This window comes from Aulostomus chinensis, chromosome 7 (genome assembly GCF_037954235.1).
Source record: "Aulostomus chinensis isolate RoL2024-O1b breed Wild chromosome 7, RoL_Achi_v1.0, whole genome shotgun sequence".
In the NCBI taxonomy this organism is placed as follows: Eukaryota; Metazoa; Chordata; class Actinopteri; order Syngnathiformes; family Aulostomidae; genus Aulostomus; species Aulostomus chinensis.
The window spans coordinates 9,260,719-9,332,807 of NC_141326.1; the positions used below are offsets into that span (position 1 = coordinate 9,260,719).

A 72,089-nucleotide genomic window follows, 5' to 3' on the forward strand; every position below is an offset into this window, starting at 1 on the left:
AGGGTTACCACATGGCATTGCCACCCTCCACTCACATCAAGAAGGATAAGGAAAGAAACTTCTACAACTACGACAGAGGAACTTATGAAGTAAATTGTACAGAATTTTATATCACATAGTACAACAGGTAAATACATGAATTCATGTTGGTATTTAATTTAATGTGGAAGGCCGGCATAGCTCAGAGGTAGAGTGGCTGTCCAGCAACCGAAAGGTGTGATACCAGAACTTGAAACCTCCAATGCACAAACACTGAGAAAAAACTTTTCGGTGAAGGAGAGATTCGCTGTCCAAGACTTAGGCTTTTAAGATGGACAAACTTTGTATTTCATCAATCCAATCATCCATCCATTTTCTACTGCTTATCCTGTTAAGGGTTGCAGGGGGGCTGGAGCCTATTCCAGGTGCCTCTCTCTCACAGCCACAGCTACGGTCAATTTAGAGTATCTGATTAATCTTGTCCCCTAGTCTTGCATGTTTTTGTTCTGTTAGAGGAAGCCGGAGTACCCAGAGGAACCCACGCATGCACAGGGAGAACATGCAAATTCCAGACAGAAAAGCCCCGGCTTGAGCACAGGGTCATTCTGTGTGGAGTGGTTAGCACTGTCGTGTCATAGCAAAAAGGTTCATCAGGCCATGCACTTCAGCTCTCACTGGACCGGTTCGCAGCTCAGTGTGAAGCAGATGGAATGAGAGTCAGCACCTCCAAGTCCAGGTCCATGGTTCATGAATACATGGTAGTCAATTAAAATAAAGTGAAATAGATTGACACGACAAACTTACTGCAGTGGTGTGACAGTATGGGTGTGCTCTGTTTGAATATAGCTACAAGTCAGGCACCATACAGCAGCACTACCACGCCAACCACACCACCCACCTCTGCAAGTCAGCATGAAGCAGGTGAGTTCTGTAATTAAATGTTTATTTATGTTTATTACTGAACACCACAACTGTTATTCCTAATTTATGCTTCAGATGTATTTATTGCCTGATGTCTTGTAATTTGTAAATCATTGTGTGACTTCACTAATACTGAAGGGACAAGCGCAACATGCACTGTTCCACAGCCTGAGGACATCCCAGGCCCATCAACACATCCTGAAGTCCATGAAAATCTCACAAGGCAACACCATAAGACCATGCTGACTGGCCTTCCCTGTCTGATAAGGTGAGGCTGGAGTTAGTCCACAGAGGGCCATATCAGCTAAAATCTGACTTCACATTCCCAAAAAGAGAAGATGGGAGAAGTTGCCATCATCACTACTTCCATAGACAGTTGATCAATGGAGAAAAGATCAAGAGAAGTTGGATGACATATTCCATAAAAAACAATAGTTTGTACTGCTTCTGTTGCAAGCTCTTCTCACAGAAAACATAAACTAATCAGTGATGGACTAAATGACTAGAAAAATTGCAGCGATATACTAAAAAGTCATGAGAACAGTCCAAAACATTGGAAGCACATGACCTCATGGAAGGAGCTTGAAACTCGTCTCGACAAAGACCAAACAAAAGACTGAGTTGAGTTGGCACTCATAGAAGCTGAAAGGAGGCGGTGGGGTGAAATACTGACCAGGTGGTGGCCATCATACAGTCACTGGCAGAATGAAATATTGCTCTCAGGGGAACCACAGAAAGACTTTATGAACCAGATAATGGAAACTTCCTGAAAGAAATGGAGCTCATGGCCAAGTTTGACACAGTACTGAAGCAGCATGTTGCTAACGTGGCAACACGAGTTAGCCATACATCCTACTTAGGAAAGAATGTTCAAAATGAGCTCATCAGTTGCATTGGTGGAAAGATTGAGGCAATGGTCAAAGAAATTCCATCCATCCATTGTCTTCCGCTTATTCCTGTTAAGGGTCATGGGGGAGCTGGAGCCTATCCCAGCGGCTGCGGGTGAGAGGCAGGGTACACCCTGGACACGTTGCCAGTCCATCACAGGGCCAACATATATAGACAGACAACCATTCACACTCACAGTCACACCTACAGTCAATTTAGAGTATCAATCAGCCTCGTCCCCAATTGCATGTCTTTGGACGGTGGGAAGAAGCCGGAGTACCCGGAGAGAATCCATGCAGGCACAGGGAGAACATGCAAACTCCACACTGAAAGATCCCATGCCCGAGCAAGGACTCGAACATGGAACCTTCTTGGTGTGAGGCGACAGTGCTCATCACTGCACCTCCGTGCCGCCATGTCAAAGAAATTCAACAGAACAAATCCTTTTCAATAATTTTGGATGACACCCCTGATTTAAGCCATAAAGAGCAACTATCTGTCATCATTTGTCATGTTGCAGTTGAGGACACCCCACACGTAAAAGAGCATTTTATGGAGTTCCTTCAGGCAGAGGAGTCCACAGGAGAAAGCGTTTCAACCCTCATTCTCAAGAGACTGGAGGATCTCAGCATCCCATGTGAAGACTTTAGAGGGCAGTCTTATGATAATGGAGCAAATATGAAAGGGAAGAAGAAAGGAGTCCAGGCCAGGCTTCTTGAAAAAAACCCAAGGGCTCTCTTTGTGCCATGTGGAGCACACACAGTGAATCTAGTGGTGGCTGATGCAGCAAAAAGCTCTGCAGATGCCACTTGCTACTTTGGATACCTGCTGAAGCTGCTCACACTTTTTTCTGCCTCCACTCAGCGATGGTCCATTTTAAAAAAACATGTGACCACAACCCTGAAATCCTGGTCAGATGCCAGATGGGAGAGTCGAATAAACAGTGTAGAGGCTGTGAGATACCAGGCTGCAGAAGTCAGAGATGCACACATAGAGGTGAAGGACAACGCCACAGGCCCAACTATAAAAATTGAGGCACAATCTCTAACTGAAGAGGTTGGATCTTACAGCTTCTCAATCTGTATGGTGGTCTGGCATGAAATCCTGAAAAACATTCAACATGTCAGCAAATTATTGCAGTGAGAAACAATGCAAATAGATGTTGCAGTTGATCTTCTAAAGAAAACTGAAGCTTCCCTTGTGGGCTACAGATACAGAGGATTTGCTTCAGCTCAAGTGTGTGCCAAGGAGATGTGTGACAAGATGAATGTAGAGGCTGTCTTTTAGCAGAAGAGAATACAAAAAACTAAGACAGTTCTCTTACGAGGTTCCTGACCAGGAAGTGACAGATGCACTAAAGAAAATGGATGTTTCCTTTTTCAATGTGGTGGTGGATGTCGCCATTGCCTCACTGCAGGAACGATTTCAGGCATTGGGTGAAGTTGAGAAGACATTTGGTGTTCTAGTCAACTTCCCTGACCTGCCCAATGAGGAATTCATGAATCGTGTAGTTGCTTATTACTCATTCACACTGTGAAAATGAGATTCTGGCGTGCAATGACGGCTGCCTGGCTGAGATCGGCGTCCATCCCTCCAGCCTCTGTGCATTGATGATCTGCACATTAATGGAGTGGAAACCCTTACGATGAATGTAAGCGTGTTCCTCATGGGACGGCGCTTTTATGTCAACATGAGTGCAGTCATAGAGAATTAGACATTCAAGAATCTGGCTATTGCTGCAAATTAATATTGGCCTGTTCAATGATCAGGTCCACCACCCAGGGCATAGCCCGGCTGAGGGTCGACTGAGTCACCCCGGAACAGTCCGCCATCTCCCGCTGGAAGGCTTTTTGGGCCCGATGTGTGTGCGGTTATCAAATAATGTCAGTTACCAAACTTCGCCACAGGGCGTCGGCAACAAACCAAAGTGCAGTTAACGCAAGAATTGGCTTTCCACCAACTTCTACGGCAACTCCAGAGTTGGCATGAAACAACACAAGAATCAACGAAATTTGCGTTGATATATCTGAACGTGAGCGTCAATCCTTGCGTACGCAAGTTTTTCTTGTGTAAACCTCGTTGATACATGAGGCCCCTGGACTGGAAGGAACAGGCACAGGAGTTGCAGAGTTTCCCAGACATGGAAAAAGGAAAAATGACAACATTTGAACTTCCCAGCTTCCTACAGGAGAAGAAACTGAAGGAAGTTTACCCCAACATGAGGGTGCCCCTGAGGATTGTTGTCACCATTCCTGTGACAGCGGCTGCTGCATAGAGGAGCTTCTCCAAATTGAAGTTAATAAAAACCTACCTGAGATCCACCATGTCTCAAGAGCGGTTAAATGGACTTCCACTCATGAGCATCAACGGTGAAGTGTCTAGGCAGGTGTCATTTCATGATACCATAGATGTTTTTGCTGCAAGGAAGTCCTGACGTGTACAATTTTAGTTGTAATGAAAGACAAGCTGGAAAGAGTTACCTGAAAGTTGTGATTGTTGTGACTGTGGTGATTGTTCTTTTGGCCGCTCTCATTACTTACTTGAACGTTTGCTGTTAAAATTAAACTGTATGTGATTGTTCATTTGGCTGGTGTGTTGTGGTGGTGGGGCGCCGGAGAGTAATCTCACTTAGGGCACTAACTTAGGTACAGCCAGCCCTGTGTGGCTGGATGGTGTCAAGGAGAGGCAAAATGATCAGAACTGAAGGGTTTTACCTACCAGAAGGAAATGTATGTGACATCCAGAGCAGCTACAAGTACCTTGGGGTCCCGCAGACTAATGGAAACCATGAGGAGGCAGCAAGGAAGTCAACCACTACCAAATACCTTCAGAGAATACGACAAGTACAAAGAAGTCTGTAAGACCTGCCTTCACCAGGCTACCAGAATCAGCACAAGAGGAGACAAAGTGTCCACACAAGGAGCTCAAGGTTTAACAAACAAGGTTTATTAGTGTACAGTGGTCGTGGTTTCTCTGAGACACAACAAACAAGTGGAACGCTAATAAACCGCACGGGGCGCAAAAACTAAAATTTGGAAAAACACTAATTCTAAACACGGGCAGCACTATAAGCTGAAGGAACGATAACAAAAGGCGACCACCAGGCTAACTCTGGGGTGAAATAAGAATTTGGGGGAAAAATAAATTAAGGCTGAGGAATCAGCGAGCCAAACAGAATGGGAACAGAAATCTAAGGAAATCAAAAGGGTCAGCACTCAGCTGCTTTTATCCGGCAAATGACTTTAACAAAAATACCACAGAAATACTGGGTCTTCTGGCACACCTTAGTGGCTCAGGAAAAAGTGGAGCGAAATCACACTTAGAAAAAGTAACAATCAAAGAGGAGTGCTCTCTACTCGGACTAGAAAGGTAACAATGAGAAAAAAACTAGAAGACAGCGACGAGACAGCAAACTTGGAAAAAACTTACAAAAATGCACAGAAGGTGAGCAGGTCAAGACGACAGATGCTATTCAATATTCTGGCACATGGAAACAACCAGCTCAGACTTATATACCTAGGGGGGGTAATCAGGGAATGGATTCAGCTGGTGTTTCCTGTGTGCCGCAGAGTGACTGACAAAGGGAGCAGCCAATCACCAACCAACAGGGGCGGAGCTCGGAACTGGGTAGAGAGAGGGAATTAGCACAGGAATGCTGGATCATAACAAAGTCAGCTGAACGATAAGAACAAGGTCCAAGCCGTCAACATGTACGCACTGCCGGTCATCAGATACCCTGCTGGGATCATAAGCTGGCCAAAGGAGGAGATAGAAGCAACAGACACCAAGACCAGGGAGCTTCTTACCATGCATGGAGGGTTTCACCTTAAGTCCAGCATACACAAAGCGGAAAGGACAAGGACTAGTGAGCGTCAGAGTCACTGTCCAGGGAAACATTGAAAATCCAAGAGTATGTCAAGAAGATGGCCCCTCAGGATGAGCTGCTCAGTGAATGCCTCAGACAGCTGAAACCTGATGTGAGTGAGGAGGGAGAGGGGCAGAGGGAGAGAGGCAGACGTGGACAGACCAGCACCTACATGGCATGTACAACCACCAGATTGAGGAAGTGGCTGATATCAAGACCTTCCAATGACTGAAACATGCTAGACTGAAAGAAGATAGCACAGAGGCACTCACCATGGCAGCACAAAAGCAGGCGCTAAGCACAAGAGCTTCAGAGGCCGAGGTCTACCACACCAGGTCAGACCCAAGGTGCAGGCTGTATAAAGATTCCCTTGAGAAAATCCAACACATATTAGTGAGGTAAAAGATGTGTAGTGCCCCATGTAGAATTTTACTCTAAAGAACATGGCCATGCGCACACCACATGTTTTTGCAAATTCTGAAGTCATCGAACATCCCACCATCATGGCGCTTAAATTGTCAGATTCCAGGGAAACTCCCCCAACTCAATATGCAAAGATATGTGTGCTGGAAACTTTCTATGATGAGAAACATGTAGAAAAAAATTGTTAAACAAAAAAAGTATTACTTTTTTAAAATAAAGTATGTGGAAGTAGTTCCAAGTGAACTGATGGCATAGCTGGATAGCAAAGACTTTCCTGGGGAAAAAAAAAACAACAAAAAAAACCCAAGAAGTTATAGCATGTAGAGATTGACTTCATAATGACCAAGATAACAGCTCAGAAGCAGCAAAAAAGAAGCAAATAACAGCTCAGAAGCAAAATTTGTAAAATTACCCCAAAATCAGCTTGGGTCCCAAAGTGTGAATTCACTAAGTCCTATAAAAAAAAAATAGTCCTATAACAGACTATAATTGTGATAGCACACCTCATTCGCTATTACTTAAGCAGAGGTGAGAATGCTGACTCTGCTGAATAGCATAACAGCATAATGCTCTTGAGAGTTGACTTCCTTTCAATAGATAGATAGACAGATAGACAGACAGATGCTCCCCAATGGGAAATTTCAAGGTCCCAGTACCTCAAAACATCACACCTATCCTGCACATACAACCCAAACAATAGAAGTGTACATGAATGAATAATATGTATAATGAAAAAGAACTAAATAAATGTCCACATGAATGATCAAAGGTCATCATGATGATGAAATGATCATCAGCATCACCTTGTAGTGACAGGGCAGGGACAGACCCTCTACACTGTGTGTTGAGGGTCTCGTGCTGTAGTCTCGTGCTGACCACAGAGTTTCACACCACCATAGTGTAGGCACTGCCAGTCCCAAGTAGGCTGGATAATTTGGTAGGGGTAACATCCATGCCACATGAACAGTTTTGTGATCATGTGATACATGCTGTTGACAGATACACGAGGGATGAGAGACAAATACATGAACAGGACAAAAACATGCAGAGGAAGATTGCACTACTGCAGCTACTACTACTGCAGGGGAAAAACAAGGCAAAAAACGTCTGGCAATGTCTACCAACAACTACCAGACATGCAGCATCCTGGTAATCATTATCAGGAGTCATACAGACCTCAGGGGATGTACAGAAGAGATGGACGTGGTGGTGGTCACCCAAGGGTATTTTGGAATTGTGGTGATCCCAGACATTTTGCTGATCAGTGCCAACACCCTCAGACTGGTGGGGATTTTCAGAATGGCCATGGCCATTCAGGTTGGAGATAGAGGCCCAGTAAACCCATGGGCGAGGCCAATTTATGGTTACTAGGGCTGCCCAGGGAATCCTAACGGGGAGTGTCAGTTCCCAACTGTCATCATAGAGGCTGATGGAGAAACAATGTTGCAGGTTCAAATAGAAGGCAAGCAGAAGCCTATGTTGGTAGATACTGGAGCAACTTACACCTGTGTAAGTCCAAAGTATGCCACTCACCTCCCCACGTCCGAAAAAAAAAAATGTTGAGACAGTCGGATTCTCGGGAATAAAGCAGATGATCCTAATGACTGCTCCACTGAAAATTACCACTAATGAGGCTGAAACCGAAAGTCCATTATCACCGTTGATCCAAACTCCAATCAATCTCTTCAACTTCCAGAAGGCTAGACTACTGCAATAGTCTTTTCTCGGGCCTCCCCAAAAAAAGCTATTCAACAACAGCTCATTCAGAATGCGGCTGCTAGAGTTTTAACAAGAACCAAGAAAGCTGAACACATTACACCAGTTCTCAAATCTCTGCATTGGCTACCTGTGTGTCTTAGAATAGACTTTAAAATACTGCTAAAATTTTATAAATCTTTAAACGGATCAGGCCCAAAATACATTCTGAACTGCTTCCACACTATGAACCCTCTAGACCTCTTTGGTCATCAGGGACTGGTCTGCTAACGGTTCCCAGGATCAAAACAAATTGTGGTGAAGTCACTTTCTGCTGCTGTGCCACACATAGCACACATAAGACCTTAAATCTGCCCCGACTCTGGTCATTTTTAAAACTAAGCTAAAGACCTTTAGGTTTTTTTATTGCCTTTAACTGCTGATAAAGTACTGCACTTTTATTGATTGTTAGCCTTATTTTTCATTTTTTTCCCCTATTTTATTTAACTTTACAGGTAAAAATGTTGTAACTCAAGAAGCCCATTGGAATGTTAGGTTCTGATATGATGTTTTCCTGGTATTTCACCTGTGCTATGCATTTGCTTTTGCTGTTTGTCTTAAACAAGACCTTTGTAAAGTACTTTGAATTGCCTTCATGTATGGAATGTTCTATATAAATAAAAATGATTTGACTTGACTTGAATCTATTAGGAGCAGATGCCTTGTATAAATCAAAGTTAAAAATTTGGGTCTCTCCCTGAGTGTAAAAGTAAGGTAAAAGGGAGTATGTGGATAAAAAAGGCCTGGATTATCAGATGTTGATGAGAAAACAAGCTAAAAAGGCTAATGTTTATTGACTGGGGGAAATTTCTAGGTGTTTGAGAAATGGAGAAAAAATATTCAGGCCAAAATCCCAAAAGCCTCTAAATCATCATTTGACTCCCATTGTACAGTGTTCTATGATAAAACAAAAACTGAAAATTTGAGGAAGAGTGGGACAAATTGACAAACGGTATCAAGGTTGAACTAACCTAATACAATTTAATTTGATGAGAACGAGCGCCATTACAGGTAGAGTGTCTTTAAAATTTTCATTGATGAATAGGGTGATGTGCGTGACTGATTCTGGCACATTGTACCATTTTTTTTGAGGAACGGGTTACAAAGACTTGGGACCAATGATGAAAACTGCCTCTGCTATCGTAAGTGGTATGAAACTGACAGCCCATTCATTTTTCAGTCCCCAGAAGCAAACATGATAAAAATTTGTGTGGCACATCAATACTGGCAAAACCCCAGGAGGTGATACTTATGCCAACTCAAGCTGTTTGAAGAACCCGTGAAACAGAACAGGTACGTGCAGAGTTGATGGAGGACATGTTAGGACAGGTTTCTGATGCGTTGTGGCGAAGACATGACACGGATGTTGGGCCTGTGAAAGCTGCCAACCCTGTTCAGGTAGAGTTAATGTCAGGGATGTGACTACCTCGCTGTGCTCAATATCCATTGAAACCAGAAGCAGAACAAGGGGTAGGTAAAACAATTTAGGGGTCAATTGAAGCAGGAATATGATTGAAATATGCAGCATATGCATCGCCCTTATTTTTCCAGTGTTGAAGGCAGACAAAATGAGATACAGGTTTGTTCATGATTTAAGAATGGTGAATGACATACTAAAGGATCTACCAGTGAAAGTGCTGAACTCTCATACACTGCTCACAAATGTGCTGCCAGAAGTGGAATTTTTCACAGTAATTGATCTGTGTTTTTCTGCATATCACTGTCAGAAGATTCCTGCTATCTGTTTGCATTTACATATAAAAGTTTGCAATATACTTACACTCAACTCCCACAAGGTTTTGCGTGGTTACTTAACTTAAGGTTAAAAAATGACCTTGAGGGGTTGGGGCTAAAGAGCACACTGTTACAATATGTTGATGATCTGTTGATCTGTTCAGCCACCTTGAAAGAATGCCATAGCAACTCAGTGAAGATACTCCAGAGGTTGACTGAAGGAGGACACAAGGTGTCCAAATCAAAACTCCAGTATTGCCAAACACAGGTGGACTACCTGGGAAAAATTTTCTCTTACGGCACAGTTGCCATCTCCCCGTCCCATTTAGAAGGTGTAAGCAAAGCTCCCCGCCCCCAGACTGTTGGACGAATGATGATATTTCTGGGGATGACAGGATATAACTCCTAGTGGATAGAAGATTATGCATAATAAGTGTCTCCTCTCAGACATTTGATCAGACAATCTGATAACGCCACAATGGAGAAAATGGAAACTGAAATGGATGTTTGATGCTAGGATAGCATTTGAAACACTAAAACAGAACATGCAATCCGCTCCGCCTCTAGTAACACTAGATTACAGCAAACCTTTCTATCTCTACAAGCTATCTGATAAATTTGTGTCTGCAGTGCTGATGCAAGAAACATGTAAGGGTCAGAAAAACAACCTTTGGACTATTATAGCACAAAATGCGACAATGTAGCTCAAGGATGGCCTCCATGCTATCAGGGCCTGGGGCCATCCATTATACATATGAGAAAGCATCAGTTATAATGATGGGGCATCAAATCATCATAATGACACTGCAAAAAATGCTGAGTTGATCAATCAAAGATGATTTGTGGTAACGCAAGCACGTTATTTGCAGTATGCACCACTCTTCACATATCCAGATGTGACCATCAAACGTTGTTCAGCTTTAAACAAAGCAATGACCATTCCATTTGAGTTGTAAGGTGGGCCCTATGAGTGTGTGGCAGAAACAATGAGATAAACTACACTTTTCCTGATCTAGAGTCATTCCCCATGGGGAACGCAGATGTCATCTATTTTGTAGAGTGTTCATGCAATCATGATTATGTGGGAAATCATGCAGGCTATGCAGTTGTCAAGCAAGAAAGGTATGGTTGGGTGACTGAAAAAGCGGAAAAATGTGAGCAGCAATGTTTGGCTCAGCAAGCAGATCTTAAAGCGGTGACTGAGGCATGCAAGTTAGCAAAAGGTAAGGCAGGGAATATCTACACGGACTCTGCCTATGCTCATGGTAACTGCTTTTTGTTTGGAGCACTCTGGAAGGAAAGAGGCTTCAAGAGAGCTGATGAGAGCACGGTGCAACATGGTGACCAGCTTAAACAACATGCTTTCAGCTATGACTAGCAATTATAAAATGCCAAGCTCACAGGAAAGGCAACAGGAATGTCAAAGAGGAAACAATGCTGCAGATGAGGCAGCCAAACTGGCATCCAGGTGTCAGGCAGCAGTCTTGGCACTATTGGTGTCACTAGAACCAATGACTACACCAGATGACATTATTTTGATGCAAAAAGAAGCAGAACAAAGTGAGTGGGATCTCTGGAGACAGAGAGGTGCTACGGTGAGTGGGACAGGGCTGAGGAGGTCGCATGGCAGCCTCCTGGTGGCACCTGTGACTCGATTAACCATTTTGATCACAGAAGTGCACGCTGTAGATCACTGTGCCAAGGCGGAGTTGTTAAGGAAAATAAAACAAGGATAGTGGTCACCATACATGCAAGCCATGGTAGACAAAGTGTTGAATAAGTGTGAAGTGTGTGCTCAAAATAATGTGAGAAAGACAGTAAAAACACCTGTTGGACACCTTCCAGTTCCAAAAGGTCCATTCAAGATAGATAAAAAGGGCAGTATAAAACTGATAAAGAACAATGAGGAAAATGACTGTGTGATGAAAATTCATGACAAGCACTCTCTTGATGATGTCACTAGGTGATCTGGGACAGATGAAGTCAGTGCCAGCCAGCCCGTGGCAGGCCCAAGAAGATCCAAGTGACCGCAGGGCGCTGGAATAACAGCAGCAGGTCGTGAACAGAGCCACTGTCAAAGATTCAAAGGAACAGTGCCTGCAAGTGCAATGGACAGACAAACAGACCAAGGTAATGGGCCTGCAGGCAGCTTGGATGGTAAATGTACTGGCAAATGGACAAATGACTCACATGTGTCCTATTTTCAAAGGACTAATGGGGAATGCAGACTTTTTTCCTGATACCTGGAAAGGTGCCCGACAGGGGGGACTTGGAATTGGTATCTGTTACACTCCAGTATGACAGGTAGAGACATAGTGTCAGACTTTCAAGCCATGGCTCCACAATGGGAGTCCACTGCATAAACACAGTGATTGGGGTCAGCAGGCTATAAAATGTTCCAATTCTGGGCCTGCTGAGGTCACTGTAATTTTCAGTAGCAGAGGCTGGATAGGACTGGTTAGCTGGCTGGGCCTTGGCAGTCTGAGAGTTTATGTCTGTTTAAAATCATACCTAATGACTACAACATTAAGCAGTTAAAAGACATATGTAAACACACATTAAAAAATTCAGAAGTGGAAAATCAAATAGGTCTTTTAACTAAATAAAAGTCTGTTTAACAGAGAATTCAGGTGACAGCCAAAGGATACAGATGCTAATGAATATGCGGAGTAATGCTAGCAGTGGAGATGGCCGAGCTCATTCTGGAATCGCCAAGCTCATAGCGGAAGAAATAGATCTTGAGCCAAATAATCAAGTTCTATTGTGATGCTAACTTTTTCTTGGGTACATATACACCAAAAACTAATAATTCTACATGTATGAGTACAACTGAGCTCAGCGTATCCATCAGTCATCAATGCCTGAACAGTAGTTCTACACCCCCTCAAACCCAATTCTGCCTACCTTGTTTGGCCTTTGCCAGTCAAAGCTTCACCCCTGGCTGAGATTAAGGGTTCTCTGGACCAGCCTTCCTTCACATGTAAAGTAAGATCAGCCAAGACTGACTTGAGTATTTTGAGCTGGTTGACCCAGAAATGGACAAGGAAGTATGGTCACAGCTGACGAGCTAACATTGCGGTTCAAATTGGAGGCTTGGCCACCAGTCGCTTCAACCAGTTATTCTGGAAGAAGTCACTGGTCAGAGCAGTATTCCTCTTGATCCACATACACTGCACTTGCCGGATAACCAACCTGTTTATTTGTTGCAGAGGTTGGCATTAGAGTGGCAACATCCATACTCCAGATGTGCTGAGTCAGTTAAGACAGGTCATCTTCAAGTCAGCTCAGGTAGACTCATTATGAGGTGAAATGTCTACACTCATCAATTGGACTACAGTTGTAAAAATCCCCTCTCAAGCTCAGCTCCATCCTGGAGGACAATGCTGACAAAAACTGAGCTAGACTCAAGAATGCACCGCTGAACAAAGCCTAGAGGAATATAATTTTACCAAGGTGTTATCCCATCTTCACAGTGTCGTCACTTAACGGAGGGGATCCATCCTGAATGCCTTTGTCACTTTTTGTAAACTGTGTGGCAAAATGGAAGAGGAAATGATGGGTTGAGGTTGTGAGAACGGCAGACTTACCTCCTGGGTGCTTATGCATGGATCAGCCCTTCTCACATTTGGACTTAGATTTGTTTGGCTCATGGACAGTCACTTTCAGATGTCTGAGAGGAGGTCAAGCATTATGATCATTGATCAACAAATACTAAAATAAATGTTACTACAAATTTTTCATTTCACAATTCATTTTACCCATTTTAGATCATTCCAACAAAAATGTAGACACATCCATATACAAGTCTGTATCTCATTTCTGCAGGCATTGCCTCAGGTTGTGTCCACTTACACAGTCTTGCATCCAAGATATCTGGAAATCCACTGTTAGCTCAACAGATCATGACAGATAGATTCATAGTAAAAGGTCTTTTGGAGATCTGGGCATGTCCTGCGGCAAAAACTGACATAATTGTTTCTCTCTGAGTTAAGATATCCTATTTCTGTCAAACTAGTGTACAGGAGTCAAACACTGGGAGTGTTTCTTGAAAGGAAAACATCAAAAGAGAGGTCTCACAAATATTGCAAATTCCTTAATTAAAACATACGGTCAATGAGAAGGAATAACTGAAATAAATACAATATTTACACAAAACACAATATAGGCAGCAAAAGCAAGACAACATGCCTGGGATTTAACAGTAAAATGTGCCTCCCAAAGTCATTTTTAATTGCTTTTTAATCAGTTACAAAGTGTCATCTGAGATGGTGACACTGCTAAAGCCTAATCATTAGCCAAGCAATGTAAATGTGGGCCAGAGGATGAGGAAAGTCAAGGCGGACAGAGGAAGGCATATGCAGCCATCTGTGTCTGTACATCAATCTTGGGGAATGACATACAGGATGTCTGCGAAGGAGACATTTAATGCCTTGTGAAAACATTACCCCTGTGACTGTTCTTCCTAACTTTGACAGACTACCTTGTCAAGGCATGGAGGGTTTTATATCTCCCATCTGCCTTGTCCTGCTGACAGTTGGCTGAGTCAGACGGTCTTTCCTGAGAATGAATTCATGTATATCAACATGCACACACACACACACACACACACACACACACACACACACACACACGCACACACATTTGTGCAGCTAACCTATAAGGACAATCTATTTGTTTCCATTCATGTGGACTTTTCTATTGTCATTCACTGATGCACACTTTTTGAGTGTTTCGATTTGTTATATCTCAAAGCAAGACAATATATATTTAAACATAACTTATTAATATAGAGCCATTTCTCAGTTTTAATCACTTCTAAGGTTTCAAAGGCACAATAGTTCAGCACAAGTTAAAATATAAAAGGGATTCTGAGTCATCTTTTCTATCATTGGCTAACTGTCAGAACCCAAAAGATGACTTTTTTTGTTCTTACCTCTGTGTATCCTCCTTTTTCCATCTCATTTAAAAAACAGACCTAATAGTAATCAAATTTAAAACAAGGGGTGATTCCCTCTGGTGTTTTTCCTCATAGGACTGATTACACAGTCAAGACTTATTCAGTGGAGGCAGGTTAGGCTTTGGCTGGTCCAAGTTTTTCCTGGATGTCTACATCCAGTTATGGTTTCAGCTTTCCCTTTCTCTCCATGTCCAGCTGTTCTCTCTCTTGGCTGAGCCATTCATCCATAGTTTTTTTTTTCTTTTCTGGAGGAGTAGCGCAAACATGATACAAAAATAGAATACAGCATAAAATGGTTAGAGGAGTACACCAGCCCATCAGAAGCAATGGGTGCTGCAGGCCCACCCACCAAGTTGAAGAATCATTGAGGTGATTGCCAGTAGTAGAAACAGAGAGGCATGGATATATTTGTTTTTGTGCTCAAACCTTCAAAAAACAAAACTATGTCTTGTTCCTACCTGTGTCTGTTGTCAAACAAACCTTCAAAGAATTATTATTCTGAATACAGCATTCCACATGAAACAGCAGATGTCTCCAAATATACCAGTAACAACTGAAAAGTAGAAATGGTGGGGAATACTTCCGATAGACAATGAATTTTGATGAGTGAATGCAAATAATCCTTCGAATTTGAGAAATTAAAGAATTTAGAGCTAACGTCTTCCTCTGTCCACTAGGTATAAAGTTTATCCACTTGTGACAAGAAGATGACACATTTTACTTCTAACAGATTTTCAATACTCTCAGAAAAATAATATGTGATGCTTGGTAGTGAAACCAGACTGAGGTGTCATATTTCTAAAAAAAAGAGGAGGACAAAAAAACAAATAGGTTTGAATACATTTTCGTTAGAAATGTGGCATAGTGGTGTAGTGGTTAGTGCTGTCGCCTCACAGCAAGAAGGTTCTGGGTTCAAGTTCCAGCTCGGGTTCGGGATCTTTCTGTCTTTCAATGTGGAGTTTGCATGTTGTCTGTGTGGGTTCACTCTGGGTACTCTCGCTCTCTTCCACAGTCCAAAGACATGCAAATGCAGACTAGGCTGATTGAATACTCAAAATCACATTTGTCAAACTGATCCAGTAAAGGGCTGTGAGGCTGCAGGTTTTCATTCCAACCGAGGAAAAGCAACACCTGAATCTACTTAAATCAATCAAGCTGTGTCCACACAGCTCACTGGTTGGATAAGGTGATGCTTTTGCTTGGTTGGAATGAAAACCTGCAGCCACACGGCCCTTTACTGGATCAGTTTGACACCCCTGCTCTAAATTAACCATAGGTATGACTGTGAGCGTGAATGGTTTTCTGTCTATATGTGTTGCCCGTGCGAATGACTGGCGACTCGTCCAGGGTGAACCCTGCCTCTTGCCTGAAAGCCATTGGGATAGGCTCCAGCCCCCCGCGACCCTTAACAGGATAAGTGCAAGAAAATGGATGAATGGAAATGCATGTTGGTTCTCACTTTTGGACTTAAAGTTTTAGGAAGTTGGCCACGAAACTGGTATGGTACCTTGAAAAATGAATCCCACTGACTTTAATGATCCTATCAAATATCCCTCCACACCAACCCTATGTTAGTTTAATTTATTTGTTATTTAAGACAGCATTCTGTGCAAATTCTGCTTTACGAATGCTGGTATTTACAGTCTCCCTTACATTGTGAGACAATGAAAGAAAGAAAGAGAGAAAAGAAAGGGAGAGATCGAGCGGTGAAATCAGGTTAAAAAACACTGTATATAGGGATGTCCATTTAAGATAAATGTTTCATGGATGCAGTCCAGGTGCAACTGCAATCAACTTTCTAACATTATAAACAATTTATGATTAAGGCTTGAGGACACAGCATCATTTCACCCTTCCTCTCCCTTCAACACATGATTTTCCAAGAGAATCAAGCAGCAGGATTGTGTCTCACAAAATCATATAAACTGAGGTTTTCTTCCCCAAAACAGGGAACTACAAGGGTCAGTATCTTTGAAAAGTGAGTCACAAGTTTGTCCACAGTGTGCGGCATAGCGGGCCACACTGTGGCTGACAGTGAGGCTTCCTGTACAGAGTGAGGCTGTAAGTACGGTTCACATGAAATATTCCAGGATTAAAGTTCACAATGGATTTAATGATCATACAATCTCAAAGCTCATCCGGGAACCGTCACCTTATTGTGGTAGAGGAGTTTGAGTGCTTTGGTGACCCTAGGAGCTATGCTGTTGGGGGCATTTTTCCCCTGGTAGGGTCACCAAAGGCAGACTGGTCCTTGGCCAAAGGCCAGACAATGAACGGTTCAACAGACCCCTCATGGAGAAAAGACCAAAGAGTTTGTGTACCCAGCCCGGAGGGGCACCGGGGCCCCGCCCTGGAGCCAGGCCCGGGGTAGGGGCTCGATGGTGAGTGCCAGGTGGTTTATGGGGCCTAGCCAGAAAAGGAGACATGAACTCGTCCTCCCTTGGACCCACCACCCATAGGAGGAACCGGAAGGGTGGCTTGGGTGGCAGTCTAAGGCGGGGCCTTGGTTTTCTGACCCCCAGACATGGAAGCTGGCTTTTGGGACATGGAACCTTACCTCTCCCGTGGGGAAGGAGCTGGAGCTGGTGGAAGAGGTTGAGCGTTACTTGCTAGATATAGTCAGCCTCACCTCAACACATATCTCCGCATCTGGAACCCAAGTCCTTGAGAGGGGTTGGTCTCTCTCTTTACCTGGAGTTGCTCCAGGTGAGAGGCGGAGAGCTGAGGTGGGCTTTTTGGTAGCCCTAAGACTCTCTGCCTGTACTTTGGGGTTTAACCTGGTGGACGAAAGAGTTGCTTCCCTGCGCCTCCGGGTCGGGGAATGGGTCCTGACAGTGGTCTGCGCTTATGTGCCAAACACCAGCTCAGAGTACCCACCCTTTTTGGAGTCCTTGGGAAAGGCACTGGATGGTGCCCCGACTGGGCACTCCATTGTCCTACTGGGAGACTTAAACTCACATGGGCAATGACAGTGTGACCTGGAAGGGCGTGATCAGGAGGAATGGCAGGCCCGACCTGAACCCGGGTGGTGTGTAGTTATTGGACTTCTTTGCAAGCCAGTTTGTCCAAAACTAACACCATGTTCGAACATAAGGATGCCCACCGGTTCATGTGGCACCAGGACATCCTAGGTAGCAGGTCTATGATTGAGTTTATAGTCGTATCATTTGACCTGTGACCGCATGCTCTGGACACTCGGGTGAAGAAAGGAGCTGAGCTGTCAGCTGATCACCATCTGGCGGTGAGTTGGATCAGGTGGCGGGGAAGACGGCGTGCAGACCCAGCAGACCCAAATGAGTAGGAAGGGTTTGTTGGGAATGCCTGGTGGAATAACCAGTCAGAATGATCTTCAACTCCCACCTCCGGCAGAGCTTTGACCATATCCCGGGGCGGTAGGGGACATTGAGTCTGAACGAGCCATGTTCCACTCTGCCATTGTTGAGGCGGCTGCTGTGAGCTGTGGCCATAAGGCTGGTGGGGCTGGTCGCAGCGATAATCCTCGAACCCGCTGGTGGACACCAGAGGTGAGGGGAGCCATCAGGCTGAAGAAGGAGGCTTAAGCCTGGTTTATGCTTCTGCGTCGTGGCGACGCCGTACCTACGCCGTCGACACAGACCCCTACACGGACCCTACGGCGTAGCCTGATGTGCACATCAAAAAAATCCTGACTACGTGTTGCATCGATGCATTGTGACGTGAACGTCAAGGACTGTGATTAGTCCGCTCAGAGGAGGCCGCTGAATGCATGAGAAGGTGGAGGAACCTCCGCGACAAATATGTGCATCTCCAGAAGAAAATGGCCACAAGAAGTCATGTTTGTCATGTTCAAAGTTTACAGTTTGATTCATGAAAGCAAACAGTCGTTCAAAGAAAAGCACTGAACTTTCTGTTGTAAATAGTTTTGTTTTGGAATCCGACAAGAGCCCCCGAAACCATACAAAGACACGGCCACACCCCCCTGGCTGCTTGGCAGTGTATTGCAGAGCAACACGTTCCTTCGGCGCAGAACTTCAAATGCTCAATGACGGTGTAGGGACTACGCCGTCACCATCTGTCTCCTAGGGGGGAATGCGGCAACTTGCCCACACTGTTTACAGTGGGGCCAGGAGGCTGCTGACGTCAACTGGGGAGATAATTGGGCGGTGGAAGGAATACTAATGGAGAAGACAGAGTTTGGGGAGTGCTGGGGGGGGGGGTGGTCGTCCAATCTCCAGGGCAGAAGTCGCCGAGGCACTTAAACAACTCCACGGTGGCAGAGCTCCGGGGGTGGATGAGATCTGCCCTGGGTATCTCAAGGCTCTGGATGTTGTGGGGCTGTCTTGGTTGATACGTCTCTAAAACATTGCGTGGACATCGGGGGCGGTGCCTTTGGAGTGGCAGACTGGGGTGGTGGTCCCCATCTTTAAGAAAGGGGACCAGAGGGTGTGTTCCAACTATCGGGGGATCACACTCCTCAACCTCCCTGCTAAGGTCTACGCCAGGGTACCGGGCCAGGGCGATAGTTGAACCTCAGATTGAGGAGGAGCAGTGTGGTTTTCGTCCCAGCCATGGAACCGTGGATCAGCTTTGCACCCTCGCTCGGGTGCTGGAGGGGGCATGGGAGTTTGCCCAACCAGTCCACATGTGATTTGTGGCTCTGGAGAAGGCTTATGAATGTCTTCCCAGGAGCATCCTGTGGAGGGTACTCCGGAAGTATGGGGTGGATGGCCCCTGACAAAGGGCCTTCCGGTCTTTCTACCGGAGGAGTGAGAGTTGGTCTGCATTGCCGGCAGTTAGACGGACTTGTTCCTGGTGAGAGTTGGACTCTGCCAAGGCTGTCCTTTGTCATTGGTTCTGTTCATAAACTTTATGGACAGAATTTCAAGGCACAGCCAGGTGGTGGAGGGGGTCGACTTTGGTGGCGGGAGGATGTTGTCTCTGCTTTTTGCGGATGACATGGTCCTCATGGCTCCATCAGGCCATGACCTCCAACTCTTGCTGGGACAGTTCACAGCCGAATGTGAAGCAGCTGGGATGAGAATCAGCACCTCCAAGTCTGAGGCCATGGTCCTCAGCCGGAAAAGGGTGGTTTTCTCACTCCCGGTCAGGGGGAGTTCCTACCTCTGGTGGTGGCGTTTAAGTATTTCGGGGTCTTCGTTGTGGTGAAGAGCGAGTTTAGCCAAAAGGCGAGGCTCTCAATTTACCAGTCAATCTACGTTCCAACCCTCACCTATGTTCATGAGCTCTGGGTAATGACTGAAAGAACAAGATCGCGAATATAAGCGGCCGAAATGAGTTTCCTCCGCAGGGTGGCTGGGCTCTCCCTTAGAGATAGGGTGAGAAGCTCAGTCATTCGGGAGGGGCTCAGAGTACAGCTGCTGCTCCTCCATGTCGAGAGGAGTCAGTTGAGGTGGTTCAGGCATCTAGTGAGGATGCCCCCTGGACGCCTCCCTCGGGAGGTTTTCCAGGCATGCCCAACCGGGAGGAGGCTGCAATGCCAATCCAGGACACGCTGGAGCGATTATATCCCTTGGCTGGCCTGGGAACCCCTCAGGATTCCCCCGGAAGAGCTGGTGGAAGTGGCTGGGGAGACGACAGTCTGGGCTTCCTTGCTGAGGCTGCTGCCCCTGCAACCCGGACCCATCGGATAAAGTGGAGGTTGACGACGACAATCTCAAAGGCTTTGGCCATGGTGAATCATCCCCTGATAAAGACAGTGTAAAGTGGACACATTGAGGATGCCATTCTATTCATGAAATCAATCCCCCCCTCTTCTCCAGCTGCTTCACTTGTAAGCTCCACATTGAGACCTCCCATAACAAATAGTTGGGGAACAGTTAGTGCGCTGGTGGTATCCAAGATGTTGAATCCTCCCTCTGGCCACTTAAAATTGATGAGTGCAACACTCCCATCAATATTTTCGTGTGCTCTCCTCTTTTACCTTTCCAATCATCTCGCTTTCCATTTTAAGCCATTTATCTTTTTCCTCTTTACCTGTGCAATCAGAAGACATAGACAAAGACAAACTCAAGAACAGAACAGGATACAATTATATGAATACAAAATAGTTAAGACCAAGAAAGTCATAACCTTAACATAAATCTAAAAGCCTAAGCAAATCAGTGCATCTTTAGTGCCATTAGTCTAGTCTCTGTCATACTCCTATCTGAACCATGAGAATATGTAGTGATGGACTGTGAGTTTTGGATTCTTTAGATTGTATTATTGAATAAATGTTTGTTGTGATCTTGGGGGTGTATGCATAAGGGTGTTGATCAAATGAATTTTGCTATGAAGAATAAGTTTTTGAGTATTAAAAATAATAGTGTGATTAAATTGCCATGAAATCCACCTCATGTTACCACCCTGAAACAGGGAAATTGCCTATTTCTGAAATTGACCGAATTCAGTCTTCTATAATCGAAGAGTGATGTTTATGAGTATTTGACCTCACAAACATGGCTGGTAAATGTTTTTGAGAGATAATGGAAGGAGACTTATTTCGTCCACTACATATTCAAGTCATATATGGTCAGGTTACTTCAATCATCCCATCGAATCCTTCTGTTGCAATTATTGCAGCAGAAAAAAATTTCAATGAGCTAAGAGCTTTATTCACAGAGTTTAGTACACCCAAGCATTAAGTCAGTGCAGCAGAAACTTTTCTTAGTCAGTGAAAAAGGGCCTAAGGAGTTTAAGAAACTGATAGAGCAGGATGTTGTTGACCCTTGAGAGGCATTAACATAAAGTCTGCCTATGTTGGTCACGTCCTGACTGACCAGATTCACGGCTTTGTGTGGACCTAATGGGAGCCTAACTAGTCAGTTGTAATCAATGACTTTCCACTGCCTCATGTGAAAGAAAAATTTTAACAACATTAGAGTTGAGAGTTGCACCATTGTTTTCTACATTTGACTTCCATAGTGCTTATCATCAGGTGCCAATGCACAAGGTCAGCTGTAGCTTAAAGCATCGCTTTGGCTCTAAAGCCAGGATTCTGGATGTATTAGCCAAAAAATCTTGAATTTATCGAGATTTCATATAGTTTTAGCCCACACTTGATCCCACTCATAAGTATAGATTTCTTGTACAATTCTCAAACATTGAGCTTAATCACACAAACCCAAGAGCATACGTGCACATTCAGCATACAGACATGTTGATGTGTGTGCAAAATAAGTTAGATAGATGATACTTTGATCCAGAGGGAAATTCAATAGCAGAGACAGCACCAATAAAACAGCACACATTCTAGAAATACTGTGGCAATAGTTAAACTAAATAATAAATAAATAAATCTATAAACATAAGGTCGTCGTGCAATGTTAACATAGACATAACAGTGCAAATGGAAGCAGTAGTGCAAAAATTCAGATTTAGATGGATTGTACATGGGTGCCAGGCAAACTGTCTTTGCTGTACACAGTACATATTTGCTGCCTCCCCAGCTACTTCTGTGGCTACAGACCTGTTTCCAATAGCAAACTGACAGTCTCCTGGCCATCACCAACTACATGGACTTCATTGACATGGTGACTTCTGCTGAATTGTCAGGCCTTAAGTCTGAGCTTTCTTCCCTGGAGAAGCTCATCCATGAACTCCTGCACTGCCAGTCTCAGATCATCTCCCATCTCTGACTGGCTGGCATGGACTGATGACCAGCTCCCTCTTGCCGATGAGACCAGCGTCTGTGAGGACTCTGCATTTCCCTCCACCTCCTTGACTACAGTGCTTAGAATTTCCTATTTCCACCCCAGAATGTATCTTAATATTGACTCCATCATTAGGTCCATCGCTATCCCTAATGACATTACATATTCTTGCTCCAGTTCAAGAGTGTGATTTTCACTTATATATACCTGCCATCACTGAGCATCAGCCATCTGCCCACACCATGACTCTCCATGTGAGTACAGATGACCTCAGGTGAAGGCAATCAAGTAAGCTCTGGGATGATTATGAACTAGAAGCAGTGACAGAGAGCCTTGGAAAAATTTGCATTCTTGTGCTTAATCCCCAGAGGTCCCAGAGAAACTTAAGGTGGATCAGGAAGGAGACTGCTGGGGTCCAGGATACAAACAGGGTTGTTGTGATGTCATGGAGGCAGAGGGGGGTAGAGTAGTCAAAATTTTTACTCAAGTAAAAGTACTGTTACTTCAGAATGATATTACTTAAGTAGAAGTAAAAAGTAGTCATCCAAATAATTACTTGAGTGGGATTAAAAAAGTACTTGGTGAAAACACTACTCAAGTACTGAGTAACTGTTGAGTCACATCTTTTTTATTTGTTAACGAGCAATCAGATAGACAAAATGACAATGAGTTTATAAAATAAAACAAAATTAAATACCTGAAAAATAAAATATTCTTTAACTAAATTCAAGTACTTAAAATAATCAATGAAATAATAGAGAACACAAAAAATTAATATTAACAAAATAAATTATAGCACAGGTAACACAAATTTTCCAAACCTCGACTTTTTCACTAGGCTCAGCAGGCAGAACTAGAACAACTTTATGCATGTGGCTCAGATAAGGCTGAACAAGGCCATAATCTTTCATTGACTGCATTGGGGCAAAACATGCAGAAACAAACATTTTCAACAAAGAATCACTCAGTGATGTGACTATTAAGCTTCAACAGTAGTTGGCTCTCAAGGTTTCTGCAGTGAATCTGTGATCGTTTAGCGCCGAAAAGGAGTCCTGCATGACTGAAAAGTCTCACAGGCTGCAGATGCAGGCAGGGCTGACTTTGAGTGACAGCTTCTTGATGTGAGGAAAGGTGTGGAGTAGATCCATACCTGTAGTGGACACACATGAAAGGTACCTCTCCAGCTCTCCTACTTGAGATTTTCCTGACTCCATGGATGCAAAGAAGTCATCTTCACAGTAGCTGCTGTTTGTACTGGTGGTGACATCATCCAAGTTGATGTCAAGGTGATTTCTGATGTAGTCAAGGCCTGTGGCAAGGTAAATCGTTTTCAACATAATTATTCTTAACCCTCTACTGTATAGGCTGTCAAGTTGCAGATCTCGACATTGGACATTAAAAGCTACCTGAGCTTCTACCTATTGCTACCCTGTGGTTTGTCACTGACACACTGTAGTCCTAAATGACTGTAACATTATACAGATGTATGTTAATGTCCACTGGTTCACATTTGAATTATTAAATAAGTATATTTACCAGCATTTAAAATGTTCTCCTCTGTGGTCCAGGATGTTCTGACTCTTTCATGACGTCTCCAAAACATTTCTCGATCCCTCTCTGCAGGGAGTGAACAAGAGGTCTACACATTTTGCAAGATGACTCTAGGCCCTTCAGCTTGTCCCACAACTGGTACAGTGTTGGCAGTAGGAGGCCCATATGCACAGAGGATTCCCCTTGGAGGATGTTAAGGGCCATGGTAACAGGCTTCATCGTAGCAGCATACTCGACCAAAAATCCCATTTCAGCTAGATTGAACCTATAAAAGATGAAAGTTGCTTAGGTATTTCTGGTGCAATGTGTTTATTGCACATTCTCAATTTGAAATACAGAAATAAATGAAAATAAATGTTAAATTTAATTCAAATAATCCATGATTGTCACACCACCATTCAAAGAAAATCAAGTTACTTGAGACAGTTGGATTTACCCATTAAAAAGCAAGGATTGTTTGTTTTTATTGTTCTTCAAAAACAAAAAAACTTAAAAAATAAGTTTTGTCAACTTACATCTTTATCTTTAGTGCAGTGCAGACATTGCGAATTGCTTGTTCTCCTTGCTCTCGGTGGATGCGCACAATGCGTTTGATAGCGAGGAACAGAACTCCAACGTGTCTGATTGGGTCGGAGAAACTGCAGCTTGCATTCACGTTCCACTGTTTCATGAGCCATGGTTGACCTGCTTGTTTTATTCAAAAGAGTATGACATTTTGCAAAAGCAGACCTAGACAGCTTCTTGTATGTTTCATGGGCAGCTCCTCCTGCAGCAGTGGCATCAACTGGATATAAGATTGAGGAGATGGCATGCACACTTTTGGTGCCTTAGAAGTTGGTACTCAAGGCCTGTGTTGTCATCAAGAATGCCAAACACATCTTGATACTCCACCTCTGACTCTCTCTCATCTTCTGCTGCGTCATCAAGGGTGGAGGCACTCTCCTCTTGTATATTGGTGGCTTCCTCTTCTTTCTCCTCACCATACAATCGAAAGGTCTTCAGAAGTTTGAACCACTGTCTGTTGTCCTGGTCACTTTTTCCCTGATGTTGTACTCAGAATGTATTTCCTTTAATGCAACAGCAAGGACGTCAAACGTGTGTGAGCCTTTGACAAGTCTACAAGCCAATGCAGCGGAGTGCCTCTCCAGTGAGGTGTTGTCTATCCATTGACAGGTGACACCTAAGTAGCTACGTTGTCTGGCAGACCAGCAGTCAGTTATGGTAGCAACACAGTTCACAGCACTCAGCTTTTTCATGATTATGCTCCTCTTGTGTTTTGCAGCTTCCTGTATTCTTGTGCATAATGTTTTCCTTGTCATTACTGTATGAGGTTGCAAGGTTTCTATCATTGTCTTGAAGGATGGTGTCTCAACCACAGAAAATGGTTGGTTGGCTTCACACACCAAATTTCACACCAGCTTGTCAAGTGTTGCTCGTGTTACCTACTGTCGGGAAGTGAAGGCTGTTATTTTATCACCTTTTGCAGGAGTATCACTGGAAGGGGAGGACTTGCATTTCCTGTGAGCCTCTAGTACCAAGTCTGTGTACTTGGAGAGTTTGCTGGGGTGAACCCTCTGTGGATAATAACATATCTATGAGGCTACAGACAGACCAAACTCAGCACAGAGTAGACTCATGTAACCTAAGCAAGAAAAACATTAGCCTATGGACAGGGGAAAAAAATGATTTCATGTCAAACTTACCGCAACATGTTTCCTCAGGTTAGACGTTGAGTTTTTGAATGCTGAAATATCCATTTTTTCTGTAGGACACAGAAGACACTGCATGGTATAACTGCTGTTTCGCACTGTTTGTAAACCAAACATGCTTTCAGTATGAGGCCAGGGGTGCGCCTCTTATGCCTCCTCGTCTTCATCTACATTGCCGACTGTTGCTTCTGCCATTTTTTTTCCATTTTTGGAAGCCACTAAAATATCCCGTCCCGCCGCCATTGAGATTGAGTATGGTCAGGTGATGAGACTGCGCGTCAAGGGCTACGTTTTATTGGATATTGGTTTAACACAGTCACGCGGTAGAGCCTTGGGCAGAAGTCTCTCTCTGACAAAATAAAAGACTAGATACTGGATCATGGATGTGTAAAGAACTGGATAAAATAAAGTAACGAGCACGGTATAGCCACAGTATGTGGCGGAGTAAGAGTACCGTTTCTTCTTCATAAATCTACTCAAGTAAAAGTAAAAAGTATAGTGATATAAAACTACTCCTAGAAGTATTTTATTTTGAAAAACTTACTCAAGTAAATGTAACTCGTTACTGCCCACCTCTGCCTGGAGGTCTTGGGAGGCACAGGGAATCACAGAGGGGGACTCAAGAGGCAGTGGAGTTGTGGAGCAGTTTTGGAGAAGCACTGGAGTAGCAGAGGAACTCTTGGGGAAGGGAAAACAGGAAAAAAATAACATGGGTAAAACCGCAGAGCAAAAACTAGTGTTGGCAAAGGGGCAGCGAAATCCGACGAGAGCCTGCCAGTATAGTTACCACGTGGGTTCAGTACATTCAAGCACTGCATGCAGTTAAAATAATGTTAAGTCAAGTGAATTACACTGAACTAATTCCTAATAGTCATAGGAGAATCAAAAATAAAAAAAAAGAAATATTCATTCACAAAATAGGAACATGTGCTTGCAAAGGGATGAAGTTAAGATAGAAATAATAATCAAAAAACAAGCAAAAAACTTTTAAGTCTGTCTCCAGTTCACCAAATATCTGTTTGCGTTGCTCAAACTCCCGCAACAGTCCTGTCATTTCATCTCCCACAATGACAGGTTTAACTTGAAAGAGCATACTGTCATAACACTGCATGACAACTTTGTTGCGCCCTTGCAGCTGTTTGTTCAAGTTATTCAGGTGATCTGTAACATCCACCATAAATGCAAGGTCCTGCATACATTCTGCGGAATGAAATTCTAACTCTGGTTTGACCTTTTCTTCCATGAACTGTTCAATTTATTCTTGTAAATCAAAGAAACACCTCAGCACAGCACCTTGGCTTAACCACCTTACCTCAGTGTGGTATAGCCACGCATGGATGTGGTCTTTCTCTCTGAGAAGGCTGTCAAACTGATGGTGATTTAGGCTTCTGGATTGGATGAAATTAATAGTTTGGATGACCACCTTTATGATGTTATCCACTTTTAATGACTTGCAACACAAAGCCTCCTAGTGCAAAATACAGTGAAAAGTCCGATAATCACGTCCTCCATGTGCAGACTGCACTTTGTCTCTGAACTTTGTCGCAAGACCAGCTTTTTCCCAATCATTGAGATCGCACCATCTGAAGCCAGGCTGACAGCGCGGGACCAGTCCACTCCAACCCTGTCCAGTGCACCGACAAGTGCGGCACCATCTCCACGAACTCTTCAGTGACGGTCAATGTGTCATCAACTCTGCAAATGAAAATGGCCAGTTGTGCAACATCTGTAATGTCCACGCTTTCATCAATTGCAACTGAAAACGCAACAAATGACTTATTTTGTGCTGAAACTGCCGTCCAAATCCACTGAAAGATTGGAAATCCTGTCTGCAACTGTATTTTCTTGTCAGGCTGATATCTGCAAAAGCCTGATGCTTTTCAGGGCACACAATCTCCGTTGCCTTCATCATGCATGTTTTTACAAATTCACCGTCACTAAATGGTTTTGAAGCCACTGTGATTTCATTAGCAATGAGGTAGCTTGCTTTCACTGCAGTATCACTGATGTCTCGGCTGTGAGTAAACAGACTGCTGTTTCTTCAGACCCACCAACAGTTCATTCAGTTTCTCTCTTCTCTGCTGTCCTTGAAAGTTGTCATTTGTCAGCATGAAGACTCACATAGTGGCGTTGAAGATTATATTCTTTCAGCACTGCAACATGCTGTGAACACACCAAACATACAGCTTTCCCATTCACTTCTGTGAATAAATAGGAGGATGACCATTTTTCCTGGAACATTCTTCACTCTGCGTCCACTTTTCTCTTTTTCGACAGAGACATACTGGGGCAATGAGGGTGCCAAAGCACATATGTTAAAAGTAGAAGCTGTAATAAATAGCACAGGCAAAACACAAAGTAGCTCATCCGGACTGGCTGTGCTTGATTGACCTACTTGCTCTGCCCGAGTATAAACAGTTTGCTTGATTAACACAATTGATATTGCACCATCCAGTGGACGCAATTAGAACAGCAGTTGCATTTATTGAAAAATTGCACCTCATTTTTATACTTTACAAACTCCTCTCGTGGGCCAGATTAAACCTGTTTGCAGGCTTTATCTGGTCCGTGGGCCGTACATTTGACACTTCTGGGTTAAAGGGATGGATAATCAATATGCGATCATTGGACAGGTCCTCAGAACAATGCCAATAACAATATGTGATGTCACTGTGAATTCCCTGTATGTTCACTATAGCCCTATAGGCCAAGAAATTAACTCACCTGTCAGGAGCAAAGAAGGCAGTTGTATGGCATGAGAGCAGATCAATAATGTCCAAATCAGAGTTAGTTTACTGTGTATAACTCAGCTAAATGTTGGACTTTAACAGGGATATTATTATTTGTTCAGTCTTTTTATTTTTCAGTCAATAATCGTCTCTTTTAACCATGACTGTAATTGTTCCCTAACCAACAGTTGGTCGGTCACAATTTTAACCATGTCAACTAACATCCCCCTTAACCTAGACAAAGTAATCATTTCAACCCAACCAAATCCAGATGGTTTTCTAAGCCGTAACAATTTACTGCATCCCAAACTAACTCTTTCTGGAACAATAATTGCAGCATTTTTTGTTGAAATTAGTGATCAAGACATGAGCTACGAAAACATCTTGTCCTTTATTAAGGCATATATTGCCGATATAACTAGAATAGAGCCAAAACCATGAACAATTTGTCATGAACGCCCCCCACACACATCTTGAAACAACAGACAGATACCCAAAATAGCTGTGGAGGAATTTTTTGTGATAAGCAAAGTCAGACACAAACAACAAATTTCAAGGACCACCTTTTTTCATCGACGCAATATCTCAAAAATTAGAAAATTCTGTCTCAAGGTGAAACACCAGCAGGGGTTCATGTAGAAACACACAACTCCACCCTGTAGTTTCCCAGTGACATCACTGTCACGGTCCAGTCTGATGGGGGAGCCAAATCTGTCGGTGTGCATTGTGCTGATGTCAACATCCTTGTTGAGCCAAGTCTCTGATAATGCATGTGCTCCTGTACTCTTGCAGGTGGTTTACGTTTGCCTGGAGCTTGTCTGTTTTGTTCTGCAGCAAGTGGACATTGGCAAGGATGACGGTCGGCAGCAGTTACTGTTTCCAAGTTTCACGCCTCAGTCTCACTCTGATACCTCCCTTCTTCTTGCCCCGTCTGGTTCTCTTGATGCTCCTCAGCTTCATGGCTCTGTGGTCAATTCCAGTTTGCATATTTCCATGGGCAGCAAGTTGATGGCAAGTGGAGCAGGAGCCGGGCTGAGACTGATGCACTGCAGCATCTCGCATGTGTAGGTGATCCTTGCTGCCTCCACACGAGAAGATGCCATGGCGTTGGTGGTGGTCTGTGTGTGGGGGGTTATGCTCACGTCAGGCTGGCGTTCGTGTAGCAGTTTTGTGCTCTCTCTCTCTCTAACATTGTGTAGTTTTACAGAGAAAAGACCATCACTGTTGGCAACCTCGCCATTTATTTACACCTGGCAGAAAATTAACACCACAGTCAGTCCTGTTTCCTCTCTCTCGCTCTCTCTCTCTCTCTCTCTCTCTCTCTCTCTCTCACTCACTCACTCACACACACACACACACTTGCATCAGGGAAGCAGCAATGTCCAACTACTGCATTAGCTTTAAAATATAAAACATACAACTCGTACCTGGCAGAAAATTAACACCACAATCAGTCCCGTTTCCTCTCTCTCTCTCTCACACACACACACACACACACACACACACACACACACACACACACACTTGCATCTGAAAATTGTAAAATGAAAATAAATACTGGTTAGCCATAATGTGCAGCGCCAGCCATTTGGTAAACAACAACAACAAAAAAAGAAAAAGAGAAATGTGCTCAACCATTTGGGAGCTGTATTTAAAAAAGTACAATTTAAACCCCCATTAATATTAAAATTAAGTGATTAATAGGAACAATGGCAGAGCTCAAAACTCTTACACCTGCCAGGGAAGCAGCAATGTCCTATGACTCCTCCCCCCCGGGGTGCGCTACCCCAAGCCACGGGGGCACTGCAGTCAATTACTGCAGGACAATCAAGCCCCAGAGTGGTGTGATGAGTCTCTATGGCAAGTGGAATCACTCTCCACTTCCACTCTATTACATTAGCAGATGAACTCCACAGGTTTCCTGGAGTTTGTAAGCTGACATGAGCCAGAAACACAAGTTGAGTACACAAGCTGGAAAAAAACAGAAGAAAAAAAAAAAAACGACATAAACAAGCAAGATGGTGGCTCCGCCACAGACAAGATGGCAGCTCCGCTGGCATTAGTGTTAGCTGAGTGTCCAGGATGAATAAAAGGGAATGAAGGTTGAAGGAGGTCAGTACCAATGAGCTCACATGGGCTCCACAGGCTTCAAGGAGCTAGAAAGCTGACATGAGCCAGAAACAAAAACACACTGAGCCAGAATAACAGAGGAAAGGCCAACATAACAAGTAAAGATGGCGGCTCCACTGGCGTTAGCAATAGCAGAGTGGGCAGACATGAATAAAAAGGAGTAAAAGTTGACATAAGTAAGTTCCCATGGGCTCACATGAACTCTGCCAAACGTTTCTAGGAGCTAGTAAGCTGATGCAAGCCTGAAACAGGACAACAAAGCTGAAATACAGAGACAAAGCCGACGTAAACAAACAAGATGGCGGCTCTTGTGTTGGAGCCAGCCGGCATTAGCGTTAGCAGCTGTGAACGGGAGTGAATAAAACAACTGTGAAAGTAGAAAGGTATTAAGTTCCAATGTGCTCACCTGAAATCCACGGGCTATCCATGAGGTTAGTGAGCTACCTACGCCAGAAACAGAACAAACAAAGGCGAAATAAGAAGGAAAAGTGAGCAGCGACTCTGAACCGTAAATGCCAAGTTATCAGGCTCCAATCCTGTGGAACCATCTTCCAGTTTCAGCATGGGGGGCAGACACCCTATCTACATTTAAGAGGAGGCTTAAAACCTTCCTTTTTAATAAAGCTTATAGTTAGGGCCAGTCAGGCTTATCCTGGACCAGCTCCTAGTTTATGCTCCTATAGATTTAGACTACCAGGAGACTCCAATGATGCAATTAGCTCTCTCCTCCTCTCTGTTTCTATCCATCTTTATCCACAACATTCACATGTATCAATGCATCCATTAACATAAGCTTCTTCCCTGGAGTTGTCTGTGCTCTCTCACCCTTCAGGTCACCTGGGGCTGTAGATGCTGGTTGATCACCTCCTGTCCTGGACCAACTACTTGCTTGCCCTGGCCCTGTGATTATCTCTCCTCTCTACCCCTCCCTCTCTCTCTCCTCTTATCCCCTTGCCCCCCTACCTATGTCTCTCCTCTCGTCCTCCACCCCATCTCTCTCCTTCTCCCTCTCAACCCCAACTGGTCAAGGTAGGTGGCGGCCCAAGCACAGCATGGTTCTGCCTGAGGTTTCTTCCTGTTAAAAGGGAGTTTTTTCTCGCCAACGTCGCCAAGTGCTTGCTCATTTGGGAATGTTGGGTCTCTTTCAATTGAATTAAAAAGTAAGTTTCTGGACCTGCTCTTTGTGTAAAGTGCCTTGAGATGGCTTTTGTTGTGATTTGGCACTATATAAATTAATATTGATTGATTGATTTATTGAAAGAGGGTGGAGATTTCAGCTTTACATGGCTGTTTACATGGCTGTTGTGCGCATGCATCGATACGCGTGCAGCCTGTTGCAGTGGCTCCTGCTTCACCTTCTAAACTTTCTATTTATTTAGTTCTTCTTTTCTGTTTTTCCTTCCTATCTCTATTCTGCCTATTTATTTTCCCACCAAACACGCAAGTTTGGAGTATTTTTGCCTTTTTGTTTGCTGTGGGACTGAAAAGACTTGCAGAGAAGAAAAGGTTTAAGCTGTGTCTCCCCTCTGTCATCATGAGGAACGTGAGGTATTAGCCCAGAGTAAGAGGAAGTATCGGGAATGTAGTTTCATGTGCTTTACTGCGACATGGCTGCACCAGGATATTCCCAACGCTAAAGTCTCCATCGAGGGCTTCCAAACAGTATGGGCCGACAGAGATTGCACCAAGAGCGGTAAGCGCAACGGTAGGGGGCTTGCCATTCTAGTTAACAACCAATGGTGCAATCCCGCTCATGTCACTATCAAGGAGCGAATTTGTGGCCTGGATGTTGAACTGCGTGCTATTGGACTCCATCTGTATTATCTGCCCAGTGAATTCTTGCATGTCGTAATCGTTCCCCCCTTGGCAAACCTGACGTCAGCAACCAACGTCATTCACTCCACAATAGCCCGGATACAGACTCAACACCTGAGTGCAATCCTTGTCATCTCGGATGACTTCAACCACATAATCATGGACACAGCACTCCCCACATTTACACAGTTTGTGAGGTACCCCACCAGAGAGGCGAGGACCATCAACCTGCTGTATGCAAACATTAAGGATGCATACACCACCCCTCCCCTCCCCCCACTTGGAAGGTCAGATAATGACTTGATTCACCTCAAACGTTGTTATGTGCCCTTGCTGAAGAAGCAACCTGTGACCACGGGGACCATAAGGAGATATCGAGGCCCTGCAGGGCTGCTTTGAGGTGATGGACTGGCACACACTCTGTGAGCTGCATGGAGAGGACACTGATGTGCTCACAGAGTGTATCACACACTACATCACCTTCTGCGTTGACACCATCTACCCACCAGAGACCGTCCTTTGCTACCCAAACAACAAGCCATGGGTAACAAAGGACATCAATGACACACTGAATAAAAGGAAGAAGGCTTTCAGATCTGGCAACAGAGAAGAGATGCAAATGATATAGAGGGAGCTGAAAACAGAGCTCAAGGAGGCCAAAAAGAGGTATAGGAAGAAGCTGGAGTGGAAACTCCAGCAGAAACACATGAGAGAGGTCTGGAGTGGCATGAGGACCATCACTGGTTTCAGACCAACCAACAGAGGAGTTGAAGGCAGTGTGGACTGGGCAAACGAACTGAAACTGTTTTTTAACAGATTAGACACGGTGACCCTGGCTCATCCTCTCCACAGACTCTTTTACAGCAGGCCTGCAACAAGCACCCACTCCACTCTCTCTCCCTTCCCTCTGTCAGCCCATCATTTGCCTTATCTGCTTGTGACAACCCCCCTCACACCTCATCTCTGAGCCCCCATGCTGACTGCTCTCTCCAACATCACACCTCCACCGCTCCCCCACCTGCCACCTCCACACTGAACATCACGCCTAATCATGTAAGAAGACAGCTGAAGAAACTCTATGCGGGCAAGTCTGCAGGTCCAGATGGGGTGGTCCCCAGGGTCCTCAAAGCCTGTGCCCCCCCTGCTATGTGGAGTGCTTCACCATGTCTTCAGCCTGAGCCTGAGTCTTCAGAGGGTCTCCGTGCTCTGGAAGACGTCATGCCTTGTTCCTGTGCCGAAGACGGCACAGCCCAGTGGCTCCAAGGATTACAGACCTGTGTCACTATTCCCTGCCTTGTGCCAATCTATAAGTACCCTTACAAACCTGCCCTCTGCGTCATTCATCCATGTGACTTTGTTTCTGTGTGTAACTCATGCATTTTGAAACACTTACATTGCCATGTGTAAATCATAACTTTTTTATGTAACACACAGGTGGATTGCAGTTCTTGGGATGAGAAAATCAAACATTTTTCTTTCGATAATTTAAATGCATTTGGCATTACACAGCAGTGATACTGTGTTTGTGTTCACTTTTCACTCTTTTTACTCTGGCTTCTGTAAATTCTATTAAAACTCCATGGCTAAGTTCAAGTACTCCTGCATGTTTGTGTCCCCACACGGCACTCTTGTCAGTTGAGCCTCAGGAAAGGCATCTAGTTCAGAAAGTTCAAATTTAAATCCACAGTCTCTGGAACCAAACCAATGTTGAACATAATTACATTTACTTAAATTTAAGATAGAAGGTAAACAAATACAAACATCCATCTATCACCAAAGTATTACCTGTGTGGTAAGTAGTACAGCTCATTGGGCACTCCTCCTGGACATGATGCTGTTCTGGAGGGGCAAATCCTGTGACTGTTCCACACTCTCACACACTCATCTAAGTCCTTCCGAACAACATCACTGAAGCAGTATCTCAGTAGACACTGATGCTCATGACTCCCGTTAAAGTGTCCAACATATCTAAGGTCTGCAAACAGCTCCATCCAGAACTGAGCCCTATATAAATCGATAAAATAATAAGTTATAGTTTTAAGCATATTAGATTAGATTTATTGGTCCCCGTAGGGAAATTTGTCTTCACTGACTGAAACATTACATTAAACATCACAAGACAGGCAGCACCAGTGACAGCATTAACACACAGTAACAGTAAACCACAGACAACAACAGTAGCCCAGACAGCAAAAATGACAAAAAACAAACAACAGCAGACAGACTGATTAGTGGGGCTTGCTGTTCAGGGCTGCTATAGCTTCAGGGATCAGGCCTCTCCCCAAGGCGAGCCCTCCTAAACTTGATACTTCTGTATCTACGCCCTGAAGGTAGTGGGGTGATGTATTGGTGGAGTGGGTGAATGTTGTCCTGTACTATGGTTTTTGCTAAGCGAGTGATGGACCTGTTGTTTAGTGAGGTTGGGTGTGGGGAGTCCGATGATTTTAGCAGCTGTGTTGGTGATGCGTGTGAATTTGGCCCAGTTGGTGACAGAATGCATAGTGAAGAAACATGAGGAACAGTACAGCAGAATGGGTTGAATGATGCTTTGATAAAGTAACAACAGGAGGTGGGGTGCAATGTATAGTCCTTTGAGTTTGCGGATGGCTGTCAGTCTTTGTTGGCTTCTTTTTTGAATGTCCGTGGTGTGCTGATCAAAGGTGAGTTAATTGTCCTGAGTTATTCCCAGATATTTGAAGCTGTCCACTGTCTCAACTGGCTGCGTGTTTATAATGGAGGGGTGCTTGGGTGAGGGGGGGCTGACCAGTAGTTCCTTTGTTTTATTGACATTGATTTGGAGATGGTTGTCCGTGCAGCACTTGGTGAAGTGAGTGACTGTGTTATGATAGTCCAGGGTGGATTGGCTGTCTGAGAGGAGTGCGAGGATGGCTGTGTCGTCTGAATATTTGAGATATGATGTGGTGGGTGAGATGCTGAGGCAGTCATTGGTGTAGAGAGTGTACAGGAATGGGCTCAACACACATCCATGTGGAACCCCGGTGACCCGGTTGATGGTCAGTACAGGGGATGTGGTTGAGCCCACCCTTACAGCTTGCAGTATACATATGTTTGATTGAATGAATGAAATCGATGGTTACACATAATTAAATGACGATGCTGACGATAGCTTCCGATTCAGCACTTAACAGGGAAAGTGAAGAGGAAATTAATGTAACATGCAGTGCAACTGTTTGTACACTGATTGTCTGTTTTTTTGTGAAACTTCTCTATGTAAAAGCATTTTAGACATTTTAGGTAAGACATTAATTTTGCCTGACACTCGCTATTATAGTTATGAAACGTTTATTTTTTTGTGAAAATGCTAAAGGGGAGATTTCACCAATTTTGTTTGACAGACTAGGTCATAGACTTCTCAGATCTGACCTAATTATCCTACAGAGGCTAAACAAAAAACATAGTAAAACATTGTCACAAAAAACAGACAAACAGTGTACAAACAGTCGCACTGCAGGTTACGTTAATTTCCTCTTCACTTTCCCCTTAAGTGCCGACTCAGAAGCTAACTTCACAATGTACTTAAATGACTTAATGATGGCCACTTACCTTCCTTTTCGGAATATGGACCACCAGGACACAAGCCTCTGGTTGTTCGTGGATGAGCCATACATGTGGCTGGACACTCCAGAATAGTGGTCAGTGTGGTTGTGGCGTAGGGTGCACTGAATTGCGGCCATGGTCCCGTTCTCTGTGCCGCAGTTAGTTCTCAGTCTCATGGGAATGACGCAAGGTTTTACACATGACAGAATCTAGTGAGTGATCACACTTGGGTCATTATTTGTTGCTCCACATGCAAGCCACAGCACTTTACGAGAAAATCCATCAATACACCCTGAAAGAGCAAAAAAAATGGCTTAAGTTTATCATAACCATCTGCATGCCACATATAGTTCAGTCCCATGGAGTCGTACGTTCTTCTCATGAACCATCTGCATGTTCTCCTCTCGCACCCTCAAGGATTGAGAAATTCATCACTTGGTCCCTCTTCACTCGCAGATTGAACTTCTGTTTGTGTACCTGCCACATCGTGCTGTAGCCAAACAGCTGTCCAGGTCCATGGAGTTCCATTCGGATGGCCCTGATTATGGCGTATGGCAAGGAGTAATCCTTTCTACTAAAAACCCAGCTTCATTGAGTTTGCTTTTCAGCAACCTCAAACTGATGTGAACACCGTGTAAGCTTGACCTCATATCCATGATCACACCGTACGAGTGTCCCTCATTAAAATATTCTGTGCACTGCCGCAGCACATTTGGTCCGTCCATCTGGTCCATGTCATTTAAAAAGTCGAAAGATTGACCACACGAAAAACAAAATTGCGTTAGCCACAAAACGGGCAAAACATCACTCCCCCTTGATTCACCATGAACTCTACTGACGACATCAAAAGCCCACGTTCACTGTTACTCGTACCACTTTCGGTGATGGTACATTCCCTTTCCGGTTGATGGTTGACATTTGTAAATTTGTTTTGGGACTTGTAAAAGTGTTTCACCTCTTGTAAATTTGTTTTGCCGTTTGTAAAAGTGTTTTGTGTCTTGTTAATTTGCATTCTGAAATATAAATTTGTTTTGGGACTTGTAAATGGTTTATGGTAATGTAATTGTTTTTATTTGCTATATAAAAATGTTTTCCAAAATGTAAATTTGTCTCAACCTTTGTAAAAGTGTTTTACATGTTGTAATCTTGGTGTGCACCTCCCAGCCACCGAAGTAAGCATACAAAAAATTAACAACTGTATCCCTAATCATTATGTATCTGAGTATTTATCAGGCATATTCATTTTGATGTCGTGAAAAGAAAACTAAATGAGCTGCAGAAAAAATCTTAACTCCCTGCCGTTGCCTTTCTTCAGCTTCATTGACTTCTGCTTGACCTGCGTCCATCTCTGTCTTGGAGCTTTGCCAGTCTATGTACTTAAGTTTGTCCAGCTCTGTTTTGGCTTTTATGAATAAGATTACTCTCTCTGGTGAATACTATGGGTATGTTCACTTGTGTCATGGTATCGTCATCTGATATTTGAAAAAAATCTTTATTGTATCATGGACTGTTGAGATGTGTGGCCTCTTGCCAGTTCTCTGCTAATGAACGAGTGAATGAGTTTCGTCTGCTAATATTTTCCAAATGAACCTTGTGGTACATAATAGACATCGAGCAGCCGTCTAATGCTACAATTTGTAGGCTTAGTTTTTAGATGATAAACTTGGTCTAAATAACTGCAAATCTGTTGGCATGTGTTTGACTCCCACTGGAGTTTTCATGAATGACCAAGCAAACGAGTCACTCAGACCTCTTTCTTCCATATGCATTATTGTCACTGCAACTTTCATTTTTCCTAATGCCCATTTTTCCTAATTTCAGTCATACAGTCCTCCATTTGCGCTATATCAGTAAATCCTTAATAATAAATTGTGAATGTATTTATTTAAAAGAGCATTGTTATCTAAAACAACTAACATTACCCTACCTGTGTTGAAGATCACAAGTTGAGCCAGGCTGCTTCGCTGTCAAATGCAGGATGTTGATGCCTTGCTGTCCTGTGTGACATGTAAATAATTTTTCATCATGTCTGGGCTTTGACAGAGACCCAACATCAAGTTCAATTACACCAGGAACCCACCCATCCTGATAGAAATCAACTCTTAGTTCCTCTTTTGCTGGACACTGTATGTGATGAACAGCCTGGCAAATAATTGCTGTTGTTAACTTGGTTACATTGTGTGATATAGCGCTTCGAAGTATTTTGCTTTTGGTCACTTCTCTTTGAAAACCTCCTTTAGTAGTATTCATTGCCAAAAGTAGCCTTTATCTCTTAACAAGCATTATCAAAACATGTCTCATCATCATGGTCTGCCATAAGTCTCTCAATGTATACATTCAAAAACTTCCGCCTGTGTATGATAAAAGCAATAACACAGTAGCTATAAAGATTAAAAAGGGAGTTGAAATGGTGTGGTGGGCAGATAGGACACCTTGATTACTATCCTCAATTTAGGAGACCATATTTGTAGAAGTTATGAAGTTTATGCAATACCCTTCTTCTACTTGATGTTTAGAATGGACATCTTATGCAGTTTCTTTTTCTTTGGACCATAGAATTTGTTTTCCCAGTTAAGCCTTCAGTTTAGTGTGACAGGAAGCAATGGATGAAGTTCATCCAATGTAAAATCCTATCAGTTTTTGGTCAAAGGAGCCCATGTCAATGTTACATCTCCGGTTTAGCCTACAAAAACACATCTCATACTCGTCTATTACTCATTGTACTATTTTAAAATCATTTACTGTTGTGAATGTGCAGCTCTGTGGTGATACTACAGATCCAAGTGAAAGCTGAAAGACAATAGCTCTCAGTGTTGTCAGCCTGTGAGCACAACCGTTATTTCTGGGATGATGAGCTACTGCTATTTCTCTCCTCTCTGTTCTCTGCCTCTGAGCCACTCCTCATATAACCACACACTTTACTTGTTTTCCTTATTTCCTTCCCTCCCTGCCCTATCCTCCTCATTCCCTCCTATCTCTCCTACTTTTATCTTTTTTTCCTATATAAGCCTTTTTTCCGCCCTCTTATCCTCCTCCTCCTGTATCTCTCCTGTCCTCCTACCATCAGTTTGGGATTGTAGCTGCCAGGAAATGAGAAAGGCACTCAATTACTGTGCTCATTGAATCATTAATGTCAAGGTGGTGGTGTGTTATGCTGGCCAACAAGCAAGAGCTTAAAGGCTGTCTACTAGCAGATCCTCTGCTGCATGGACCAACAAGACAGACACAGTTTAATATGGGTCTCACTGACAACAAAGCCTTGTATGAAAATCAGGGCAGACCCATTGATAAGAGCTGTATTAATGGCAGACCTGGCCAGCCCTGTATACACAGTGATAACATAATGTGGGCACTAACAGCAGCAATAGGAACGTATCAGATGAGAAAATGGCCAGGCAAAGAGACACATTAAAATGTAACCTTGTAAAGCCATCCCTCCAGTGATCATGGCAGGGCTTTCATTCAACTTACACACAAATGGAGGCATATCTGCTGATCACATCTTGTTGTGTATGGACAATGAACTGATGTTCTGACAACATATCCTGACAGTTAACAAGATAAGTCATGGTACAATTTATTTCAAACTTTTGACAAGAAACTTGTGCCGAACATTGCAAAAGGAAAATGTGTGGAGTTCATGTATATTGGTCAATAATTCTGAACTATGTGTATCACTTGCTTGAAAGCCGGTCAACAAGTTAATATATTAAACAGCTTGGCACTGTATTTGATTAGGTTAGGGTTCAATGCACACTCATGTTTTTTTTTTTTTTTTTCTTGTTTTAAAGAACAAGCAACCACAAAATTTTTATAATAGAAATAGGTAAGTCAGTTTAGGATATCTATTTACACCTAAACCTTCAACAAATCCTCTGAAGTCCACTAAAATCTATAGTACGATTGCTGGAAATGTATCATATTATTCAAACAAAACAGGAGCTGTTTCATTGTGCTAAGCTCATTTCCTGTGTTGCAGTAAGCATGTGACCTCACTTCCTGTTACTCTGTGTTGTTGAATGTAGTGCCTTGCTTTGTTGCACTAGCTAAAGTTTGATCAACCTGCCAAAGCTGTATAGTTAATTGCATTATTTGGCCAAAATTAAAAAAGACCATCTGTCTTTTAGCGATGGTGTTTCTGCTTCATAAACTTTCCACTTCAATGATGGCTTCAGCCTCCTTTAGTGATGCTGATAAGTGAGATTTAGTGAGGTTGAATTGGACCTTCAGCAGCTCCGCACTGATGGATCCAAACAATTAGCCACTAGAGCTAGCCAGCCCTGATCAGCCGGTGCGTACCCCCCTAGCTTAGCTTCGACTAGCGTTCCCCTGGCTCCCCAGGAGCTCTTGGGGGGAATGGGAATTAAAAGTCAGTGTCCAGCTTTTACTCACACTCACAGCCACGCCTACGGTCAATTTAGAGTATTCAATTAGCCTAGTCCCCATTTGCATGTCTTTTGACTGTGGAAGGAAGCTGGAGTACCCGGAGAGAACATGTAAACTCCACACAGAAAGATCCCATGCTCGAGCTGGGACTCAAACCCGGAACCTTCTTGCTGTGAGGCGACGGTGCTAACCACTGCACCACTGTACCGCCCCACTGAGAAAATTACTCTGGTGATTGGAAGTTTCATTCTGAGGAACATAAAGTTGATGACACTGGCAACCATGTAATGTATTCCAGGGGTCAGAGCAGGCAACATTTCATTTCAAACTGTGGGCTAAAAGTAAATATAAATACGATCAAATTGTGATTCAAGTTGGTGTTAATGACATCCAACTATGCCAGTTGGAGCTCACCAAATAATTACTGAGTTGGTGTGTACATTTGCGAAGACGATGTCGGACTCCATAGTGTTCTTTGGACCCCTGGCTAATCAGACCAGTGATGACATGTTTAGTTGCATGTCCAGCAAACGAAGTGGGCTTTGATGAATATTGAGTCAGTGTGCACATTCGCAAAGACGATGTCAGACTCTGGAGTGTTCTCTTGTCATTGTTCAACCGCTGGCTGCCGAGGTGGTGTTCAGCAAACATAAATGGAAAACTTTCTGAGGGTGGCCTGGTCTGATTCTGTGAGATGGCATTCATCCAACGTTGGCTGGAGCCACTCTCATCTCTAGAAATATGGCCCAGTATATTATAGAACCAAAAAATGGACAACCCAGAGTTCAGACCAGGAGGCAGACCTGCCGCCTTACATGCTTCTCTGCATGTCCACTAGGGCAGTTACCCACCCAAACCCCCATAGAGACAATGTCTGTCCCCTGACCACATCAGTTTAATTACTCCAATTCTATCAGAAGAGAAGTCAATCAGAAAAAACCTAATTTAACACGACCACTGAATTATCTCAAAAGAATACAAAAATTAGATGTGGACTATTAAATATCAGATTTCTGAGGCCAAGAACTGTATTACTGGATGAATTAATATCTGGCAATTGCACTGACCTGCTCTATCTCACTGAAAGCTGACTGTGTGACAAGGAGTATGTTAGTCTAAATGAATCCACTCTTCCCAGTCATATTAACACTCATGTTTCTAGAGGCTCTGGTCGAGTAATAGGAGTTGCTGTCATTTGCGACAGAAGTCTGGTAATAGATGTCAAACCCAAAATCAGTTTCAATTCATTTGAAAGTCTTATTCTCAATTTGTTTCATCCATCTTGGAAAACTCTACAGCCGCTTTCATTTATTATTGTGTACTGCCCCCCTGGTCCTTACTATTAATTTTCATCAGAATTCTCAGAGTTTATATCCAGGTTATTTCTTTTAACAGATGAAGTCGTTATTGTAGGTGACTTCAATATTCATGTGGTTGTTGAGAATGACAGTCTGGGTACTGCATTTATCTCTCCTTTAGACACAATTGGTTTCCATCAGTCTGTTCATGAACCGACTCACTGTCACAGTCACAGCCTCGACCTTATCCTGACTTATGAAATTGAAGCTGAACATCTCGCTGTATTTCTCTTTTATCTGAATATCAATTATTCACTTTCAAATTTGTAATCATCGACGACACTCCACTAAGGAAAACAGTAGTTTCCAGATGTTTCCCTTATCATGCCATAGCTAGATTTAAGGAAGTAATTCTATTGGCGCTAAATTCAGTGTCATGTTCCATGATAACAGAGGACGCTGTTGTCAACCTTCGTCCCTCCCAAACTGATCATTTTATTGATGGTGCAACAGGCATCATTGGAACAACTTTGTTTTTGTTTTAATTGGGGCAATAGAGTCCAAACAAAAACAAAAACAAAAAACAAAAACAAGCTGTGAATCCAAGGAAATAAGCACCTTGATACAATTCCGAAACCCAACAACTCAAACAAAAACATTCAAAAACTAGAGAGGATATGATGCTCCTCAAAACTGGAAGAGTCACATGTAATGTAGCAAGACTACATAAAACGTATTGAAAAGACCTGCATAGAGCTAGAGCTGCCTACTAATCAGCATTCATGGAGGGAAATAAGAACAGCCCCAGGTTTCTCTTCAGTAATCTAGCTAGACTGGCAGAGTCACAGCTCTATTGAGCCAAGTATTCCTGTTTTCCTCAGTAGCAATGATTTGGATTTTTGTGATAACAAAATTATATTATTAGACAGAAAATTATTCTCCTGCAATCAGCTGACATCACAGCACCTATAACCTCAGAAACCTTAGAGGCACCTGTAGGCTCAGACACTTGATCGTTTTTCTCCCATCAACCTTCATGAGCTTAGTACAATAATTACCACCTTTAAACCATCCACCTGTCTCCTAGATACCATCCCAACTAAGCTGCTTGAAGAGTCTCTTCCCCAAGTCAGTGCCACTCTCTAAGATATGATGAATATGTTGCTGTTATCTGGATATGTCCCACTGTCCTTTCAAGTAGCAGTAATTGAACCCCTTATAAAAACAAAACAAAAACAACAACAACTCTTAATCCAGAAGTTTTGAGCAAATACAGATCAATATCAAATCTTCCTTTTCTCTCAAAAACTTCAGGAGAAAACAGTTCATGAACAGCTCTGTGACTTTCTCCAAAGCAACTGCTTATTGGAGGATTTCCAGTTAGATTTCAGGGTTCATCATAGCACAGAAACAGCACTAGTCAGAATTACCAATGACCTCTTACTGGCGTCAGATGAGGGACTGGTCTCTGCGCTGTTCTTATTAGATCTTAGTGCAGCTTTTGATACCATTGACCGTCATATCCTTCTACAGAGACTGGAACATGTCATTGGCATTAAAGGAACTGCACTAAACAGATTAGGTCATATTTACTAGGTCGCTCTCAGTTTGTACTAGCTAACGATAATTCCTCTGAAACCACTACAGTCAGTTATAGTGATCCACAAAGGTCTGTGCTTGGACCAGTCCATCGCAGGGCAAACACATATAGAAAGATAACCATTCACACTCACAGACACAGAAAGACAGTATCCAATTAGCCTAGTCCCCACTTACATGTCTTTGGACTGTGGGAGGAAGCCGTAGCACCCAGAGAGCACCTGCACAGGCACAGGGAGAACATGCAAACTCCACACAGACAGACCCCGAGCGGGGACTCAAACCCAGAACCTTCTTGCTGTGAGGCAACAGTGCTAACCACTGATCAGGATTTTTGATTCAGTTCCCTCATAAACCAAATCTCCAGGACTGCCTTCTTCATTACTTCATTAGTCCAACCTTTGTCATTTCCAGGCTGGATGATGGCAATTCCCTCCTATCTGGCTGCACCTGAAAGTCCCTAAAGACTGTCCAGCTGGTCCAAAATGCCATATCCCACTTGTTGACTAGAACTATTTGAAGAGACCATGGGGGGATTTTGAATTTGACAGCGACCCAAAGTAGAGAAGCCAGTACAGGACAGACAAGCATATTTCTCCTGTACTCTCCTGTATTTTCCTTCTAACACACAGAGCCCTCAACAATCAGGGCACCGTCATATCTGACAGAGGTCATCGTCCTTGAAGTCTATCCAGCCAGAACCTTATGCCCCTGGTATGCAGGCTTCTCTTCTATGGAACTGTCTCCAAGTTTTAGTCCAGTTTCCTCAATTATGTGACCTTGTCTCTGCCCCGCTCTCCTGCTCTCTTTCCCCCCACCTGGTTAAAGCAGATGGCCATTCCCATTGAGCTTAGATGTGCTCAAATTTCCTGCCTGTTAAAAGGAAGAAGTTCATCACCGCTGTTGCAGGATGTGCTTGCTCATGGAGAACTGTTGGGTGTAAATTTATTGAAGGACTGTGGTACTAGACCTGGGGCCTCATGTTTCAATACTTGCGTGGAGCTCATATAAAAAAAAACGGCTGAAGCAAGAATCCTGAAAGTTGCGCACACAGAAAAAATACATACATCCCAATCAGCGTGGAATTGAGCGCAGATGTCGGAGTGACCAGGCCCTCCCCCGTTACACCCACCTATAAATACGCATTCATTTAGATAGGGTCTCCACTGTCCGCGCTTGCGAAAAAATGTAAAAGAAAAAGAGGTTCACGGCGTGCAAGCTGGAGGTGCTGGTCGGGGAGGTGGCAAAGAGACAGTAGATTTTGTTTGGCAGCCTGTCCAGCGGTGTCAGTATAAACACTAAACGTTGTGAGTGGGATAAGGTGTGTGAGAGGGCAAACGTGGTGGGTTCGGAGCAGAGCACCTCCACGGAGATAAAAAAAAGTGGTCGGACCTCAAGGTGGAAGTCAGCGACGTACAACTGCCCTCCGAAGGAGTGCCAGCCAGACAGTTGGGGGTCAGGGAGAGGGGCACCTGACGGAATTTGAGCAGCAGGTGGCAGTAGTCATGGGCAGCACCTCTGTGGGGGGGATTGTTGCCACCACCTACGCTGACTCTGAGAGCCTGGAGGGTAAGTGGCAACTCCATTTCTTACGCAACATTTCCACATGCTTTGCCACAGATGTAAAGGCAACAAATACACAGAATCAGCCATTTAAATACCTGTGCCCTGGCCCCAGCACCAGGCCGACAAGCGGCAGACGGTCCTCAAGGCCACCCGGACCCAGCGGTGCATCCTCCGGCCCACATGGATCCAGTGGGATGGTCCTCACACAGGCGGTCCTGCAGTCACAAGAGGACATCATCAAGGGAATAACAGGAATCAATGAGCTGCTCGACCACCTGATAAATGTATTAGAACGTTTAGTGGAAAAATAAAATTATCTGGCTTCATGAATCATGTAATCGCTTCTTACCTATTCACATTGTGGAAATTCAATTCTGCCGTGCGGGGATGGCTGCCCGGCCGGATTGGCGTCCATCCCTTCAGCCTCTGGGTCATCCCGTGGGGGGACAAGCTGCTTGGCCTGGGGGATGCCATGCAGGTTAGCCACATTGTACAGGATGCACATGCCATCACAATGTGGCACACCTTTTCCGGCCGATAGAGCAGCACGCCCACATTCTGGTCCAGACAGCGCCATCGACCCTTCAGCTGGCTGATGGCCCTCTCCACCACTGACCGAGTGCGGGAGTGGAGGTTGTTGTACCTCCGCTCTCAGTCAGTGTGGAGGTTGTGGAGAGGGCTCATCAGCCAGTCCTCAGGGGGTAGCCACTGTCACCTGAAGTAAAAGCACAGTGTTGCACACTTTTGCTTTAAGTGACTGGTGCAGGTTTAGTTTCTCGAATAACATAATATAATGAAGCATTTACTAACCCAGCAGCCATCCGTCACGGCACCTGCCTGCAGCCTCTCCTCAACAGTGCTGTTGCACAGAATGTACGAATCGTACGTTGAACCAAGCCACTTCGCAACAATGTTGAGCAGATTCATGTGCACATCGCAGATGATCTCCACATTGATGGAGTGGAAACCCTTACAATAAATATCGAGACGCAGCTGGGTGGTGGATGGGTCGAGTTTGGTGGTCGGGAGGATTTTGTCTCTGCTTTCTGCGGATGACATGGTCCTCTTAGCTCCATCAGGCCACGACCTTCAACTCTTGCTGGGACAGTTCGCATCCGAATGTGAAGCGGCTGGGATGAGAATCAGCACCTCCAAGTCTGAGGCCATGGTCCTCAGCCAGAAAAGGATGGTTTGCCCAGTCTAGGTCAAGGGGGGAGGTCCTGCCTCAGGTGGAGGAGTTTAAGTATCTCGGGGTCTTGTTCACGAGTGAGGGTAGGCTGGAGCTGGAGATTGACAGGCGGATTGGGGCGGCATCTGCAGTGTTGCGAGCACTAAACCAGTCCGTTGTGGTGAAGAGGGAGCTTAGCCAAAAGGTGAGGCTCTCAATGTACCGGTCAGTCTACGTTCCAACCCTCACCTATGGTCATGAGCTTTGGGTAATGACCGAAAGAACAAGATCGCAAATACAAGAGGCCAAAATGAGTTTCCTCCACAGGGTGGCTGGGCTCTCCCTTAGAGGGTGAGAAGCTCAGTCATTCAGGAGGGACTCAGAGTAGAGCTGCTACTCCTCCATGTCGAGAGGAGTCAGTTGAGGTGGTTCATGCATCTGGTGAGGATGTCTCCTGGACGCCTCCCTTGGGAGGTGTTCCATGCATGCCCAACCGGGAGGAGGCCTCGGGGCCAACCCAGGACACGCTGGAAGGATTATATCTCTTGGCTGGCCTGGAAACGCCTCAAGATTCCCCCGGAAAAGCTGGTGGAAGTGGCTGGGGAGAGGACAGTCTGGGCTTCCTTGTTGAGGCTGTTGCACCCACGACCCAGACCCACCGAATAAAGGGGAGGACAACGACGAAGGGGAAAGTTACAAATAAAAGAGAAAATGTATACAGGGTCAGAAACAAAAGGTGTCCAGGAGCTTGCTCAAACTGGCAACAGAGAAAACATGGAGAACATGTGACAAAGTTACAACTGAGAATACATATTGTCCAGGAGCGACCTCTGACTAGGACAAAGTAGCAACTGAAAATTCTCAAGAGAAGTATTGGCATAAGCACAAGAGACTAAGGAGTGGCTGGAGTGCAGGAATCATACACTGCAATACTCTGGCAGCGGGGAGCAGTGGAAGGGAGGCTTAAGTAGCCGGACTAATTAGCAATGGGTAACAGGTGGGAGTAGTTCAGCCCTGCCATAGAGGGAACCGCCTGGCCTCCACGTTCTCCGACTGTCAGAGGGAGAGAGAGAGAGAGATCAGTGAAACTGCTGTTGTGCGCTGAAGAGCGAATTGGTCAAAAATAATGATTAATAAATAAATTACTAATTAATATTAAATATTAATTATACGGGGCACCACCCTGATGAGTTCAGGGAAACTATAATACAACCAAACTTGTAACAGTTATCAGTCTTGAACAGAGTTTATCTACTAAACAGTCAATATTCTGTAACATTAACTACCTAGGGACGGCTCTGATGTTGAAGGATGAGATCCGAGCACTGGCTATTGCTTAGACACGTGACCACAAGTTTGTACACAAAAGACACTACGACTTCTCTCATATAATAAAAATATATTTATTAACACATTGCATCCATCAATCAGCAACACGTTGGTACAACTGTTATCTAAACGAAAGACACAAGTGATAATATATGTGTGTGCGCCTGTGTGTGTAAACGCGTGTGTGTGAGTGAGGGCGTGAGGAAGGGGAGGGGGGAGTATGGTTGCCTAGCAACCAGCAGGGCTAACAGCTAGTTAGCTGAGGCTAGCTAGCCGCTAGTTAGCACCGTGGAGGTAGAACTTACGGAATGTTAATAACTAAGCAGAGTGCTTAGTGCGAGAGAGAGAGAGAGAGAGAGAGAGAGAGAGAGAGAGAGAAAGGAAGGAAAGAACAAAGATGAACCCAAAAATGTGTGTTAACACACTTGTGCAGTATAAATAACCGGTAACACCTTCTTGAGAGGTCACGGTTATTAATAACTAACATCAATAAATAATATATAATGCTATGTAATTTCTGCTAATTACAGGACTTCTGTCACATAAACAGAGCATTAATAGACATCATACAACACACTAAGCTATTTCTCTGCCCAGAAAATGCCTAGTTAAAGGAATCCTTACTTGACCCGGTGGAGCGGTAAGGTATTCAGTTTCTGTGTTCCGGAGCGCGGTTCGGCTCGACTCGGAAGGCAGCAGAGCGGCGGCGGGGCAGTCTGCAGGGTCTGCTGTAGTTACTGGTGGGAAGGATGAAGAAGCTGTTGAGCTTTCCTTCACCAGGGACCAGTTCACGCGGGCTGCGTGGCTTGATGGTGGCTTCTCTGGATGAGTGGACAGGAGGGAGAGAGTTGTCCTTGTAGAGTCTCTGTCGTCGCTACACTGTACTCGAGGTCCGAGGTGGAGAACCAGAGGGTTGGATCTTCTGAAGACTTGCAAACCACCCAAAGGAAGAAAACCACAGAGAGAAGAAGATCACCGAGAGGTGAAAATCACAGAGAGAGAGAGAGAGAATCTTCTTCGCGCTGAAGTTTTACATGTGGAGGCCGATGATGTCACTTCCTGTGGGATGATACTGGCTCTCAGCCAATAGCATTTTGACAGGTTCTTGGATGTGGTCAGTGACCAGGTTCTCAGAGGGGGGTCAGTGGCCAGTCATTTAGCCTTTTACGATCCTTTTTCTAAGAACATGTGGTCACTTGAATTCAGGCTTTGAAAAGGGGTGTTAGGCCTCACAGGCCGAAAGCCTTTCTTCAGCTGGACTAATTGTCACATCTCTGAATTAATCTCTTGGTCTGGTTGAGTTGGCACAACACTGCGCTCAAGTGAGAACATGAATGTATCCCCCCTCCCTTAAGGGACACCACCTGGCATCTTTGATAAATATCCCGGAGCAGCTGTGGGTCGAGGATGAGGGAGTGCCCAATCCAAGAGCGCTCCTTGGGGCCATAACCCTCCCACTCGACCAGATACTGGTACCCCCTGCCCCACCTACAGACGTCGAGGATGCGTGTGACTTTGCAGGCAGGGTGGCCTTCTGTGATGCATGGAGGAGGTGGTGGTGGGGTAGCTGGCTGGAGGGGGCTCTCTGTGACAGGTTTGAGAAGGGAGACATGAAAGACGGGGTGCACGCTGAGGGAGGCTGGGAGGCTGAGTCAGACGGCGCTGGGGTTGATGAGCTTGTTTATGGTGAATGGACCGATATACCTGGGGGGCATTTTTTCTTGAATCTATCTGGAGGGGGAGGTCCCGGGATGATAGCAAGACCTGCTGTCCTCCTTGATATTCCGGTACAGGGATTCACCATCGGTCAGCTTGCTGCCAGTTGCACTTAGCTGTCCGGCCCAAGGCAGCCTTGGCCTCCTGCCTCACCCACTGGATTGTGCGGAATTGTGCGTGCACAGAAGGGACCACGCCTTGGACTCTTGGCTTAGGAAAAGGGGGGCCTGGAAGCCAGAGTTCACCATGAACAGGGAGAGTCCTGTGGCTGAGCTGATCAGGGTGTTAAGGGTGTATTCCACCCATGGGAGGTGAGTGGCCCAGGAAATTTGGAGGCGAGTGGTGACACAGCACAAGGCAGCCTCTAGGTCTTGATTGGCCTGTTTGGTTTGTCCGTTGGATTGGGGGTGATTTCCAGATGTGAGACTGGAGGTGGCCCAAGAGCAGAACGCCTTTCAAACTTGCGACGTGAATTTGGGCCCTCTGTTGGAAATGATGTCCAAGGGAATGCCATGGAGACGGAATACATGTTTCACTAACAGGCTGGCCATTTCCAGGGTGGTTGGACGCTTGGGGAGGAGGACGAAGAGCACCGCCTTGGAGAATCTGTCCACAATAGTTGGATGTGTTAAAAGCAGTCTTCCACTCGTCACCCTCTCTGATATGGACCAAGTGATAGGCGTTTCTCAGGTCCAATTTGGTGAAAATAGTGGCTTTATGGAGAGGACTAAAAGTCTATGAGAGGAAGTGGATACTTGTTTTTAACTGTGATCTCGGTCAGTCCAGTGTAGTCGATACAGGGGCATAATGTTTTGTCATTGTCAAAACAGGACCCAAATGCAGACAGCGTACAACCTAAAGGTATTTAAATAAGCAAAAAGACAAAGTAACAACACAGGAATCTCCAAGTACAAATGAAGAAAACAGTGTCAAATGAAAGGGGTCAACAGGCCTATGCCCTGGACAGATGAAAAGTACAACAAAAATGAGTGAAAAACAAGACAGAACTAAACTAATGGAGGAAAACATTGAGGTGTGGGGAACACTGCAAACAAGGAGCAGAACATGAATGGAGAACAAACACAGGCAAAATCTGACAAACACACTGACACAGACAATGATCCAACACAAGACAAGTGAAACACAGAGGTTAAACACACAGGGAAGAGTGAGACACTGGTGGTGCAAACAACACAGATGAGACACATGAGGTAATTACAGGAGGGAACACAGGAAGACAGGACACCAACTACATAATAAACCAGGAACAAGACAACAATCATGACATAAAAGGGCAGCGCAGCATTGTAAAAAATGTAAAGTACCGGGTGCTGAGAGCAATGTCTCATTTTCTACTACCAGTGGACGTTCTCCAGCAAAACAACCCAAGATGGATGTCTCCTACCCAACAACTCCATAAGTGAAGAAGATCTGATGTTTCTTGTTGCCGGATAGGACATATCACCTCCCGAGGGAGGTGTCCAGGAGGCATCCTGGAAAAAATATCAAGTTTAAACTTATCTTACTTCTTATTTCTTAAAGTCTGCACTTTACTAATTATTGTAATTTGTAATTTCTTATTGTTTTTATAGTACTTTCAAGAGCAAGTTTAAAACTGTAACAACAGAATTTCCCCTTGGGGACTAATAAAGAATTCTCATTCTGATTCTGATCCTGATCCTCACCCTCACCAGATGCCTGAAACACCTCAACTGACTCCTCTCAACATGGAGGAGCAGCCACTCTTCTCTGAACACCTCCTAAATGAATGACCTTCTCACCCTATCTCGAAGGGAGAGCCCAGCAACCCTGCGGAGGAAACTCATTTGTGTTTGCGATCTTGTTCTTTCGGTAATTACCCAAAGCTCATGACCATAGGTGACGGTTGGAACGTAGATTGACCGGTAAATCGAGAGCCTCGCCTTTTTGTTGAGCTCCCTCTTCACCACAAGAGACTGGTTTAGCACCCACTTCACTGCGGATGCTGCCCCAATCTGCCTTTCAATCTCCTGCTCCATCCTACCCTCACAACAAGACCCTGAGATACTTAAACTCTTCCACCTGAGGTAGGACCCCCCGTCCCCGTCCCCGTCCTGAAGTGGGCAAACCACCCTTTTCCGGCTGAGGACCATGGCCTCAGACTTGAGGTGCTGATGCTCATCAACAGACTGCCTGGGTGACCCTACCAGGGGCAAAATGCCCTCGACAGCATAGCTTCTAGGGTCACTAGGGCACTCAAACTCCTCCATCATGATAAGGTGACAGTTCCAGGAGAAGGCAAAGTTGTACTCTAACTTTAGAATATAGAAGAATGGTATTTCAAAGAAAAACAGCATGTGATAAAGCCATAAAATCAGGAATTAATTTTGGATGTAATTTTCTGCTAAAGGATGAATTATTTATCTTGAATTAGCATTTCAATGATAAGCGATAGAACATGGATTGATGATTAGCTTTTTTCTATTTTAATTATACATAACATTTGTCATCTACATACTCCTAGAAATGTTTTGGCGTATATATCTATACATGTAATTTTTTGGTAATTTGGAAAGTCAATGTGTCTGTATCTGATATTGATCTAGTATTTCTGCAACTGCCCCCCCCACCTCCCCAGAAGTAAAGTTAATTGTCTTTAATAGTATGTCATAATGGCCATATAGTATATAGAGTCTCCCTACCAGTCCTACAGAAAGGACAAACTCAATAAATGACCTGATATTTGTCAAGATTTTCTAGACAGCTGTATTTTTATGTGTTAAACTTCATTTTGGAGCAAATGCAAAACAAATAAATGAACGCTAAATGGTACTTAATATCCAACTTGGTTCGTCAATCTTGATATTTTCATCATTCTGCCTGATCTTAATTGTGTTCCTCATGATCATGGTGTTTCATGATGATAATTGTTATACTGTCATTAAATATTTTACCACCTGCATCATTTTCAGTAGCTTTGGCTTTGAGTGCTCCATCAAACATTAATAATCCATGGCCCCTGTCTCTCATATTGCTTTTCAGGATTTTATAGTCTGTTTTACATCACTTACTCTGCAGACGGCTGGGGCTCGTTTTTACATCGACAGATGATGACAGACAAATTTGGTTTAAAGCACAAGCCCTCTGATTAGGAGCCAGTTCCAATTAATAAGGACTTTATGAGCTGTGTTCCATTAATGCAGCCATTAAAGGTGCTTGGATTCATGATTGGCACCCCCTTTTCATGAATCAGCGTAATTTGCAGTTGGTGTCATGAATAGAATTGCCTGCTAAATGTGTTACACATTCATTTTTGTTCTCTGGATACTTCTGTGTATTTCTAAACAATGTCATCTCAGTTTACAATTGTTGTAGGTCGCTGTCAGCAAGGGGTCCCTAACACTGAGCAAATAGAAGTGGTTTCATCCATGATGAATTGCTTCAAAACTGATCCCATTATTTCCAGGCCTGTACTTAGCTATCAGTGTAAAAGTCATACTATTGGCACATAATCCAGTTAGCACTGCAAACCTTACACAGTTTATTGGTTCCATTGTAGTGTGTGGACACTTAAGACCTACACATTTGCCCTCTGAATATACTGTATGGAATTAAATTATTTTTGTCATTACACTGATAAAGCCTGTTTGTTGGAAGAATATGGGCTTAGTGTGATCTGGCTGAGTCACAATCATGCCAGAACAATTTCAAATGAAGGAAATAAAATATTAATGTGCATTAAGGACACATCATAGATGATCAGTGAAGAAGCTGTGAATATTTTAGTTTACTCCTTGATTGCTCTGCAGGTGAAGATGGATTGGGTTGTCAGCCTTGGGATCAGAAGTAGCTGAGGTTCAGCTGGCCTGCAGGGCTGGGATCCAGGGAACATGCCTAGGTGAGGAGCACAATGGTTTAAGTCCAGATGAAATAGGAAAGTAATTTTCACCTTGACATAGAGACCACACTATGACTTTTGACATGACTGTTTGTCAGATATGGAAGCTTGAGAGACCATGTAAAGTCACTGTAACTTTGAGTATTGAGCTGGTAAAAAATACATAAAACTGAGGAGGAGTGCTGTTCATTAACTGACATAGATGGGAACTGATCATTTGATTAGAGGTAGAGAAATTCTTGATCAAAATTTTGGAGGCATCCATTTTGATGCAGAAAATCAAACATCACACTTGAAACTATGTGTCCTGTGCATAATGGACCAATCTACATGGTAATGGATGTATTTGGAACGGTAAGTGAGAAGTTCGACAAAGCTGAAATGGCCTGTCATGGTCTGGTAATTGTGTTGGGAAAATGATGCAATGTTTTATCATGGGAAAATGAATATAGTATTGAAGAAGAAGGGACTCTAACTGACCGGTTTAGGAATACTGACTCTTGGCTGAATCAAAATGTAAAGTCTTTCATATGCAGCATGCAATTTTTCACACTAGTATGTCTGCCAACACCTAAAATACTTATGGTTGGGGAGAAAATAGAAATTACTTGTATAAAAGAAAGTGAGTGATATTTCTTTAAAAAAATGTCAAATCCATGTGGGAATTCTGTCATTTTAGAAGTCAATTTAAGAAAATGACATTAACATAAGAAATGGAAATGTGCATATATGTCCTCAAACCCCTTCCCAGTATACTGGGGAGGGGTTTGGAATAAATTGACACTCTGTAGTCAGACAGATTTGAGTATTTATCCAGGCCAGGGTATAATACAATGATAATGAATACAATAATATGATCAACAACATATGACTGCTCTGTATTCTTTTTTGTGAAAATGTAATAAATTTCATGTGTTGTAGGTATTTGCATTTACACCACATTTCCCTCTACAAATGCACACTGTATGGGGAGCAGAGCACATATCTATTGACAAGTTCACTTTTTGTGTACTTGCATTTAGATGTTGTGAAACAATTCAGTCATAGATGATGCCTCTCGCTGCATGCAGTATGTGTTCATCAAGCCATTGAATGCGAGGTAGGATGTTCCTCCAATAAACCATCTCTCTCTCTCTCCCTCTCCAATTACTCTTCATTTTTATGAACAGAGAATTTTAAACAGTGCTTAATTATTATTCCCCTAATAGTTATGGCTCCAACAACCCCCTTACTTTCTCCACCCACAATGAAAAACATAGCAATTACAGAAAAATCAATGGGTTGAATGATTATGCTGGGGGGGGGGGGGTGTCTTATACGATTGTTAAAGTTAGAAGTAAACACTAAGTGAATGGGGAAGTGTATACGAGAGACATGTTCAAGCGTCATCAAACATCATCATTAAACTGCAAGACCAACCAGACATTGTGGTCCTTTAGCAGGTCATGGTTGTAGATGGGATAATGTCAACATTATAAAAGCTACTAGCTGACTGATGAGAATACTTCAATACTTGAAATCAGCTTGCTGTTGATGAAACAATAACACCAAAGTGCAAAGCGATGAATGAAATCACATAAGTTTACAGACTGAACTAAATTGTACATATTTGTCATAATGGGTATACTATGTATGAAGTTATATCATTTTTCTGGCATGAAATAATTTGAAGTAGAATGACTATATTCAATTGGTCACCCAGATAAAAAAATTAACATCCTCTAAGGGTAGGACATGGCTTCCTGGACTGACACTGATCGGGTAATAGCGGTCGTGTTATACTCATGTGTTATTACCATTGACTGAGCGTAATGGCATGGCTAAACATTCAGATAAAATAATAATAATAAATAATAATAACCATTAAAGTTCTCTTGGACACCACCTTTTTAATGAAGTAAAAAGTAAATAACCAGAATTCCTGTCCTTATTAGTCTCATCATATCAATTTAGATTTCTAAAATTTATTTCATTACAAGTGTGATAGACAGGGTTCTTTCTTCATGGAAGATGTCAGGATATTTTAGTTGTGCAACATTACAAGCATATTTCTGTTCAAGGGCATTTATTTCCACAATAAAGAAAGGAAAATAATTTTGCGTGTGTGTGTGTGTGTGTGTTCTTGTACTTACTACAGTACATATTGAGGACTACAATAGAAAATTTAACCAACAGAGTGAGGATATTTTTGGAAAGTGAGGACATTTTAGCCGGTCCTCATATCTTCGAAGGGCCGTTTGAAGGTCAAGACTTGGTTTTAGAATGTAATATGTCAATGAAGGTCTAATAAAGATATAAGTACAAGGATGTTGTGTGTGTGTGTGTGTGGGGGGGGGGGGGGGTGTTTGCGTGTGTGTGTGTGTGTGCTTGGCTTTGTCATATATTTGTTGGATTTCAAAATCAGCAGTCAACCATACTTATGGAGTCCCATGAGCTGTGTCAGAACCAATATGCTGGACGTAGTTGGAGTTAAGACTTGGTTTTGAGGTTAGACTGAAGGTCAGTGTTTCAGGCATGGCTTTTGAGATAATAAATGTTTAATGTATGTAATAGGCTGTTATGTTCCATGTGTACAGACATAGAGTACAGGGGAAGAGAAAGACAAAATTTACATCAGCCAGCAAATATTTCAAACTATAGCACTGATTCTCAGAGAATTAGATGCTGAAGCACAAAAGCTGATTACTCCACTATCTGTTGGTACATTCAGTGCCATTCAGTGAAATTGAAGGGATATAAAGTTATGTTTCTGTTTAACAACCAGCATGAGGCACCAAACTGGAGCTGAGTGGCCATTGCTACCTCTGCTGCTTGCTCTTGTTAACAGATATCACACACTACTGGAATCCTGCAGACACAAGCTGTTTTCAAGCCCAATGAGCTGCGGAGAGGCCAATGATGACAAACAGCTGAAGTGATGCAGGAGACACACCAGGGACAATTTGAAATGACCCGAGGAAGACCAACATTTTTTTGTAAAGTTAATGAGCTGATACAAAACAAAAAACATAGAAGAATATGCAGAATATAAACAGAAAAGTATTCACATGTAATTATGATAGATTTAAATCATGGAAAATTCTGTCTCACTGGAATTAAGATGGACATCATGAGCATAGTTAATTAATTATGGGCAAAACTGGCCACTTAATCAACGTATTTATTTATTATGGCTGTGTACAAAGAATGGTACGTTAAATGTAAGCAGCATTGTAAAATACAGACAGTTTTACAGAGTATATTAAGGAGTTTAACATGAATTTATATGAATGCAAGAAGGAAAGGAAAATCCCCAAAATATTTCCTGATAGATTTAGACTAGAATTAAGGGTTTACATGGTTTATATGGTCCACAATTTGGAAGTGTGCCATCTTGGAGATACTGAATATAAGCTTAACCTAACAAATTACGAATGTTCCAAAAACGACATTGACATGTTTTGGATGTACTAACTGGCTGGACTATAAGAAGGATTTGCAGATCTACCAAAGCGTACAGTGACAGTTTGTGATGGGTGGTAATTTAGTAGAAGGTCAGAAGTTTATTTTGGCACTAAACCATTTAGAGCTTTATATACCAAGAGGGTTATTTTGAAATCTATTCTGCGAGGGAGGAAGCCATTGTAAAGACCTGAGAACTGGAGTGATGTGGTCCCCTTCCTTGCTGTTGGTGAGTACTTGAGGAGCAGCATTTTGAATCAGCTGTAGCTGTCTAATGGATTTTTTTTAAGGGGGACCTGTAAAGACGCCATTACAATAGTTGAGCCTGCTAAAGATAAATGCTTTATATGTCTTTCAGATGGTCGGCATGATGTTGCAGTGGTTATTACTGTTGCCTCACAGCAAGAAGGTTCCAGATTCGAGCCCCGGCTTGAGCATGGGTTCTTTGTGTGTGGAGTTTGTTCTCCCTGTGCCCGCGTGGGTCCTCTCTGCATACTCCTACTTCCTCCCATAGTCCAAAGACATGCAAGAGGGGACTAGGGTAATAAGATACTCTAAATTGACCGTAGGCATGGCTGTGAGTGTGAATAAAAGCTGGACAGTGACTTTCAATTGATCCTCTTGGGCACCAAAAAAAAATGGAGAACATAGTCCTGCTGCCACTTAGACTTGAGCTTTAAGGTGTTGGGTGAGGAATCCTTATCTTCATTTGCTCTCCGTCCTGGAATGGAGGATCATGTGCACCATACTTTTGCAGGTGAAGGCATCAAAGCAGGAGGCCAAGGTAGAATGTCCAGTTTAGCGAGCATTTTATGGCCATAGGACAGTTCATGGGGTGAGGCAGAGGTGGTGGCATGTAGTGTTGCTCGGTACACCTGAAGCAAGGACAGCATAACCTCTTTCCATGGCTGTGACTACAAGATGGCTGTCTGTAAGCAGCTTTCCAGCGAGCAATAGTATTTTTTGACAGCGCCATTAGCTGCAGCACAGTACACAGATGTTTGAATATGGCGCATGTCGTGTGCATCCATGAACTCAGCGAACTCAGCAGAGGTGAACTGAGGTCCATTGTTGGTAACAATGCACCTCTGGGTTGCCATGGTGGCTGAAAAGGGAACATCAGGAACTTTACAACATCTGCTGTTGTGACACTGTGGGTGAAGGCAAGCTCAGGCCACTGAGTGTAGTAGTCTGTTAGTGTTATGGCATAACGGCACGCAAGGTGAGCTGTGGCCCAACTAAATCAAGGCCCAGTGTCTGCCATGGGTCCTCAAGGAGCCTGACAGGTTACAGAGGAGCAGGGTGAGTGGAGGCTGTTTTATTATTTGACTGACAGGCAACACAACAGGCTATATTGGTCCAAACCTCTGAGTCCATTTATGGCCTCCAACATAGATCTTGCAGGTGCTGTTTAGTACACACAACTCCTTGGTGACACAGATGAGCCAAAGCTGTCTAGGTCTGTTGTGCAGAGGGTGGCACCAGGAGTTTCTTTTTTGTATGCATATTGTGGGGCTTGGATTGCATAGCCTGCACTGCAGCACCATCTGACTTAATTTTGTTTGCCTGCGCTGCAGCAGCTTCCATCCTTATTGCTAATGTAGTAGCCTTCTCCAAAGTCAAGGCAGTCTCAAATAACAGTGTTTCCCTCATTCTGTCATTGTGCAGGTGTTCCAACAACTTGTCCCGAATCATCTTGTCTGCATTAGCAGTGAATGCACATTTAACAGAAAGTGTCTGGAGGGCAGCTATGTACTGAACGACCTTCTTGTGTGGCAGTTGTACTTGAGGTCGGACACTGTGTTGCTCCACTATGACATTAACTTTGGGTAAAACGTGTGGGCCGGAAGATGCGCTGCTGGGTCCGGGTGGGCTGGAGGACCGTCGGCCTGGTGCTTGTGCTGGGGCCGGGGGATGGGCTGCCCCGAATGCCACTGGTCCTGGCGGATGACTCTGAGCCGGCGGACAGGCTGGCGCGGGAGTCAGCGGGGGTGCTGCACGTCGGCGGCATGGCTGTTCAATGCTCAATTTCTATTAAACATATTGGTTTATTTAAATAGCTGATTCTATGTATTTGTTGCCTTTACATCTGTGGCACAGCATGTGGAAATGTTGTGTAAGAAATGGAGTTGCCACTTACCCTCCAGGCTCTCGGAGTCAGCGTGGGTGGCGGCAACAAACCCCCCCACAGATGTGCTGCCCGTGACTGCTGCCACCTGCTGCTCAAATTCCGTCAGGTGCCCCTCTCCCTTACCCCCACCTGTCTGGCCGGCACTCTTCCGGAGGGCAGCTGTACGCCGCTTGACCTCCACCTTGAGGTCCTGTGACTGCCATTTTCCATATTGTTATTTAAATTTAGGTTTAAGCCAATTGATTATTGTAGTTATTGCATTTAGTGATTGCGCAGTGTTTAACTTTAGCCAATAACAGGTCCAACCACTTTTTTTTTTCACCTCGCGGGGGTGCGTTGCTCCAAGCCCACCGCCTTCACCCTCTTGCTCTTCTTATCCCACTCACAACCTTTATTGTTTGTACTGGCACCACTGGACAGGCTGTCAAACAAACTCTGCTGTCTCTCCTCCACCTTCCCGACTAGCTCGCATGCCGTGAACCTCTTTTTCTTTGACATTATTTCGCCGACAGCAGAGACCCTATTTAAATGAATTTGTGTATTTATAGGTGGGGGTAACGGGGGCAGCCCGGTCGCTCCGACATCTGCGCCTAATTCCATGCTGATTGGAATGTATCAAGGAAACGTGCGTGGATTCTGGCGTTCGCACATATTGATACATCTGGATTTTTTTTTTTGCGTACGCAACTCTCTCTCTTCTTGTGACCGCAAGTTTTTAATATGAGATCCACGCAAGTATTGATACATGAGGCCCCAGGTCTAAAATCAGTTGAAAGGCGCTACATCTGTGCAGACACATCTGATAAGTTTATCACTAGATATTCTAACTCTGCTAGAAGTACCTGGTCCCAGTCCAGATTTAATTCAGATTTTGTGTTTATGTGACAATTTAGTAAATAATTTCAGTCTTTCAGTGACACATACTTTAGATGATATTGCACCTGTAAAAACCAAGATGGTTTTTGATAAATCTAAAGCACCTTGGATGAATGTGGAAAGAGTGAAGGCACCAAAAAGAACCTGCTGTACATTTGAGCGCAAATGGCGTAAGACCAATTGACCACATGATACTTCTTAAGCGCCTTGAACACTTTTTAGGCCTTACAGGCACTGTCTTAACTGGCTTTCCTCTTACCTTACTGTTAGATTTTTTCTGTTTCTGTTGCTGTTGGTAACTCTGAATTAGATATAGTCAGTGTTGCATATGGAGTCCCTCAAGGGTCAATTCTTGGCCCTCTACTGTTTAATTTGTATATGCTCCCACTTGGGTCCATCATACAACAATACAACACATCATATTACTCCTAAACCGATGACACACAGTTATACATACTTTTTCTGCCAACCGCCTTAATCCAATGAATGATCTCATCCAGTGCATTACTGAACTTAAATATTGGATGGTGAAAAATGTCTTGCTGTTAATTGAAGATAAAACAGAGATGATTATAGCAGGTCCAAAGGCTTTGAGGCACCAGATTAACTCTTCGTCAACTCCCCTATCGGTAAAACCCTTTTAGCATGTCAAAAACTTGGGTGTGATATTGGATTCTGATCTGAACTTTCAGAAGCACAATTCCAGTATATAAAACTGCTTTTTTTTGGGCTTTTCTGAAAAGTTGGTTCACATATTCATTTCCGGTTGACTAGACTGTTGTAATGGACTCTGCTGGACTGGCAAAGCAAAAGCTTAATAAAATCCAGTTTATTCAGAATGCTGCAGCCAGAGTATTAACCAAAACCAGAAGGTGTGAACACATCACTCTGGTTTTAACTTCTCTTCACTGGCTCCCAGTAAAGCAAAGAATCAATCTTAAAATACTTTTTTATCATTTTTAAACTATGAATGGCCCAACTCCCTCCTACATTGTTAAAATGCTCTCAGAATACACGCCAAATAGACCCTCGAGATAGTCGAAAAAATGTCTCCTCCCCATACCTAGAAGGAATACTAAATCAGCTCATGATGCCTTCAGCCATTATGGTCCCCTTTAGAATTCTGTACCACATGAACTCAGGTCTGTTACAAGAGTGTCTTCCTTTAAAAGCAGAACAAAAACATATATGTTTTGCAAGCTTTTAGTTAGGTTAATGGGTACAACCTTCCTTCTAGAAACAGTATTATTGTTCATTCTTTTGCCAGTGATGTTTATTTTCCTCTCTTACCTGTTGTTGATTCATATATGTTTGATCTTATTTGCTTTATATATGAGATGTTAATGTAATATATGTTATGTATGATCTTTGCTTGTTTTTAAGCACATGGAGTTTACACTTGCCGTATGAACTGTGCGATATAAATAAATTTGACTTCACATGTCTATGCAGCACTCTTAATGCAAGAGAGGCTGAAATGTTGGTTGTAGAGAATGTATCGATATAAAAAAAAGTTATAATTTGTTTTTTTGCATTGATCATCCACTCATAACTTTAAGGAAATGCAGTCTGCAAAATGACTGTAATCTTGCGGGTTGAACCCTAACCTTGCTTTCTGATCCTTTCCCCAAATAAACTCTGCATAGTGTATGAATCCCTCTCTTTCATTTAAGTGCTGAGGATGAGTAAATCAATAATGCAACTAAGTATTTAAGATAATCCAATTCTAGGCATTTCTTTGAGCCAGCATCTTCTGTGAGAGGCTGCAAAGCCCTCAACAAAAGAGAGAGGATATTTTCTTTTTATGATTACCGCTTGGCAGACCCTGCTGAATGCAGAGGAGTGCAGAGAAGCTGGGAGTCTTGAACTTTACTAAAAAGCAAAACACTTCAAGCCATTTTATAATCAACTTCCAATTCACAATGGGAGTGAGTGTGATACCTGAAATCATCAAAGAATTAATCTTAAAATCATACAGTATGTATTATGACGGTCACATACAAGCACTACAGGATAATTATAGCTGTTGTACTTTGTGCTACTTTTCATATTCAATATTTTATCCTCATGTTTGGTATTGTGTGGAGTAAGCTAGGCTTTTGTCTGAGAGTGTTTTGGTGAATTTATTTTACATGACAAAAATCTCCTGTAAATGGATATCACTGAACTTCAGCAGGTGAGTACAGAAAATATTGCAGCTGACAATGCTGATTAAAGCAGATGCTCAGTGATGTTTACTCACTTTGGCACAAAACAGCAAGCTAGAAGTCCTTGTGATAAGTTGTGAGTACCAATCAACTACACAGTAAGTCACCACTTGGAAGATCCTATTATTAGGATCAAGTGTGAAAATGTGTTATACTGGTAAATACCTTACAACATGCTCTATTCTAATGCTTCCTTGTGTAAGTGAGTTTACACGCAGCCTAATATTCTGATTATAACCCCAAATCAAGTCAACAATCTCCTCATTGGGAGTAAAAATAATTAAACCAGTTGGAGCTTCAAAGGGGTAGTAGAAACCTTTTCATAACTGATCAAAAAACATAGCATCCATCCATCTTCTTCCACTTATTCCTGTTCATGGGGGGGGCTGGAGCCTATCACAGTGGCTACAGGCGAGAGGCAGGGTACACCCTGGACAGGGTGGTTTTTTTTAGTTAGTTTTTTAGTTGTTGTTTTTTTTTAATTCAGATAAACATACCTCAACAGTATCGGATTAACCAACAGAATTGTTGAAAAACAGAGAGATGCCAGGTTAGACTGAACTTTTGAACATGTAAAAAATCCTGGAACCTTTGAGAGGTGTGAAAGGTTAGTCCCCCAATAATTCAATTATCCATCTTTTTTCCAAAAAAGGGTTGAAAGGTCATGGTGGCTTTTACATAGCTGTCTACACAACATCACACCCTCTGGCAAACGGTCAGATCTCAGCCTGTCTGACAAATCTCCTTGGTCAATGCTTTCATTTTTCCCCCTTTTTGCCTACCAAGAATGAATGCACCAGTGAATACTCACCTGGTTTTCCCTTGACAGTTATCCCATGGAAATCCCAATCATTAGATTCTCTTTGGACTTTGCATATAGGAAGAGAGGGGGGATTTATTTAATATGGTAACTGTGTTCAGAAGTGTACAGGAGACAGTTCTTTGTTGTTATATGCAACATACTTCTGTTGGTGTTGAACAATCGAAATACAATTTCCCTCCAGGCCCATCGTCAGGGCCCATTTTATCTAAAGTATATAGAGGTACAGTATTATTAAAGCTTTTTCATTGAGCTTGACCGAGAGCAGAATTTGTAAAATTAAGACCTTTTAAATTATATTTTGGCAGATACATGTCTTTTTAACCACCGTGTTTGATTAAGAATACCAAAAAAATAAAACTTCCAACGCATTAATGATGCTTTCTACTGCTCTTCTTGCACCAGTTTTCACCAAATATAGTTGTGTCTAAAATCTATTTGAGCACCGCAGGTTGATCCTGCAAATTTAAAGGTAGAACTGGCCAAGTATTCTGAACCAAACTCTTTTTAATCATGCCCGCAACAGTACAAAATGGCCCGGCATACTGAAGAAATCTGTAAGGAATGAGCCTCTAGTGCAGTAAATGGCAATATTTTAATATATTCAAACAACATATTACATTGCACATGAACGGAGACCATGCAAACAATACTAAAAACTAACGTTATGCAGTCCCTCCAAAGACATGTGATTGTGCAATTGCATAATTCAACACATAATCAGCCAATGTTTGCACATTTATTGGCGGTCAACATTTTTTCAAAGACACCGTACTTTCGCTGCATTAATCGTTGATTTCCACACAAAATGCACAAAATATGCGGGGCTTGCATGATTTCATCATCACTGCATTTTCGTTGCAAAAAGTCACAAGTAACTTTGCAGAAAGTTGAAAAAAGAGCAGCCATTTTCCTCCTGTTGCCTTGTGAGCATTGTGAAGTGACATCATCAGAAGGCTGCAAACCCTGTGAAGAAGACATGATGAAGTCTGCAAATCAGTCTCATTAGCCAATAAAAATAAGCTTGGAACTTGTTGGACTCATCAATGTTTTGTAAATTGGAGCCATGTGTTTATTTAGGTCTGAAATAAAAGAAGGTGAGAACTTAATTATTCCCAGCCCTTTCTGTAATGTAGTTTGCTTGCTTATCACAGTGAGTCATTTGTAGTGACTTGATAAGCTGGTGATGATAAGGTAGCTTTAGGATGTTTAACACAGTTGTTCCTCGGAGCACCACTCGTTCAAATTTAGTTTCATCTAACGAGAAACAATCAGTCTCAGATTGTTGCTTATCAATGAGTTCTTTGCGGGTCAGTGGCTTGCATACAAATATAAAAACGAGTTGGAACACTCCTTGGAATTTAAGAGGATTTAATACAAAAAAGAAAACACATAAAACAGAGTAATTATTCCAGCAAAGCAATTAAGGCACATGTGGAGGATCAGACATGATATTATGACATTTATCTGAGATTCAAGTGGACGGCAAAGGTAGCAGGTAAAAAGGTGTGCAGGATGAACGATAGTGACCTACACTGAACGTTGCTTCGCTACCGTCTGGCGGGCACGATGCGATGCTCTTCTCAGGCACAAGGTGGCTTCTCTCCACTGGTCAGGATGGAGATTCCAGGCTCACGGGAGGTCAATAGTATTGTGACCATGAGCCACGATCGATGACGAATTACAAAAATAGAAAATCAAGCATTTAAATGCTACGCAGAATGATGCCTTCACAAGCTCAAAAATGAGAGACACGTTCAACTCTGTGTACCAAAAAAAAAATCCTCTACTAAAGGAAAAGTTGTTGCAAGGAAAGACAAGAAGTTCTATATAAAGTTAAAGAAAGAAACAAAAAATTAAGCAGAATAGAAAAGAAAAGGTGAGAGATGGACCAGTCACTCTAGGAGCTCACGCGCAAAACAAGAAGCGCTGAGGAGAGCCCCGAACCCAACCCAACAGCAACGGATGGTGTCACTACTATTATAGTAAACTGGTCCGCCTCAGGGGAGAGACCTTTGACCTGTCTGGGGTTGCTGGCCAATCAGCACACTTTGCCATCCTCAATACTTCTCAGATATTTCCGTATTAAATGGGGTAAACTGAGGGCAGTCATGCAGCACACAGATTATCTAGAGAATAAGACTGCTCAGAGTTATGACAATAACAGTGAAAAGCAAGGAACTTAACAATCGCAAGCTGCAAAGTGAAATATTCTTATCATGTCCATACACATAAGTGTGTGTGTGTGTGTGTGTGTGTGTGTGTGTGTGTGGATGTATATGACTATGTGAGTGTACTTGGGTGTGCGGGGGTAGAGGTCGCAGGGAGGTGAGAGATCCCCCTTTGGCTTGCCCTCCTGACTGGAGTTACGTCTTCCTTGGTCAGGGTAAACGGGATGACTGGACGTCTTGATAAAGAGGGAAATAGATGTTCATGTAAGGGTTAATTATCATTAGAAAGGTCAAGAGGGAAGCATTCTGCTCCTCTTTCCTGAGGAGTGTTCTGAGGGGGGGTTACTCCAGAAATCCTGAAGAGTGTGATGAAGGAAAAGGGGGCTAGTACACTACACATTACAAATGAACAGAGAACAGAGCGTTGGGCGAATCACTTCTTTTGTCCTATTTATCTAACTACAAATTATCAAACAGTTATTTTCTAAACTACTGCAATTTTTGCAAATTCTTGCAATTTCATCACATAAATACCCCACATATTCCATCACATTTTTTAAGGAAAAGTGTACCATAATCATGGATTTTTGCCCATGACAATCATTAAAAACTCTGCATTTTTTCTGGAAAGACTGATTATGAAAGCACTGGTATGACTGTGCCAAAAATCTAAAACACATAATCTTCTGCCACAGGACATTTGGAGTGAAGTGATTTGATCTGATATATGAACACCACTGAGATGCCAAACCTCATGGATACATGTCACACTCCACTGTTGGTATCATGTCATTTAACAACACTTATACCTGCCACTCCCCTTAATTTATTTTTAGTTCGCATCACACTCACTCTTGCTATATTAATCATTCCACTGGTTGCCAGGTTGACACAACTAACCACATGTAGTCAGTTTTGTAATAGTGGTAATAAGATAGTCAATTAATGTTGTGACAACATGAACCTATCATGGGCAACAGATGGTAACCTGTGCAATTCCTATTGTTAGTAAATATTTACTTCCCAGTTGAGCAGAAAAATGGTGACCCTGGCTTGATTTTCAGCACCTTTTATCTTTCAGCTAAGACAACCATAGAATATGTTGATCCCGACCCTCATCTTGCTCCTTTTTTAGTCCCGCAGTATTTGAGATGGATAATGATGAACTCTTACATATCCCAGCCATTTAATACAACTGGCAACTCTTGAGCTCCTGTGGTTGGTGACGAAACATGGATAACACCTGATATCAACATGGTTATGCTGTTGGCTCTGACATCCTTAACATTTTTTTCAGCTAACTTGCTGGAATGTAAATATTACAACAAATTTGGACTCAGCAGGTTTTTTTTTAATTTTTCATTTATTTCACTGCTCTGATATTTTCTCGCATAAATTATTACTTTCATTCTGCACCTTCCTATTTGTTATGTTGATATTATTTTTCTGAAGTTATTTTTTTTCTCTGTGTGTGTGTGTGTGTGTTCTTTGTATCCTGTATGTAGGCTATGTGTTCATATGTGAGGGTGTATGTTATGTGGCCACAATGTTTTTGTAGGGAAGTGAAGAGTGACTTAGCCTGAGAGACCAGTCGGGCATAAGGAAATGTGAGAAGCAGGGGTCAGGGTCAACACCTCTTATATTGTATGGTTTAAAGAGCAGCAAAAGCCTCCACCAATCTCTGCCAATGCGGATGGTAACTCCCTCGCCTATTATTACCTTGGTTTCATCTATTTTGGATGAGAAAGTGTGGGAGAAGGCAAGGTGCAAATCTAATCTGATTAATTGAACAATTAAAGAATTTAATTAGAAAATTCAAGTAAAACAATAGATATTTAATTTTACTTAGGTCGAAGTACATTTTGAATTTAGTCAGTATGTTAATTTAATCATTTTATGTTATGAATTGAAAATAAAGCTACAATACACACATGCATTTCAACATGTCAGGAACATACACCCTCTCATTAATGATTAACACTGTAGATGTTCACTCATGTTGTATATGAAAATTAACAGCCTTTGTTCATGTAATAATTTGGAACTGCACATTTGATTTAGCAATAGAGAGAGAGAGAGAGAGAGAGAGAGAGAGAGAGTGAGAGAGAGAGAGAGAGAGAGAGAGAGAGAGGCCCACACAATGTTCTGTGCAAAGCAGAAGCTGTCAACCAGGGATTAGCCAAATGAACACTGACAATGGGCTGAGGTTTATACTTTAGAAGACACGGTTTGAAATTTTAATCTATTATAATAATCTAACATCAATGGTTGTATTCCTCAGTTGTGCCGGTGACAATTTTTTTTTCTTTTTCACATTCATACAGTACTTATCAACTGCACTGCTCAAAAAGGCTATGTATATATGACCACCGACACAGATATTGACCAAAGCTGTGTGCCTCAAATTAATGTCATGCCATTTCAAAGTAAAGTTTTATCATGTGTTCAGCTTTTTAAAAAAAAATCAGCATTTAATACTTCATTTTCCCAGCAACCAATGATATTTCTGCTGATTTACTATACATAAGAAAGGGAGACAAAAAAGAAACACTTAAAACTAATATATATATATATATATATATATATATATATATATATATATGTATATATATATAGCATATATATATATGTGTGTGTGTGTGTGTGTGTGTGTGTGTGTGTGTGTGTGTGTGAAAGATTACTAATACTTTTGCTACATTAATAGCATAAATGTATACTAATAAAGTCACAAAATTGCCTGGAGATAAAAGAATAAAAAATTGACAACCATACTGAAAATGTCTATATTTTGGGGTCGGAAGTGAATAGCACAGCAGCATTTTAGGCATTAAATCAATTTGTATTAATCAAGTCTAATGTAATGATACATTTTTCTGATGTAGAACTAGGGCACATCAGTAATAATGTTACCTGAGGTAATTGGGTGTTTCTGGTCTTCCAAAAATCAGACATCCTCACTCAGGCAACCCAGCTGAAGTTGATCAAGCTTCAGCTTGTGCCCTAGCAGCACTCAACCCTGGATCTACCCTTTTTAACCAAAGCCACCTCAAGGCTTTATCTGCTGCCTCTGTGCTGTTGTATATGACCTTTCTCCTCTTCTCACCTGTGTTGCAGAGTGTAAGCTTTGCAGTAAGACTGTCCTGCAAACCTTCTGCCGTGGCCACAGTATCTTTGGCAGAATCCCAATCGATGCCTTGAATTTACCTGAAAGGCCTGACTGGCCCATTTTCCTAAGCCAACCCTCCAGCTCCTCACAAGTGCTCTTAATAGAGACTGTGTCCCTTAGGCTGCTTACCTAAGCTCTTGATTGGTTTCTCAGAGATGGAAGGGATGGGTGTTCCTGCAATGGAGAATTGGAACTTGTCTGCCACTCTGCCCTTTTCAAGACCAAAGATCTTGATTAAGCTGACACAAATGACATCCCGGTCCATCCCATCAGCTTCTCCAGACCTGCCAGGATCCACCTGCCTCCCGGCACTGACTCAGTGGTCACTGTCAGGTCATCCATGAAGGCGCAGATAGGGGGTTGGCAGATCCCCGACTTGGACTTCAGGTTCAGCAGATTTTACCAATATGTCCATCGCCAGAGCAAACAGGATCACTAAGATAGTCCAGCCTGTGATAATTCTGTTGTGGCAAAAAGAGGCAGACAAGAGGAATCAGTGGATCAAGACACAGGGAATCACTTTATTTGCAATGGCTCTACTAACAATGTAGAAGGGAATTTTTTTTTGAGCCAAGAAACACAAGGAATGGGCTTTCAACCAGTGGAAATCTATGCTTTGGTCCAATGAGTCCAAATATGACATCTTTTGTTCTACGTCTTTGTGCAATGCAGAAAAGTGGAATGGATGGTCTCTACAAACATGGATCCCACCATGGAGCATGGAGGAGGAGGTGTGATGGTGTGGGGGTGCTTTGCTGGTGACACTATTGGGGATTTATTCAAAACATTCAGTTATTCTGATTGCAGTTAGTGTAGCAAACCCCAGCCAGGCAATGGTGAAGCATGCTTATGTTTCACAAAGCATTTATTTAAGTTTAGCTGTCAGCCTTATTTTGACCACAAATTCACTTTTCTGTCCTTCTTTTGAAAGAGCTACAGGGAGGATAAACATAAAACAAAAATAAATTAAAAAAAACCCAAAAATGAGCTCTTTCAAGTATACAAATTAGGGATGGGTCTTTTTTTTCGACAAAATGACCCACAGTCTACATGTGCTCTATTCGACAAAAAACAATAGAGATTTGAAATGTCAGGGGATGAGGCTTGTGGGATTTTCATATATGTATGTATTTGTGAATTGCATTTTGCCTTTCAAGTTATTAAAATAAACATCATAAAGTGTCGCTTTTTTACCTAATGAAATAGGATTAAATACTTTAAATAAAGCAAATCCACTTTTTTTCTAAATGGGATATTGACCTTCATACAATTTGACATTAGACAGAAGCATGCATGTGTGCTTGAAGACAGGCGACAGAGAGGTGACATGGCGGAGGCAGCAGCTACAAAGTGCAGGAGCAAGGTGTGGAATAGTTTTACCAGGGTGAGTGAGAAAGCCGTACAGTGCAAATTATGTGGCAAGGACGATTCTTTTCATACATCCACGTCAGGGATGCAGGTTCATCTCGACAAAAAATACCTGACGCGTGAAAATCTTGCGAATGTTCTCCAGGCAGCAGCAGGGGATTGGGGTATAGCTGACAAAGTTGTAGCACGTGTTCACAACAATGCTACTAATATAACTGTAGCAATCTCTCACCACCTGGAATGTAAGTCACACTGATGCTTTGCACACATGTCGCTGCTAGCCATCAATGGCGACTTCAAACTGAACTCAATAGCCAATTTGTCTTGTCCTGAATTTTCATCACAGCACCGTTACGTCCGAGGCACTCATGTCTCATCCAGTACGTAAAGACGAGATGGAATTCCATCTGTTATGTTTGTTAATCTCTGCTCAAGCAACACTGGACCATAGAAGCAGTTTTGTCAGACCTAGAGGTGACCAAATTCTCAGATGCCTGGACCCTGGATCTCATCGGTGCCAACTGGCACACCATGGAAGAGCTGCTGCCAGTACTACGTGTCCTGAAACCCGCCACAACTGCACTGTGCAGTGAAAAAGAAGTGTTACTATCAGTCGTCTACCTAATTACAGCTACTGTGCTTTCCAGGTAAGTGTGTGTGTGTGTGTGTGTGTGTGTGTGTGTGTGTGTGTGTGTGTGTGTGTGTGTGTGTTTGTGTTTAAACGATTGTATGATATTGTGTCCATATGCTGGAAAAAGGTGAAAATTATTCTTTTAAACTATGATCTTTCCTTGTCAGGCACCTGCAGTGGGACGAGGGGGAGTCTCCCAAGAGTCTCAGAATTCAAGAGAACAGTGTCAGTCTCTCACCTCTCAAATGGATCCTGAAAATACCGATGACAACGCACAGAGGGCAGCCTTGGTCGTATCCTTTTTGGATCCACGCCACAAACATTTAAATTGGGTTGAGGTTAAGGAAGCTGTGCACGAAAAGGTGGTAGATCTACTGTACTGTTAGGTAAGAAAAGGTCATGATTTCAAATAGTCTAACATGGTTTCACCTTGTAACATATTTAAATATGTATAAATCTAGCTAAAATGGGCCGGAAAAAAAATAATTAAGACTGGACACATCCCAAGAATGTTTTCAGGCCTCTCTTCCCAAAAGCCCCTTGGTCTTTGAGTGGTACTTTTTGGTTGGTGTGGTTTTAATAATAAGAAAACATTTTCAGAGACACGTGTGTTTTCTGCAATAGCTTCACCACATTAAGGTAAAGAATAGCCTCAATTTGCTCCTGTTATGACAGAAAGACATCAACACTCAAGTGTTGATAAGGAAAACACCATTGCATTCACTTAAAACTGTTTTCTGATTCAAGCCATCCTTTGTACTTATTTTCACAGCAGGACCTTGCATGGCAGTTTTGATTACAGTCAGTGCAATTACACCACTTACTCCTTCCTGATGCAATTAGTTTGGAATTGCAAAAAATGCTCCAGCCTTACCTTTCGAATCTTAGTCTGAATGTATTTTCAGTAAAACCATTAAAAAACATCCATCCATCCATCCATCGTCATCTTCCGCTTATTCCTACACATTAAGGGTCGCGGGGGGGGGGGGGGGGGGCTGGAGCCTATATTAAAAAACATACCAAAGATAAGTTATTTATTCTATGACAAAACAAATCACTTTCCCAGAATTGTTTTAATTCAAGTAGCTTTAAAGTTTCAGTCTTTGGCTCAAAATTATTATCCACTTTGATATTCTAAATGATTTATTTTATGAACATTTACTTTCAACTGCAACAAGAGGGGTCCATTAGGAACATGAAGCACTGACAAGTGTTAGTCATGCTGATTTAGTGCAGTGTTTCTCAAAACAAGCCACTGCTGAAATATTTTGCCTCTATTATGACTAAAGTGAAAAATGCAGTAAAGTAGTGTACTCTATTCACCCTTCTTCTGGAACTATCACCTTAATGTGGTGGAGGAGTTGAGTGCCCTAATGACCCTAGGAGCTATGCCGGTAGGGTCACCAAAGGTAGACTGATCCTAGGCGAATGGCCAGACAAAGAATGGTTCAAAAGACCCTTCGTGGAAACAAGAAGTGCTGGATGGCACCCCGACTCCATTGTCCTACTGGGGGACTTTAACGCTCAAGTGGGCAATGACAGCGTGATCTGGAGGAACGGTGGGCCCAACCTGAACCTGAGTGGTGAGCAGTTATTGGACTTCTGTGCAAGTCACAGTTTGTCCATCACTAAAACCATGTTTGAATATAAGGATGTCCATTGGTGCATGTGACACCAGGACATCCTAGGTCGTAGGTCTATCGTTGATGTTATAGTCGTATCATCTGACCTGCGGCCGTATGTTCTGGACACTCGGGTGAGGAGAGGAGCTGAGTTGTTAACTGATCACCATCTGGTGATGAGTTGGATCAGATGGCAGGGGAAGACGCCGCACAGACTTGGTAAGCCCAAATAAGTAGTGAGGGTTTGCTGGGAACACCTGGTGGAAAAACCTGTCAGGATGACTCCCACCTCCGGCAGAGCTCTGACCGCATCCCGGGGGCAGTGGGGGACATTGAGTCCAAATGGACCATGTTCCACCCTGTCATTGTCAAGGCGGCTTTCTGTGAGCTGCGGCCTTAAGGCTGCGAGGGCCGGTCGCAGTGGTAATCCCCGACCCCACTGGTGGATATCAGATGTGAGGGGAGCTGTCGGGCTGAAGAAGGAGGCCTACAGGGCGTGGCTGGTTTGTGGGTCTCCAGAAGCAGCCCACCGGGACTGGCAGGCCAAGTGGTGTGCAGCCATGGCAGTTGCCATAGCAAAAACTCAGGTATGGGAGGAGTTTGGTGAGGTCATGGAGAATGTCTGTTGGTCAGCTCCAAAAAGGTTCTGGCAAACCATCTGTTGCTTCAGGGGGTAAGGCGCCAACTTGCCCACACTGTTTACAGTGGGGACAGGAGGCTGCCGACATCAGCTGGGGAGATAATTGGATGGTGGAAGGAATACTTTGAGGAACTCCGAAGTCCCACCAACAATCTCCAGGGTGGTGCCTTTGGCGTGGCAGACCGGGTTGATGGTGTGTTCCAACTATTGGGGGATCACACACCTCTGCCTCCTTGGAAAGGTCTATGCCAGGGTACTGGAAAGGAGGGTTAGGACAATAGTCAAACCTCAGCTCAAGGAGGAGCAATGTGGTTTTCGTCCTGGCTGTGAAACTGTGGATCAACACTTCACCCTTGCTAGGGTGCTGGAGGGGGCATGGGAGTTTGTACAACCAGTCCTCATGTGTTTTGTGGATTTGGAGAAGGCTTATGA

The 72,089-nt window shown here is 43.2% G+C and overlaps 1 pseudogene; it reads left to right on the top strand.

Annotated features, from left to right (window-relative positions):
• Positions 1 to 31,862: 31,862 nt before the first annotated feature.
• Positions 31,863 to 59,995, top strand: LOC147258459 (uncharacterized; annotated as a pseudogene).
• Positions 59,996 to 72,089: the final 12,094 nt, after the last annotated feature.